General features: G+C 34.4%; 4 protein-coding genes and 1 long non-coding RNA gene across 8 annotated transcripts; 1 reads left to right on the top strand and 4 right to left on the bottom strand.

Moving 5' to 3' along the window:
• The first annotated feature begins 11,462 nt into the window (after positions 1–11,462).
• Positions 11,463–18,073, top strand: LOC139892127 (ferric reduction oxidase 7, chloroplastic-like). Of its 4 annotated transcripts, none has more exons than XM_071875167.1 (10): positions 11,463–11,855; positions 11,934–12,024; positions 12,250–12,441; positions 12,773–13,007; positions 13,099–13,426; positions 13,940–14,207; positions 14,403–14,655; positions 15,041–15,467; positions 16,729–16,898; positions 17,540–18,073. In XM_071875167.1, the coding sequence occupies exons 1-9, from the start codon at positions 11,609–11,611 to the stop codon at positions 16,896–16,898; spliced, it is 2,211 nt and encodes a 736-aa protein (XP_071731268.1). In that variant the 5' UTR covers positions 11,463–11,608; the 3' UTR covers positions 17,540–18,073. The 4 variants fall into 4 exon arrangements, with proteins under 4 accessions (XP_071731268.1, XP_071731266.1, XP_071731269.1 ...); XM_071875165.1 differs by having other exon boundaries at positions 16,729–16,894; XM_071875168.1 differs by having other exon boundaries at positions 14,403–14,649.
• A 594-nt stretch (positions 18,074–18,667) lies between these two features.
• LOC139892128 (basic blue protein-like) lies at positions 18,668–19,821 on the bottom strand. The gene is made up of 2 exons (XM_071875169.1): positions 19,515–19,821; positions 18,668–19,157 (listed from the first exon to the last, which is right to left on the bottom strand). The coding sequence occupies exons 1-2, from the start codon at positions 19,693–19,695 to the stop codon at positions 18,799–18,801; spliced, it is 540 nt and encodes a 179-aa protein (XP_071731270.1). The 5' UTR covers positions 19,696–19,821; the 3' UTR covers positions 18,668–18,798.
• A 1,939-nt stretch (positions 19,822–21,760) lies between these two features.
• On the bottom strand, positions 21,761–25,223 carry LOC139892129 (uncharacterized). The gene is made up of 3 exons (XR_011773979.1): positions 24,770–25,223; positions 23,967–24,403; positions 21,761–23,859 (listed from the first exon to the last, which is right to left on the bottom strand). It is a non-coding gene; the product is annotated as an uncharacterized lncRNA (long non-coding RNA).
• Positions 25,224–25,764: 541 nt separating this feature from the next.
• On the bottom strand, positions 25,765–36,118 carry LOC139889043 (uncharacterized). Its single transcript, XM_071872017.1, has 2 exons — positions 35,476–36,118; positions 25,765–26,528 (listed from the first exon to the last, which is right to left on the bottom strand). The coding sequence occupies exons 1-2, from the start codon at positions 35,894–35,896 to the stop codon at positions 25,765–25,767; spliced, it is 1,185 nt and encodes a 394-aa protein (XP_071728118.1). The 5' UTR covers positions 35,897–36,118.
• Positions 36,119–38,611: 2,493 nt separating this feature from the next.
• On the bottom strand, positions 38,612–41,282 carry LOC139892130 (uncharacterized protein At3g27210-like). Its single transcript, XM_071875170.1, has 3 exons — positions 40,897–41,282; positions 39,719–39,799; positions 38,612–39,473 (listed from the first exon to the last, which is right to left on the bottom strand). The coding sequence occupies exons 1-3, from the start codon at positions 41,072–41,074 to the stop codon at positions 39,088–39,090; spliced, it is 645 nt and encodes a 214-aa protein (XP_071731271.1). The 5' UTR covers positions 41,075–41,282; the 3' UTR covers positions 38,612–39,087.
• Between the last annotated feature and the right edge of the window lie 30,807 nt (positions 41,283–72,089).

Below are 72,089 nucleotides of genomic sequence, written 5' to 3' on the forward strand. Positions count from 1 at the left end.
TGTAGAACTTGAAGAAATTCAAGAACCACAAAATATCGTTGGCACTAGCTATCAACAAATTGTTGAAGAACCTGAACAATTGGTTGCTCAGGAACCTGAAGTAACACAAGACATTCGTAGATCTAGTAGACCTCGTCATAGTCCCCAAAGATATGACGACATTTTCTTAGTGGATCAAAGTGAGCCCACTAACTACAAAGATGCTATATTAGATCCTGAATCTAAAAAATGGCATGAAGCAATGAATGATGAGATGCAGTCCATGTATGACAACGAAGTATGAGACTTAGTTAATCTACCTCCTGACAGCAAGGCTGTTGGGAGCAAATGGATTTTCAAGAAAAAAACCGATATGGACGAAAATGTACATACATTTAAGGCAAGACTAGTGGCGAAAGGTTTCACTCAAACTCATGGTATTGACTATGACGAAACTTTCTCTCCAGTAGCCATGTAAAAATCAATTAGAATACTCATTGCCATAGCCGCATATTATGACTATGAGATATGGCAAATGGATGTCAAAATTGCATTCCTTAATGGACACTTAAGTGAAGATGTCTATATGGAACAACCAGAAGGTTTTGTAAATCTTAAGTATCCTAATAAAGTGTGTAAGCTTAAAAGAGCCATTTACGGATTAAAGCAAGCATCTAGAAGCTGGAATCTTCGTTTTGACGAGAAAATAAAAGAGTTTGATTTTATCCAAAATGAAGATGATCCATGTGTTTACAATAGTGGGAGCATAGTAGTATTTTTAATCTTATATGTAGATGATATACTACTTATTGGAAATGACATCCCAACTTTACAAAAGGTAAAGTCTTGGCTTGGGAAGTGTTTTCAAATGAAAGACCTTGGCGATGCTGCTTGTATTCTAGGAATAAAAATTCATAGAGATAGATCAAAGTGGCTAATCGGCTTGAGCCAAAGTGCATATATTGAAAAGATTCTAAAGAGATTCAAGATGCAAGATTCCAAACGCGGATTTTTGCCAATGTCACATGGTACAATATTGAGCAATTCTCAAAGTCCTAGCACAAATGATGAGCTTAGACGAATGAATGGAACTCCATATGCTTCTGCAATTGGATCCATTATGTATGCCATGTTATGCACAAGACCAGATGTATCGTATGCTTTGAGCATGACGAGTAGATACCAACAAAATCCGGGTGAAAGCCACTGGATGGCTGTCAAGAACATCCTAAAGTACTTGAGAAGGACTAAAGATATGTTCTTGATTTATGGTGGTGTGGAAGAAGATCTTACTGTAAAGTGCTACACAGATGTTAGCTTCCAAACTGATAGAGATGATTCACGATCACAATCTGGATATGTCTTTATCTTGAATGAAGGAGCTATAACTTGGAAAAGTTATAAACGGAAAGTAGTTGCACAATCTACTACAGAAGCTGAATACATTGCTGCATCGGAGGCAGCACAAGAGGCTGCGTGGATGAAAAAGTTCATTGCTGATTTAGGGGTGATGCCAAGCATAGAAGACTCCATAGAAATATTTTGCGACAACAATGGTGCTATTGCTCAAGCAAAAGAACCTAGATCGCATCACAGCACGAAACATATCCTTAGGAGATTCCACTATATACGACACATAGTGGGAGACGGAGATGTTTGTATTCGCAAAGTTCACACATGTAACATCCCGCATTTTTCCGTTAAATTTATTTTTAACACCGTCTTTTTTTTAGATAATATCTTTCGTTATCTAAATTTGTATCTTTCGTTAACTAACGTTCTTAATATTCCCGTTATTTAATTATAACATCGCTCGTTAATTTGCGTTTTTAAAATATTCGTTCGGTAAAATCCCGCACCCGCTTTTAAACTCGAGGGACCGGAGTTGCCAAGTGGGCAAACTAGTTGACTAGGTCAACTAGTCAACCCACTTTCTACCATTCATTCATTTTCATCATCTCCCTCATCTCTTTTTCTCTCCATCTCAAGAACACACAAACACCCAATTCAATCATTCATCATCTAAATTCGATCTAGGAGGCTTACAACAAAACAAATTACATATTTGGAATCATCTCTTCATCCTCTACAATTTGATACCAACTTCATCTCGTTTGGGTAACGTTTCTAAAACACTAGATTTCTCTAAATTCGTTTTATATACTTGAAATGGTGTTAGTTAGTGTCTATGGCTCGTGTCTAGCATGAATATACGTTTTGTTTGCTCGATTTGTTGTTTTTGGTGTAACTATCTTGAACATGAAAAGTGCTTGCTTAATCTTTGATTTTGGATGAGTTAATGTTGTTTAAATGTTAAAGTTCATGTATTAAAAGTGTTACTAGCATCATTAGCTTCAAATTGATGTGTAGGTTGATTTAGAAAAGCTTCATTTACAAATTTGTTGAATTCATGATTTTGGTTAGGGTTTGATGAACTTTAAAACGGGATTTTGATGCATTGAATGCTTGTTAATGTTGTTAGTAAGTGTTTAATTGTATTGTATGTTTCATTACCTTCAAAACGATGTATCGTATGTGTAAATTGGATTCTCGAGTCAAGAAATGCGTTTTGTGAACTTGAAACTTTGATTTTGAACGTTTAATGATCATTTGATGAGGTTTTCATTGTTGTTAATTATGGATTTGATTCATGAAATGTGTTTAGTTGTATTCCTCTTTAAATTACCTTTCCAACGATATAAGATACGTGTTTTGAATGTTAACGAGTCAAAAGTTATGATCGTTTGAAGTTGAAATCGTATAAGTGAAAACTGCCCCAGAATTTGCTGATACAGCTGCAGATGCGGCGCCGCTGCCTCAGATGCGGCGCATCTGAGGCAGACTGCCCAAAAACGTCAATTTTCGCTTAATTCTAAGTATGCTACGCACCCCCGATCAACATGAAACTTGGACAACATGCTTATACATGACTTCTAAGCCCAGAAAAATAGTTCGGGACCCGACCCGACCCCGTTGACTTTTTCGTTGACTTTGACCAAGTTTGACTTTTAGTCAAACTTAACAAAACACTTATGCAATCGTTCTAACCTTATTTTATACTTGATTCTTGCATGAAACTTGACAACGTGATTCACTTGCTATATAATCGAGTCGTAACGAGCCATAGGACTAATTGAACACATTTCGCCCGACCTTGTGTCGTAACCGGTCAATTGATATAACTTACTTGTTTAGGTCAAGGCTAAGCAACTTTCATGCACACGTTTACTTTGTGAAGTACATTTATACTCGTGCACTCGAGGTGAGATCATAGTCCCACCTTTTCAACAACTTTTTATGCTTTTAAATTGTGGGCTGAGAAACATATACTTTGTTACATTTTGTACTACTTACTTTTATACTTTGAACACAAGTACGATGAAACAAACATTCCACAGCGAGTTAGAACAAAAATCCTCAATTCGATTATCATTAGTTACACTTGCAGGGTGTAAGCGAGAACTTATATTGTGTGGCCATACGGGTTTGACAAACCCTCATTACGGACGGTTCGCTACCGTCTACGGATGAAATATATTTTCGAGAAACAGTGTATGTTCTAACACTATTGTGATGGGGTTCTATGGAAGGAAACGTTAAGTCTTGATAATTGGGTGCTCGCGAACAAACTTTTGGAATGCAAACGATTTAGATAATCAATGTTATGGAAATACAAAATCTTGTGGTTCAAAAACAACGTTTACAAACACCTATGATTTCACCAACATTTTTCGTTGACAGTTTTCTATATGTTTCTCAGGTTCATACTTGGCTATTTGATATATGCTTCAGCGTTCACTCATACTTGCTTGGGGTCAAGCATACATGCATACACTCTGATTATTTGCTTGGAGTCAAGATACATACATACATACGCTAGTGATAGCACCTTTGGATTCAAACATATTGTTTACATACTTACGCTATTTATAGCAACTGTGATTTTCAACTAATTATGTCGCAAGTTATTTCATTTTTACATTACTACTTTTGTAAACTTAAACTTGTTGTCGATCCGTTTGGTAAACTAAACTTTGCAAATCTTGTACTTTCAAATGAATGCGACATAATTTTGGTCAAACGAGTCTCATATAGGGACTACGACCACGTAACGGGACCTAAGTTAGCGGTACCGTCAATGACGTTTTTGTCGGGTCGCTACAGATGGTATCAGAGCTGGTTTAACCTTAGCCGTAAAGGTAGTCACGCGCGCCGGCTGTTAGGCCGGGCACTCATACGGACTATGCTTTTTGGCGGGTTAATCGTAGAGGGGGTTCTCACAGTGTTACCTGTGACGAAGCATTGGCTCTTACCCCTTGCGATCCCTTGGAATTTAAGGGTTGGCAGTTTGGCAGAAATGCGGGCCGTAAAATCAGTGTCTGAGGTACACTCAGTGGTCACCAAGCGGTTAGCTGGAAAGGCACTGGGTGGGTTTCTACCCCATCTGTAGTACCTGTCGGGTCACTACAGATGGTATCAGAGCGTTGGTTGTAGGGAACTAGGATGTGCATTAGTGTGTCTGAAAGAGTCGTTAGGACGCATTAGTGAATCTAGACTACAACCGGATAGTTAATCATTGCATTCTGACATACATTTGCTATAGATAGCACTTACTTGACTACTTGTGCATTATACTTGAATCATTCTTAGGCAAACTTCTTAATGGTACCAAGTTTTCATCATACGAACTCGTATTCTGCAACTTTCTGGTAACACACGTAAATTCATGATTCATACACGTATAGATGACGACGACTTCATAGGTTATACTTGTTCGGGAACTCTGTCTCCCAGATTGTTATTCGCCACCGTTTCAACTTACTATCGGTGTCACACCGGTGTTCCTTACTATCTACCACTTCTTGTTACTACCATCACTACTCTAGGTGAGTATCGTCATCACTATTTATCACTACGGTTGCGTACTATTCGTTATCATGATTCGTTACACTTCTCGTACCCGAATACATTATTTTTTGACTTGAACTGCTTTGACGTGAACAATCATTTATACACTTTCCTCGGGGAACGCTTCTTTAGAGTTGCACTAATTCTTTCGATTAATACTAGTCACGTTAGAGACGTCGTTACACTTTGTTCATTTTAAAACTTCACCATTTCACGAACTTGAATCTATGGAGTGATGTGGGAATGGAGGTATGAGTTAGCGTAATATAACGACACTCGATCAACGTGGTTATATTACGGTAAGTCATACCAAAGTTCTAATGACTCGTGATGGTGATTGGACTCGATCAACCTAATCACCACCATGTGCCATGTACATGACTTCATTTTTCTTGTTTGAACATCCGAAAACTCCGAGAATACTGATAACAACCATACCCGGGACACATCTTCGATTATTGTCGAACCATATTTATGCTTCCAAATGAATGGCAAATTCTTTCAACATCAGACGTATGTTACATGTGTATACTATCTCGTTTTCGCACAGTTTTATCGACGAACTACAAACTGTTTGGTATGCTCACATCGAGGCGGAAACTTCTCTCGCATTACACTCGTACTTCCGTATAAGGAAATCTTTATTCTACATTCTCAATTGAGAGAGACTCTTCACGTTATACTAGTATTCACCGCAGGGTGAATAGTCCTAACGAACGTTTTCGAAAACCGATAAATCTTCCGCGACGCTAAATTTTTGAGAAAACAGAAACTTTTTCTAACAAACGTTTTCAGGTCCTAACAAGCTTGTTCAAATGTATCTTAAAAGAACTGTACCTCGTTTCGGATCGAGATCCTCGTTTCACTTCTAGATTTCGGAGTGCCTTACAAAAAGCCTCGGGACCACGTTTAGACATAAGTACTGCGTGTCATCCACGCATCGACGAATAAAGCAAATGTACAATTTGAACCTGGGGAACCATAATACGAATTTGTGTTATCGACTTCAAATATACTTGGGAAAAGTCTTTGTCTTTAACCGAATTCTCTTACAACGATAATTATCACACGAGTATTAACGCCACACCTTCCGAAAACTCATATAGCCGCAATTGTCATTTTCTTAATCGTTGAACCGAAGTAGGTGACAAGCAAACCACCGGACCCGAACTCATTCATGAAACAACCGAAAAATTATTCAAATCCAAGAAAGGCTCAATACGGCCCGTAGTCGCCAAAAGTGCTACACCGATGTTAGACGTAAACATTTCAAATTCCAAGTGGGTAACCGCGTAACGTTAAAAGTCGCACCTTGAAAAGGTGTAATCCATTTCGGGAAACGTAGAAAGCTAAATTTGCGATACTTTGATCCTTTTGAAATCTTGGGGCGTTTTGGACCCGTTGCTAGCCGTTTATATTTTTCGATTCATTTGATTCTTCGCTCGTCCAACATCCTACGTATCAAACTTAAAGATGTGTCTTGCGGAACAAGAACTTGTTATCCTCTTCGATGAACTTACTATCAACGATAAACTTCACTTCCTAGGAGAACCGGTTGAAATTTTGAATCATGAAACCAAACTTTGAAACAACATAAAATCCCGACCGTCAAGGTTCGTTGGAATGTCCAAGGAAGTACCTTCACTTATTCGTGGAATTGGCAACGCAAGATCTCGAGGGAGAAACAACGACTACTACTTCTAACTAAATTTCGGGACGAAATTTCTTTTAAGGTGTAGGTAATGTAACATCCCGCATTTTTCCGTTAAATTTATTTTTAACACCGTCTTTTTTTTAGATAATATCTTTCGTTATCTAAATTTGTATCTTTCGTTAACTAACGTTCTTAATATTCCCATTATTTAATTATAACATCGCTCGTTAATTTGCGTTTTTAAAATATTCGTTCGGTAAAATCCCGCACCCGCTTTTAAACTCGAGGGACCGGAGTTGCCAAGTGGGCAAACTAGTTGACTAGGTCAACTAGTCAACCCACTTTCTACCATTCATTCATTTTCATCATCTCCCTCATCTCTTTTTCTCTCCATCTCAAGAACACACAAACACCCAATTCAATCATTCATAATCTAAATTCGATCTAGGAGGCTTACAACAAAACAAATTACATATTTGGAATCCTCTCTTCATCCTCTACAATTTGATACCAACTTCATCTCGTTTGGGTAATGTTTCTAAAACACTAGATTTCTCTAAATTCGTTTTATATACTTGAAATGGTGTTAGTTAGTGTCTATGGCTCGTGTCTAGCATGAATATACGTTTTGTTTGCTCGATTTGTTGTTTTTGGTGTAACTATCTTGAACATGAAAAGTGCTTGCTTAATCTTTGATTTTGGATGAGTTAATGTTGTTTAAATGTTAAAGTTCATGTATTAAAAGTGTTACTAGCATCATTAGCTTCAAATTGATGTGTAGGTTGATTTAGAAAAGCTTCATTTACAAATTTGTTGAATTCATGATTTTGGTTAGGGTTTGATGAACTTTAAAACGGGATTTTGATGCATTGAATGCTTGTTAATGTTGTTAGTAAGTGTTTAATTGTATTGTATGTTTCATTACCTTCAAAACGATGTATCGTATGTGTAAATTGGATTCCCGAGTCAAAAAATGCGTTTTGTGAACTTGAAACTTTGATTTTGAACGTTTAATGATCATTTGATGAGGTTTTCATTGTTGTTAATTATGGATTTGATTCATGAAATGTGTTTAGTTGTATTCCTCTTTAAATTACCTTTCCAACGATATAAGATACGTGTTTTGAATGTTAACGAGTCAAAAGTTATGATCGTTTGAAGTTGAAATCGTATAAGTGAAAACTGCCCCAGAATTTGCTGATACAGCTGCAGATGCGGCGCCGCATCTGAGGCAGACTGCCCAAAAACGTCAATTTTCGCTTAATTCTAAGTATGCTACGCACCCCCGATCAACATGAAACTTGGACAACATGCTTATACATGACTTCTAAGCCCAGAAAAATAGTTCGGGACCCGACCCGACCCCGTTGACTTTTTCGTTGACTTTGACCAAGTTTGACTTTTAGTCAAACTTAACAAAACACTTATGCAATCGTTCTAACCTTATTTTATACTTGATTCTTGCATGAAACTTGACAACGTGATTCACATGCTATATAATCGAGTCGTAACGAGCCATAGGACTAATTGAACACATTTCGCCCGACCTTGTGTCGTAACCGGTCAATTGATATAACTTACTTGTTTAGTTCAAGGCTAAGCAACTTTCATGCACACGTTTACTTTGTGAAGTACATTTATACTCGTGCACTCGAGGTGAGATCATAGTCCCACCTTTTCAACAACTTTTTATGCTTTTAAATTGTGGGCTGAGAAACATATACTTTGTTACATTTTGTACTACTTACTTTTATACTTTGAACACAAGTACGATGAAACAAACATTCCACAGCGAGTTAGAACAAAAATCCTCAATTCGATTATCATTAGTTACACTTGCAGGGTGTAAGCAAGAACTTATATTGTGTGGCCATACGGGTTTGACAAACCCTCATTACGGACGGTTCGCTACCGTCTACGGATGAAATATATTTTCGAGAAACAGTGTATGTTCTAACACTATTGTGATGGGGTTCTATGGAAGGAAACGTTAAGTCTTGATAATTGGGTGCTCGCGAACAAACTTTTGGAATGCAAACGATTTAGATAATCAATGTTATGGAAATACAAAATCTTGTGGTTCAAAAACAACGTTTACAAACACCTATGATTTCACCAACGTTTTTCGTTGACAGTTTTCTATATGTTTCTCAGGTTCATACTTGGCTATTTGATATATGCTTCAGCGTTCACTCATACTTGCTTGGGGTCAAGCATACATGCATACACTCTGATTATTTGCTTGGAGTCAAGATACATACATACATACGCTAGTGATAGCACCTTTGGATTCAAACATATTGTTTACATACTTACGCTATTTATAGCAACTGTGATTTTCAACTAATTAGGTCGCAAGTTATTTCATTTTTACATTACTACTTTTGTAAACTTAAACTTGTTGTCGATCCGTTTGGTAAACTAAACTTTGCAAATCTTGTACTTTCAAATGAATGCGACATAATTTTGGTCAAACGAGTCTCATATAGGGACTACGACCACGTAACGGGACCTAAGTTAGCGGTACCGTCAATGACGATTTTGTCGGGTCGCTACAACACAGATCAAAACCTTGCTGATCCTTTTACAAAGGCTTTGGCACAATCAAAACACGAGGGTCATGCTCGGTGCATAGGGCTTCGTAATGTTAATGATTGGAATGATTTGTAATTTAGTATTATGATATTTTGGAACATTTATGCAACATTTATATTAAATGATATGATGTATTTGGAGATAATCATACTCATTAATAATTGTTGTGTTCTTTATTAGTATGTTTAAATCCTTGAATAACCCCGTTATTCAAAAACGTCCATAGTCGATCACAACTATGGGAATAGTTGTGAGTTAAGACTAATGTGAATAAGTTGGTTGACTTTCATGAAGATGAAAGTAGAGCAAGGGAGTTGCAACCAAATTCACCTATGTTTATTGAAGAATAAACATTGGACATGACCCGCTTTCAAGATCACTTCATGGATCGATGTCATAAGTGATTCTTGAAAATGGTAATATCTTTATATCCTTAGACCGTAGATACATATTGGGTCTTAAGTGTGAGGATTGTTATACTTTGACATAGTTAAACATTGTTCTTTAGCCAGACAATCATAAAAGCTATTGTTAAGTATAATATGAGACACATGAGAGACGTGTGTAGTCTAGACAGGATTTGTTCCTCTCATCTTGATGAGAGATTGACATCTATGGGCCCCTCGATGATTTAAATTGATTAAGATGCGTGGCCACGCTCAAACTATATTGATGTATTCAATGGTGTTTGTTTTATCATTTTCAATCTTGATCGAGTAACATAATGTATGAGCTAAATATGAGATTGATTACTATCCATGTCTCATGCTCAACGAGATGTCAGTAACAAAGGGATAACTGATACCTTACCTATATATTGATTTGAAGAAGTAACTTAAGAATCAATGGATGCTCGGAATGACATTTTTCATGTGTTGTTAGGGGCAGTGGCATGTTGCTAGACGTTTACCACTGTCTGTGTTGACATATGTTGAATCTTGTGCAAGTGGGAGATTGTTGGTTATTAATGCCCAAGACACAACTTATGTCTATACTACTAATGACGTTTGAACCTAAAGGGTCACACACAATGAGCAAATAGATATCAATTACATATTTGAATACGATTCGAATATTACAACCTCATTATACATGTTGTGACATTATTATTTAATATAAATAATAATACTACAATTGTATGTGAATGCATACAAATATATAAACATGTATTTATGTAAGTAACAAGTATATTACTTACTTGTTTCTATATAGTTAACCAAATACAATAGTTTTGTCAAAATTGTTTGATGTAAATAAATGTATATTGTTAACTAGTTGGTAGGTCATGCATTGATAAACTTTACACTATATAATGTAAGAATACAAGTAAAGTGAAATGATGAAATATTACTTTCATGATAACTTGTTGCCTTTCATGATTAAAGTAGAATGATTATGCATTGCTTTTAATAATGACTTGTTTATGTGTTTCTTTAAATGTATGATCTTCATACGTACATTGTGAGAAGTTTTTGAAAACAACATATTTGCAAGTATTATCTAAAATAGTTACTTACATTATATCTTAAGTTTTCTTTCATATTTGAAAGATTAATAAGAAAACAAGATAGGATTAAAACAAGAAATAAGAAAGGTTGTTTCTTATACTTGTTTTCAAGGGTTGTGAAGGACTAGCATCCGGTTGATATTGGAGTTTGCTTTCGTGTGGATTACCGATAGAGGGAGGCTATTTTGGCTCCTATATTCTTAGCATCCATAACTTCTCAAGTTCAAAGTCTTCAAAGGTTGTAGTCTTTAAACTCACTATTTATTATTTAGTTTTCTTAACAACATGCAATTGGATCCTTGGTGAGGAGTTTTTGAAAGGTTTAAAAATTGTTGTACATGCTTCCGCTGCTAAATAGTTTTATGAAATTTTAATACAAACCCCTACAGTACAAACTGAGAACTATAGAAATAAGAAACAAGTTCTGAGAATTGATACGAACTGACTTTTTTTATTAATCACCAAAGATGAGAACTATAAAAATAAGAAACAAGTTCTGAGAATTGATACGAACTGACTTTTTTTATTAATCACCAAAGATAGTCACAAAGTTTAGAGAGAAAAGAGGGAGCAAGTGTTTTTACCCACATACATATCATAAGCTGACTACTATCAATAAATTAATTGGGTATTTATACTGCTAACAATCTTGTTAGGGACATAACCGCCACCGTCATGTGCTTGGCACGAGCTTACAATTTGACCCATAACAGTGAATTTCACTAACTTATGCGAAACCCATTCACCCCTGTGGTTAAGTCATACATACGCCGTTGACCGACCTCCGTTGACTAATCAAAACAAACCCTAAAAAACAATTTGATCGATAATTTGAAAATTTTGAGAGAAAAGGGGGTAATTTGAGCTGAAGAATTTGAGAGAAAAACTTACATGAAAATGACTTATACAAGTATACCAGTTCTCTAGATAATAAGATTTTGGTTGTTTTCCAATCTTCAATAGAAATGACTACTCAAATTTCGTCTACTACTAAACAACAACAAGAAGATGAAGAATTTGATAACAGTTATCGTTATCTTGTGAAAAGGACACATTTTTTGTTAAAATATACGAAATTGTTACTCAAATTTGCAATGTGTTTTATTGTAATTGCTTGGGTTACTTTTGTGTGCTTACTTCCATCAGAATATGTTCGTCAATTATCTCAAAATTACGTTGATTATACTTCACAATCAGTGTTTTGGGTTACAGGTCAGTAATTGTATATGCACTAGTTTAACCTAAATTGATTCAAATTTGGTTGATCGTTGTATGTATTATGATCCACAGGAAGTATATTACTTTATGGTGGCCCAATCTTCATCATTGCATTTCTTGGTATGATTTACCTTAAGATATGTGGGAAACAAGAATTTCAACAGTATGTTACTTTGCTCTATTAGTATTTAATTTCTGTTTCCAAATACATTTTTTTCGAATCTTCTTATTACAATTTCGAATAACAAAAGTTCAGTATCTGTTGCAACTTGCAACATTCAATAGTATTTGATATTAGGTGATGAATTTCAATTTCAGTATGCATATATCTAAGCAGCACCCCGTTTCCCTTATATGTGGATTAATGTACATAAGTACTTTTGTGTAGGAAGAAGAAACCGAAGAACGCAAGTATTCAATTATGGACATTTCCGGTTATTGTAGACGGGCCACTCGGGGTTGTTACGGCGGCAGAATTGATAGTTATTTTAATAGTTGTTGTGTACATTATTTATAGTATATCGGTTTATGCTATTCAGAACTACAACCTAATTCCCTACTATGAAAGCCAAGGAAAAAGGTAAAATGTCTTATCTTTCTGTAAGTATCTGCCTTTCATTAGTTCATAGCTATCGTTGAAATTGGTTGGCTTTCAAAAAAATAATAAATAAATAAATAAAAATCGTTGAAATTGGTTGGAAAACTAACTTAAATGAGCTCATCGAATTTCTAGTTTCGGTGTTCGTATGCAATAGAATTTTGGTAGAGCGTGTGAGAATTAAATCTAAATCTTTGTGCGACCATCAACCCATTTGATTGAACCCATTTGACAAGACCTGTTTTGACCCATTTGAGATAAAGCATGACCCGTAATGTATCTCTAATCAATCTTGCACTTTACACGTCTTTAGGAATGCAATGCTGAAACGTACAGGACTGCGGTTTGGGTCTGTTGGTTTGATATGCATAGTGTTTATGTTTCTGCCCGTTGCAAGGGGATCAATTCTTCTACGGCTTACAAATATTCCTTTTGAGCTTGCTACTCGATATCATATATGGCTGGGACATCTTACATTGACACTCTTTACTCTTCATGGTCTGTGTTATGTGTACGCCTGGATATTGGAGGATCGTTTGGTAGCCCAAGTAAGTTTTTTTAATATTAGACATCTTTCTATATTTAATCATGCTCAACAATGGAAGATGCTAATATTATTTTTTTTACGTCTTCATGCAGTTAATAAAGTGGAAAGATAACGGTATTTCGAATCTTCCTGGTGTGATCTGCCTATCAGCAGGTTTATTGATGTGGGTGACATCACTTCCTCAAGTGAGGAGGCTAAATTTCGAAATATTCTTCTACACTCATCAACTTTATGTTGTCTTTGTTGTTTTCTTGGCTATGCATGTCGGTGACATCATCTTTAGTGTGATAGCTGCTGGCTTATTTCTTTATATGCTCGATCGGTTTCTTAGATTCTTTCAGTCACAAAAGACCGTAGATATACTCTCAGCTAAATGCTTGCCGTGTGGGACCATAGAACTTGTTTTTTCAAAACCTGAAGGTATTGATAGTTCTCGATAGAGATGGAAAATGAGCATATAGGCGGGTTGGGTAATGTATGGGTCAAAAGGGTACCTTTTCTCAACGGGATGGGTTGAGTTAACCACTTCATGTTTTGTGCAAATTATGTTTATGTTTTCCTTTTTTTTTTAATTGGTTCTGATTTCTGATAATAATATCCCTTGAGAGCTATCATTAAGAGGTTATGTGATACAACTTATAAACGGAGTGATTTGTAATCGGATGATAATCACTTAAAAGGGAGATATCATGACTAACAAATGATTATAGCCAATGGAATATTATCTTACAAACAAAAATCATTCTGATAATGAATTTAAAAATTAACTTGTTGGTCATGTTAATAACCGTCAATGATCAAACATAAACCAACACAAACTATTCATATTCATAGTTATATAAGTCAAAGTTGACAAATTCGTTTTTTGATGATGACATGCTTCTCCTTCAAGTACTTTTATTAATGTTTATGTATTGCTTTCATCGAATGTAGATTTACAGTACAATGCCCTGAGTTGGGTGTTCATCCAAATTCGAGAATTATCTTGGTTGCAATGGCACCCTTTTAGTGTCTCGTCTAGCCCTCTCGATGGTAAACATCATCTTTCAGTTCTCATAAAGGTCCTTGGAAATTGGACACGAAAACTAAAAGAACATATCACCGAGAAACAAATCGATATAGACGGGATCATTCAACCAAATTTCAAACTTACGGCATCTATCGAGGGGCCTTACGGGCATGAGTCTCCATACCATTCGTTGTAAGTAAATTGCTTTATCCAGATCTGATTTCATCTTCAACATTAAAGTTCGAAATTTTACTATTGCAAGACAGATTATGTGTAGTAGAATGTAAAATTGACCAGTCAACATCTGTTCGAGCTTCTATTTTCACACTCAAATATTGAAATATATCACTATTGAATGTGTTCTTATTTATAATTCTTCTCCTTTAGGTATGAAAACCTTGTTTTAGTAGCTGGCGGCATTGGGATTTCACCATTCTTGGCTATATTGAGTGATATTATACACCGTAATAATGACACAAAACCTTGTACGCCTAGAAATGTATTGATAATATGGGCTGTTAAAACATCAGAAGAGCTTCCACTTATCCACTCACTTGACTTGAATTCAATCTTTCCAGACAAACTTAATCTCGAGATTCAAACTTATGTCACTCGGGAATCAGAACCCTCACTGGTAAACGTATACTTATTTCTTTGAAACTATCCAAAGGTGGGAACATGGTTGGGTTAAAACAGGATCAGGTTGAACTGGGTCGTTTCTAGTGCCAGTTGAAAAGGTGCAATTTTTTTAGCGAAATTAATTTATTGCGCTGATTACGATTACAGATTTTTATTACATCAATAATCTCAAACTTTTTACAAATGATTTAGGCGGATGTAAACTTTTGGCGATTTTCAATCCTTTTGACCCGTTGACCGGCCGTCTTCTAACTAATATTTTTTAATTAACCCTTATGAGATTACGCGCCCAAATTAACACATTCTTGAGTAAACGGGTCCACATACCTACCGTTAGAATAATCCGTTTATAGCCAAGTTTTGGAGTTATGAATTCTTGATTGTAGGAAGAGGGTGAAGTACACAAGCATGTGAGCTCATCAGCCTGTTCTTCTCCTAGCCGATCTGCCATGTCTAAACTGGTTGGAACCGGAAGCATCATGTGGGCTGGAACTTATGTGGTGGTGTCTAATGTTGGTTTGGTGGTTTCTTTGACTTTGTTAAATGTCTTCTACATCAACCGATATGGTATATCGTACCGTTGGTACAAAGGGCTTTTAGTATTGATATGCATGGCTGCAAGTGTTATTATATTTGGAGGTTTTGTGATTGGTATATGGTATTTATGGGATAAAAGATCTTCAAAATATAGAAACTATGATGATGAAAAAATAGCTATTGGCATACAACACAATGAGGCTGCCACACACAAAGATTTGTCGGAAGAAACGTTTGTCAAGACTGTAAAGTATGGTCAAAGACCAGACATGAAAGGTATGTCTATGGCAATTAACTTCCTGCACTGCTAGCTTATTTAACGAATCGTTATTGATTGTAATTTGACCCGCTTTTGAGTAAAAGTCAATTTGGCTAATACTTGTGGTTTTGGCACCCCCTTTGGTGGGCCACTATTCCACGTTAAACGAGAATAGATTTCTGTCAATTAAAAGTATCTTATAAGTTTAATTTAACCAAGGAAGAGGTGATGTGCAAGAAACTTTTCTTTATATGTTTACTTCCTTCAGGCATGTTCTAAACCCATGGAAATTTGATTCTACCATTTTCATGGCGTCTTTATTTATTTATTTATTTTTTATTTTTTAAATCCCCTCTACTTTTTGGCCGGAGGTCCACTTAGAAGCAATCTCTTTATCCGGCGAATCGAGAGAGGAATGACTCTCTCTACTCTTGTGAGTGTTTCACTCGGGGTGGAGAAATGATTTCTCTTTATTCAAGAATAGAGGAAGGATTGTCTACGTCCCACCTCCCCCATACCCCATACATATGGGATTGGGTTTTGTTGTTGTTGTTGTTGTTGTTGTTGTTGTTGTTGTTTACTTCCTTCAATTAAGATTAAGATCTTTTATTAAATATATCACTTTATTCTGTAATTTTGTAACTATGTTCCTTTTTAGTAGAATCGAAATTACAATGCTCCTTTTGTTAAAAAGTCATGTTTGATTCCTATAACTAGAGTATTTGATGATTATAATACCCTTCTCCGAAATTTGCCATTAATCATAATTAACATTAACATATTAGTAATTAGTTAAAAAATAGAATATGAAGAAAAGAAAGTGTTTGGGACTTGCCCAATCTGACCCATATTGACCTGTACTAACAGCTACATGTTTCCCTACCTGCTCATTATACTGTGTCCACAGATCATTATACATAATAATAGGACAAATGCACGTATCATGATTAAAATTAGTTAACCAGTAGAAGGGATACATAATCGATATTCAAGAGATCAATTAACTCTCCCGAGAAGTAAACCTACTCTCCAATGATATCAAAATCACCAATCAATATTTAGCATAAGTCAGTAACAGAGCCTATTTAGAATTTACAAAACGTATTCTCTAAGACTTACCTAAACAATTACTCCGTAAGATTTATTAATCCCTTTCCTAATAATAATAAAGCTTATCTACTAATAGAAATAATCTTATTTTATCCTCTAATTATAATGAGAGTCGTATTAAACTTGATTTAGTGTTTTTTTTTTCTTATATATATTTTGTGGAAGCAGAAATCCTTGGAAGCATGGCTCAGCGTTGTGGAAATGTAGATATCGGGGTGATTGTTTGTGGCCCTCCATCTCTTCGAACAAGTGTCGCTAAAGAGTGCAGGTCTATCAATTTTAGGAGAAGTAGCAATAATCCAATTTTCCATTTCCACAGCCATAGTTTTGATCTGTAGGTACCCCCCTGTGTATTATTTTTAAATTTAATTTGGCGAATTATTTTTTTGAATATATGATAGATAATAGTGTACCACAAAGCCATCAGTTGAAAATTGAAACTAAATCTCCCTTTTACTGAAAGGGAGTTTATGTTCGCATTTGCTCTTCAATATAAATTGCAATCAAATCTTAAATATATAGAAAAATTACACTGAATCATCTTTTGGATTTGTTCAATGTGACTACGGCTTTCTATCATATACAAAATAAGCACGCTAATTGTCAAGACAGTTCTGTCAAGTAATTTTTCTTTTAACCTTTTAAATTGTTTTTTCGTTGAATAATTTCATGAAAATGTCTCATAGTATGTTGACTGAGCAAATGATACTTAAACATGATATATATATTTGAATAGTTTAGCGTTAATGTTACTGTCAAGCACAAATTTTGATGGTTAGTTATTACTCAGTATGACCTTAGCTCTTCAAGCACAAATTTTGATGGTATATTGCTCTTAGCGAGTAATTTAGCCTTTCAATCTAGTCATCATTTTCAGTTGAATAGTAACTTAATTATTTAATTTTACTTGTTGGTACATAATACAGTAAATATGAAGTTTGTACTTTGGAAAATTTGCTAAGTTTTCTGTAATCTACAGAAACTTACCTTCTGGATTAACAGAAGGGGGAAAGAGACTAGAAGAACATATGCTCTCGAGTCAAGAGAAGACAAAATGGCATTAAGAGAATAAAGAAAAAGAAAACATTTTTGTGACGCCTAGGAATATTAACACCTTACCCTTTACGGCTGATGATATCTTGCCTTTTGGACACAAGCCTCCTTACGAAAAGTGGAGAGCGTTGATTTGGTCATTCATCAGAAATGTTTGGCTCTGGAGAAGAAAGAAAATGAAGACGGATATAAGTGAGCACATACGAAGGAGTTTAAGGAATCCATATGTTTTGTTTCATACTTACTTTTAACCTTTTTTTATTGTCTTGATAGATGAACATATGGGAAATTGGGAATGTTGATATTTACTAGTTAGTATCTATCAATTATTTTACAGCCTCCCTTATTCTTAATTATCGTGTAACATGTCTCCTTTATTCTTAAATTTTGGCTTTGTCTCTACATGCATGTGGAGCAAGATTAAATTGCTGTATGTATAGGCAAATGACTGACTACACTTGCAGACTTATGTAACGTAGATGTGCACTTGTGCACCTGCAGTTTTCCATCATGTGCAAGTAAATCTTGTTCATTGTGGAGATGATGATGTAACCTTCTACCACATAGGGGTTTGTTATTTACAACTATTAGTTACATTAATTAGTTTAGATTGTAGTTGTTAGTTGAAGCTTTGAAACTACAACCAAATTTCAAATTAATTCTGCAGAATTTACATAAGAATCTACAAAAGAGAGGCAAAGACATAAAGAATTTACTGGCTAAATCAGGTTAGATGTGGCAGGGGTTTCACATTCCTCCATTACAGAATGAATATATGCACCGGTACGTTTAGTCGCGGGTAGCACATAATCCTGTAACTTTCAAAAGGGATTGAACATAAGTAATAGACGATTAGTGTAACTTTCAAAAAGAGAATGACGATACAGGGACAGATGAGATGATCGGAATGAATTATATTTACTACAAAAGAATTAGTTTATATGTTCATGCTATTGCAGTCTATGTGCTCAGCAACCAGCAATAAAGCTAAATATAAAAAAGCTAGTTTGATAGATGTATTCAATAGAAATGATTCAAAGGTTCAATGCTAAGAAATACATATGACATATCATTAAACAAATCAAACAAGTTCTCAACAAATACATAATGAACAATATCAACTACATATCAAAACAAATCGGCAGAAAATATCACTAGGCCATTCCTCTAAAAACTTTATGGTCATCAAAACAAATAAGGCATCACAAAAACCGCAGTAGCAAAAACAAACGACCCTGAAACACATGTTGCACCCGATGTTGAAGTTGAAGTCGAAGTTGGTGATGCATTTGAAGATGAAGATGATGGTGATGGTGATGACGAACTGGAAGAAGAACCTGATGAGACAGTAGTAATCTTGACCTTCATACCCTGACCACAATGTCCACTTGTACCACATGCAAAGTATCGAGTACCCGCTTTAGTTAACTTCACTACGCTGTTTCCATCGCTCATTGAATTTGTAGCTGATCCCACATTGCATTTTTTGTAGTCGCTCTCACTACCAAGCTCCGCAACACTATGCATTGGACTGTACTTGAACACTATCCAAAAATCGATTACAAACCACCTCAAATTCAGTCATTAATTAATTATTCTTGGAAACTTAAAGAGTGTTTAAGATTGTTTAATTATGTATGTTTGCATCAAATACACAAATCAAAACCCTATTTTGGAAACAGTTTTTCTTTTCAAAACAATATACAGAGGTAGTAATGTTTCTCGTTGAAAATCTTAACTTTTTAAGCCGTTGTAATTTCTCATTGGCTCCTTGCCGGAGTTTTAATGCGTTCATCGTCGGGAAAAAAATTATGCTTATAGACAATTGAAACTAAGCAATTTTCAAAGACGTACACGGTCATATTACAACAGGTCAATATTGAAATAAAAATTCAAGATACCTAGTGTATCGCCGACTTTGAAGGTTTCACCAGAAGCCCAAGTGTCAAAATCGGTCGATTCATCCCATCCTTGTTTCCCTCCAACAACATGCTGTTCCGCTGAAATTTGTTTCAATAGCGTCAACGACATTACAACAACGCAAGCCACGGAAAACGACACGTTGTATGAACTCTTCACCATTTTTGTTTAGCAAAATGATTTGTGTTGGTGTCTATCTATATATACACACTACAAAGTTGAACTGAATGCATATACAGATCTGAACTTAATTTTACTAATTTGCCCCTAGGATTGTGGGATGTTGGATTGGAGGTTTCAGGTTGTCAATGATGGAATGTTGTAATATCTTTTTCTAAGATATCAATTAATGAATGGTACTTGGATTTGGTAGGTTCAATGTTTAATCTACAGATGGACATTTGTGGTTGAAGCAAAATATTGTTGGGTTGTTAAGAGTTTACTTGCCTTTGAAACATATCATACATGAATTTGTCATATTCTCTTGGTTAACTTCATTATGAAGAAAATAAACTATTGATAACAACTTTCCCTGTTCAAACTAAAGAAACAAACAATTGCTACTTATTCTAAGTGTTTTTTTTTTTTTTTTTTTTTTTTTCAATTAGTAATATGATCTAATTTCTTATGAATGAAGCTTATGTATCTACGATTATTTCCTAACATATATGGGGTGTCCTAAACTGCAATTTCTTGTCATTTAAAGGGCACATAAATGACAAGGGTTACAGTTAATTTCAATATTCCTGTTGTTTCTATAAAAACAAGATGATTTTGTTAATAACAATTAACATGATATCTTTAGCCATTAGTCCCTTGATACAATCATCATGAACAAAATTCTTGATATACTGCACATTAAGCTTCCCGTTGTCATGAGATCATCGAAGAAAGTAGTAACTTCTTCAGGGTCTGAAAGAGCATCTTGGCCTCCGTAGCTAAGAAACAGAGGAATATACATAGCGATGTTCGAACGATTATAAATTGGTACGTGGGATATGGTACCCCGTAGTGTTCCAAGTTGAAGGCAGGAGTTCCATAATCGTTATTTGCCATAAACCCATCTCAAACGGCAGCAAAAGTTGAATGTTTTCATGGATCTATGTTGGTCATGTTTAAAGTGAATTCTATTGTGACTCGAATACCCGTAAGAAAACTCGTTTACCCAATAGTTTGTAACTAAATGGGACACGGATACCCATGGGGAAACCCGGCAGGTCCGGGTTGTTTTAATCGGGTTCGGGGCTACCTAAATCCGGCCCGACGCCATCCCTACCCGTCGTGGGGGTTTCACTATCGATGGACGTTAGCATTGTATTCGTTCATCCCCGAAAATGATCCAGTATGTGGAATTCGACATTTCGTTGACTCCTAACCGCCGTTAAAAAAATCAGCAATAAATTCTCTTTGTATGTTCCAACATAATCAATTTAATATCTAGTTTAATACTTGTCTACCACGTTATTTCCTTAAAAAAAAAAGGTCGTAACTTCAAACCCATAGTATTTCTAAACTTCTCCCCCAAATAAATACACTACTAAAATAAGAAAATCTGAAATGCACAAAAAACCTTTTCTTTTAAGTTGTATGTTCGAATTACAAGCGATGAGATTTTCAAGAAACAGCCGAAGAGAAACGCACGCATAATCCAAAAACCTAGGGTATAATCATTAATTCGCTTATGTTTTCTTTATCTTTTCATGCAATTTCGTCATTTTTTTTTTACCCCCATACTTATCTAAATTTATAGCTATAGTAGTATCTCGTTAATTTCTTACTTTTAATTGGCTAACAACTTGTATTGCATGTGATTCAACTGCTTTAATTTATATTGGTGTTGGAAGTGTAGCTACATTGCTCCAAAGGGCTACAATTTTACATGTCATTTTTTGGATAAAAACTTGTATTACATGTGATTCAACTGATTTATGTTGCTAAATGTGTAGCTGAATTGCTACAAAAGGGTTACACTTTTACATGTTTTTGGTTATCGTTTACTACATAAAGGTTACAATTTTACATGTTTTTGGTTATCTTTTATGGACCATGGTACCTTTTAGGCTATTAAGTTTAATTTCTCTTAAAATGTTATAATATCTAAATAGCTCATTCCTACAATATAAAAAGAAAGAAGTTAGATATAGAGGTGAACATAAGGTAAGGAGTTTTTAAAGCAATGATTTTTGATTGCTATATTTACATGCTATTTGTTGCTTTGAGGTGGTTTCATTATGTTCCAAATTTGGTAAAAAGTGTAATTTAGTAATTGTTGTGTAAAGTAGTGAAACATTAAAAATCAATTTTTTTTGTTTATTTTACAGTATGACGTCTTTATTGTGTAAAATTGCCTGGGAGCATGGACCTATAAACTTTTATACAAGATTTAGAACCTTTCTAGAAGAAATGCGAAGGAATCTTGCAATTACAGAAAATCAGAGGAACTCATGCAATGTGTGGAATTTACAGATTGGGGTAAAAAATTATGCCGGTTTCACGTTAAATGTAAAAACGTGTATTTTGTGAGATTTGGTGCAAAAGTTCGTTATGAGTTTTGTTCTGGCTGATACCACTGAAGAAGACAAAACGAATATAGAGAAGTTTAGTGGCATGAATACAACGAAGGTTTTTTGGGGTGTGAAGTATTTAAATTTGAATGGCATGAATATATCGTACTGGGCGCTTTACAATCACCTGCATATTCTAAGTGAGGCCACATCAGATAATTTTGCTGCAGTTCAAAGCAGCTTTGAATATGTTACTATGATTGTTTCAGAACCGTGTCATAACCTTTTGATTCAGAGAGAGATTTGTAACACATGTTCAAATTTCACTTGTTGTATCTTCAAATGTGTTACAAATCTCTCTAAATCAAAAGGTTACGACGCGATCTAAAAACAATCATAGTAACATAGTCAAAGCTGCAGCGAGCTGCAGCAAAATTATCTGATGTGGCTTCACTTAAAATATGCAGGTGATTGTAAAGCGCCCAGTACGATATATTCATGCCATTCAAATTTGAATACTTCACACCCCAAAAAACCTTCGTTGTCTTCACGCAACTAAATTTCTCTATCCTCGTTTTGTCTTCTTCAGTGGTATCATCCAGGAGAAACTCATAACGAACTTCTGCACCAAATCCCACAAATTACACGTTTTCACATCTAACGTGAAACCAGCATAATCTTTTACCCCCTTCTGTAAACTCCACACATTACATGAGTTCCTCTGATCTTTCTGTAACTACAAGATTCCTTCGCACATCTTCAAGAAGGGTTCTAAATCTTGTACTAAAGTTTATAGGTCCATGGTCCCAGGCAATTTCACACGATAAAGACGCAATACTATAAAATAAACATAAAAATTTGATTATTACTGCTTCACTACTTCACACTAACAATTATTAAATTACGTCTTTTAGCAAATTCAGAACATAATGAAACACCTCAGAGCAACAATAGCATGTAAATATAGCAATCTAAACTTAAAAAATCACTACTTTAAAAACTCCTAACCTTATGTCCACCTCTACATTCTCTATATCTAACTTCCTTCTTTCTATATTGAGGAATGAGCTATTTAGATAGTACAACATTTTAAGAGATATTAAACTCAGTAGCCAAAAAGGTACCATGGTCCTTAAAAGATAACCAAAAACATGTAAAATTGTAACCCTTATGCAGGTAAACGACAACCTAAACATGTAAAAGTGTAACTCTTTTATAGCAATATAGCTACACATTTAACAGCATAAATCAGTTGAATCAATGGTAATCCAAATTTTTATCCAAAAAAAGAAAGTAAACAATAACATGTAAAATTGTAACCCTTTTGTAGCAATGTAGCCACTTTCAACAACAATATAAATTAAAGAAGTTGAATCGCATGCAATACAAGTTCTTAGCCAAATTAAAAGTAAGAAATTAATGAGAATTATACATATACATTTAGAGAAGAATGGGGAAAAAATGACGAAATTGCATGAAAAGATAAAGAAAACAGAAGTGAATGATGATTATACCCTAGGTTTTCGGATTCTGTGTGTGTTTCGCTTCGGCTTTTTCTTGAATATCTCACCACTTATAATTCGGAGATACAACTTAAAAGAAAAGGGTATTCGAGTCTTTTCCTAGTATATGAGACGGGTAATCGGGTAAGCGAGTTTTCTCACGGGTATCCATGTCCCATTAAGTTACAAACTACTACGTAAACGAGTTTTCTCACGGGTATTCGAGTCTTTTTTTAGTATATGAGACGGGTAATCGGGTATATGGGCCAGATATTACATCAACTACCGAAGAAGTGCTGCACTGAGACAACAAATTTTACCTATGAAATACAACAAATTTTACCTATGAAATAACAATGATCTTATTAGTAGATTATTATACCCAAATCTTTAGCAAAACAAACTGATAAGGTAAAAGTTTTTCAACCTGTAATTGAAGACATTAAGTCATAACAGTCAACCTTTGGATCTGCATATAGCCCTTTAAGGAAACGGTTCACATCATCACTTATATGCTATATATTGTTGATCAATCATCAACAAAGAGAAGGGAAAATAATCACTTGAATTTTACCCTTTTGGATTAAACTCAGCAAGCCCAAACACTATTGTAGGTGTATTAAAAAAAAAAAATTAAGTTTTTCTTTTGTTCATAGCATTATGTTAATGCTATTGAACGTACATAAAAAAAGGAAAACGTGTTTATGAATTAATACAATCTACCTCACCAGCAAAATTTTTGGCAGCGACGACATCAAGGGGGTGTTCATATGGCTCAAGTATGCGATAGTGCACAACAATGTAACTGATTTCATCTCGTCTATCTTTTCACTCTGAGAAAGATGCCAATGCAATCAAAGTTCCCTACAATTCAAGCAAGATAATATAATGAAGTTGTGTAATTGATGTTTAATTAGGTGGTGTGTACTTCAGTACCTAAAGTAGTACGAAAAGGGTTTTCGTTCGTTAAGAACTGAACAAATTTAAAAATTATTCAGTAGATTCTCAAATTACAAAATCGATCCATTGTCTTTTGATTAGTTTCTTTGAAAATAAAAGCGATAACAACAACCAATTCCATTTAAGAGAAGTCAAAAGGCCTGATTGTAGCCAAACGGGGCCTAAGTTTTTTCACATCTCAATAACAAACACTCATTTAAGAAAAGTCAAAAGGCCTAATTGTAGTCAAACACATAAGTCAATTAGAACAAAGAGTTGAACATATGGTACCTCATTGGACACATTTCAATCATGTAGGAAGGAGGTAAAAACGCGTACACCTCACTGGACTGAAGCCAAGTTTGAACGTCATTAGGGTTTAATGGTTTTTCAGAATGGAAGAGTTGAGAGCCAGGCTGGAGCAAGTGCGTCAAAGTAATGAGTTGTATCGATTCGGTGGTTAGGGTTTTGATGATGATGATTAGTGCGGTTGTCTTCTAGGGTTCCTGGACTGTAGTTGAAGTGAGAGTTGGTGTAATGACCAAAATGCCCTCATAATTTGTTATGAAAGGACAATTGAGATTTGAGGAAGAAGGGAACAGTAGACTCACAGACAGAAAATACCTTCACGAAAGAAAAACGCGTGTAAAAAATGATTGAAAGAGCAAGATATGATGAGGGTAAAGGATTCAAGGGTTTTGAAAAGAGCAAGGTTAATCAGATATTTGATGTAAAATTGAATGGGGGTGGATGCGGGTAGGAGAAATTGGGGTGAGATCTGAGATGGGGGAATGGAAGGGTGGTTAACATAGTAGACCATGTGACGTGGAGGCGTAGAGTTGTACTTTTTGGAGAAAAACTGTGACTGGGCCATGACATTTTGGGGGAGTTGTAATGGAGCGCTTTTGTCTTGGTAAGACTGTGACGTGTCATTTCTTATTTGTTTTTATTGTTTTGTTTTTTTTTGTATTTCTTTATTTTGTTTAGTAAATTTTAATATAAAAACAAGTTAATTAAACAAAAAACAACATAAATTAAATAAAAAAACTTACATTAAAAAAACGTCTAGGAATTAATAAAAAAAAAACGTACAAATAAACATGAAAAACCGTCCGTCATTCGTTATTCAAACATTAAAATACTTAAAAAAAACTACTCGTCGTTGTCGGTGGTGTTGTTGTTGTCATCTTCCTCGTTCTCTTCGTCGGACGAAATCTGCACGATCTCTCTAAATTTAGTACGCACCCAGTTTTTTAGCTTTTGAACGGTCTTTTTATCCTTCTTTTTCAACCCGTGCATATCCGTTTTAAGAATTTGAATCCCTTGCGCGGCTTGTTGTAAGTAAGCCGCATTTCGAAAAGCCTCGAGTGATGTACTTTTTTCCTCCTCTTTTTTTCCGAATATTTGGAGGACTTGGAAGAATTTGTTGAACGTGATGCCGTGCCCGCATCGGATGAAACGGATCGTTTCGCTGCCTTTTTTGCCTTGTCTCTACCTTGAGGCCTTTGCAAACGATCGGAACCAAACAACTCTTTTTCAATCGGCCTCGAGTCGGAAAGATCAACATGAAAACTATCATTAAAACCTTCTTCAACATCGTTATCATCATCATCATCATCATCGTCGCCCTCGTCCTCTCCCCCGAAAGGCGGTGGTGCATACCATTTTGGATGTTTTTTCAAAACATCCCACGCTTGAACCATGTTAAAATCTTTCAACTTTTCTCTTTTATAAATAAGCAACGCTTTTTTCATGATCCCTTCATCATTTTGACCACTACGCCAATTGCGTTTCACATCCTCGTAAAAACCATTAAAATCCTTACACGCCCGATTAACATTACGCCATTTACTCGTCAATTGATCGTCCCCACGATACCAACCACGTTCATTGTTGTTAAACTTCTCATAAATCGTATTCCACAACGTACTTATTTTTTGAGAGTTTCCCTTTTTTGAATCTTCGGACGAGTCAATCCAACAAGTGGCTAACCACGCTTCTTCTTCGGGATCCCACATCTTTTTCTTATATATTTCCTTTTTCGATACACCTACGTATATGTAACAACCCGTCCTTATCCACCTGGACGAAATCATCAACATTTGGTCCTAATGCGATGATCGACTCCAAATAATGTCCTTAAAATGAACAAATGCACAGCGGAAGACTTAATTCGTACCTGAGAATAAACATGCTTAAAAGTGTCAACCAAAAGGTTGGTGAGTTCATAGGTTTATCATAATAATCATTTCAATATCTTAATAGACCACAAGATTTCATATTTATAAACATAATACACTCCTCGTGTATGAAAAAGTCGTTGAGCACTTGGTAACCATACTTAACATTTAAATCACAGCAGCATATTCTTAAATAAACCCTACACCGTACCAAGTGTAGTAACGAAACGAAGTACTGTGCAACCGTTTAAAACTGGTCGTCCAGCCCGGTTGGGGTTGTCAGGCCCGATAGATCTATCAACAGGATTCGCGTTTACGCTCCTCACGTAAATATTAGTTACCAAGTATAAAGAAATATGCCATGGTACAACTCAACGTAGAATATATTTTAAGTACTTGTGTCTATTTCGTAAAACATTTATAAAAGCAGCGCATGTATTCTCAGTCCCAAAAATATATATTGCAAAAGCAATTAAAAAGGGAGCAAATGAAACTCACCTAATGTATTTTGTAGTAAAAATACATATGGTGAGTTTCATTTGCTCCCTTTTTAATTGCTTTTGCAATATATATTTTTGGGACTGAGAATACATGCGCTGCTTTTATAAATGTTTTACGAAATAGACACAAGTACTTAAAATATATTCTACGTTGAGTTGTACCATGGCATATTTCTTTATACTTGGTAACTAATATTTACGTGAGGAGCGTAAACGCGAATCCTGTTGATAGATCTATCGGGCCTGACAACCCCAACCGGGCTGGACGACCAGTTTTAAACGGTTGCACAGTACTTCGTTTCGTTACTACACTTGGTACGGTGTAGGGTTTATTTAAGAATATGCTGCTGTGATTTAAATGTTAAGTATGGTTACCAAGTGCTCAACGACTTTTTCATACACGAGGAGTGTATTATGTTTATAAATATGAAATCTTGTGGTCTATTAAGATATTGAAATGATTATTATGATAAACCTATGAACTCACCAACCTTTTGGTTGACACTTTTAAGCATGTTTATTCTCAGGTACGAATTAAGTCTTCCGCTGTGCATTTGTTCATTTTAAGGACATTATTTGGAGTCGATCATCGCATTAGGACCAAATGTTGATGATTTCGTCCAGGTGGATAAGGACGGGTTGTTACATGTGGTATCAGAGCGATGGTCTTAGCGAACCAGGCCTTTCATTAGTGTGTCTGACTGATAAGTTGTTAGGATACATTAGTGAGTCTGGACTTCGACCGTGTCTTTATGTCAAAAGTTTTGCTTATCATTTTTGTCGGAAATCATCTGCTTATCATCCTTAGGAAATTACCTGCTTATCCTCCTTAAAGTCTAGACACGTTTTACTGCATTTAGTGCATCGATAGTGTATAGACAAAATTCATATCCTAGCGTATCTTTTACTATAGATATTGTCTGACGTATTTCAAAAATTCTCCGTAATTTATGGGATTTTGGTATTATATATACACATGTAAATTATGTATTGAAGAATACCAAATCTAACTCCTATAATCTATTCCATACCAAACATTCATTTCCCCGACTATACAAGATGAACTCCGCGTCCAGTTCGAATTCCTCCGACTCCGACAGCCACGCCGATATGGATTTCCATTCGGGCTCCGAAGGCAGTGTTACCGGAATGGGTCAACCAATCTCCCATCATCTATTCTGGATGAATTGGGGATGGGTTCGTAATATACTAAATTATTGGAGACAAGAAGAGGGAGATCCCTTCCATCCACCAAATTACCCTCTTAGCGATGAACCTGAAGCACTTACCGGCGAACCTGTTCGAGAAACCATTTTCTCTCTCATTTCTAGAGTATCTCATCACGATTATATACTATCCCATATATCAGATCTTGTTCATTCGCTCACCCCAACCGTCAATCATCCCGGTGTAAGAAAAGAAGTCAACGAACTTCGCGCTCGGGTAGTGGCTTTAGAAAATATGGTGCGAAGGTTACAAACACCAGCAGCAGCACCAGCAGCAGCACCAGCAGCATAATCCGTACCATCATTATCAACGTCGATAATACCCTTATCACCCCAACCACAACCACGTCGTAAATCTCAACATCACGATCTGTACCTCGGATATCAACATCACACGCCTCAATATCACCATGTGTACTTCGAGTATAATCTTCGTTCTATATATCGTTCCACATCGATTATCATCGTTCTACGTATTGTTCTACATCATTTGTTTTTGTTTTACATAGCGATTATGTAATCTTTAATGTTTTAAAGATTATGTACTCCAATTCTAACCGAAAAATCAAATGAGTTTAATATCTTATTGACTCATTAAATTCATAATTACATTCGAAGAAAATATATATGCAAGTATATTTTCATAAAGATTGTAATTAAAAATTCTTTCGTACAAACTATTAATGATGAAAATATTTTAACGGGTAGGTAGTACCCGAGGAATATTTAGATTTCACATTAATAAGTTACACGGTACATTCTCCGAATCTGATTCAACGGTCATTTACTATTCTACTTACAACCACCGATATACGTATCCGTTCACCACAAAACAAACATTTACATTCAAATTTCATAATTGGATTTTGACCTATCAGAATCCAACAAGTGGCATAATGAAGAAAACATTGGACAAATAAAATTTGTTAGAAACAAACGAACTAATTAATTGAAATATTGTTAGGAATCCACGTTAACTGTTCCTAGCTAACTGTTCCCAGCTAACATTTAATTTATCGCAATTTACATTCTCGCAATTTTATTTAATTTCCGCACTTTACATACCGTCGGGACACATGTACAACAATACGTCGGATTAATTCTGAGACAACACGTTGTGCAATGGGTCATGATATATATTTATTTATTTTTCGCACTTTAATTAACGAGACACGTATGCAAGGTTTCGACTTATCATATCGACCCATCTATATATATATATTTCGGAACAACCGTAGACACTCTATATGTGAATGTGGGAGTTGGCTATACAGGGTTGGAGTTGATTCCAAAATATATATGTGGTTTGAGTTGTGATCGACACTGAGACCGGTACACGGGTCACGATACGTATTAATTAATTCGAATATTATATATTTAATTTATATATATGAATTTATTGGACCATTGGACAATCGGATTATTGGACTGCTAACTTTGGACAATTAAAATGAATTAAAATATTGTTTATAACATATGAAACTAAACAATTCTTCAAATTTGCCACTTGATTTCATCTTAAACCTCATCTGAATTTTGACAGTTACAATCCGCGTTCAAATCTTTTCATGATTCTTGAAAACACCTCAATCGAAAAGATGAACCAACCGCACTTCATCAACGGAAGAAAAGATCTATGCATATAGTTATGCACCTGAAAAACTCTCGGAACCTGAGTAAACGTTTAACATGTATCTGTGTTAGCTTCTCTTGGCATTGTTATTATCGAAAATAATTTTGCAATTCCTTTCCAAAGTAGCCCATTTTGTCACAGCTCCAGCAAGTCAACTTCGACTTTTAAGTCGGACTAACCTTATTATAACCTTGATATATACGTTGTCTTTTCGCCTTCATTACCGGAAAATCTTTTATATTCCACCCTACTACCATCAGCGTTTAATCATTTAAAAACACAATTCTCCCGAAACCACCTTGGTTTGATAACCGATGACCCTGATCCGTTAACTTTGAAAATGCTGACGAAGCAGCATGTTGTAGATGGTCTTAAGGGTCAAAAGTGATGATAAAGAAGGAAGTGGTTGGAACGCTCGATAAAAATTTTGTAATTGAAAAACGGATGGAGATAACCACGAAGGAGACCAAGGACAAATACAAGGACCAAACTCTATATTCAAAGAATCCAGGTAGTTCTGGATCCGATGAAATCTTTAGAAAATATATTGCTCCGTACCCACGTTAAAATCTTGCGAAAAATTTTTCGTCATCAATCTTCGAACTTAGAAATTCCAAAATATCATCATAAATATCTTCGATATTTCTGAGGATATTTTCATAAATATTCTTGTCCGAATTTATCTTCCTCTTCGTGTTTACTGTATTCCATTATATTGGAAAATTCTGTAAAATCTAAGTATAAATTATGAATGAATCATGGAGAAGTGTAGGGAACTGATGCATGAGTTAGTATAATATAATGACACTTGGCCAACGTGATTATATTACAGTAAATCATGCTAAATTTCTAATGTAACGTGATGAAGATTCACCGATCTTATCCTCATCATGTGTCATGTTACACGACTCTTTCATTCTACTTAATCTCTAAGCATATCACGGAAATATTTCTTTGATATTTTTGTTCTCCTGTAATTCCAACAAATTGCTAATAAATCGTGTGATTACATTCTCTTTCTGATTAGAAGATTTCTTTAAATTCCTTGAATTCTGAAAATCAACCTTGACTATGTCAGAAGATAAGACGAACCTCTAATCACTTCATTTCACTCTTTTGTGATAGCTTCACTCGTACGCTTCGTATGATCGACTTGCTTTATCCATATTAATCGAAAATGATAAAACACTATTTATCCACTCCTATTCGTCATGAAAACATTTTTATTGTTAGCCATGACGACCTCACTCAAATTTCGAGGACGAAATTTCTTTAACGGGTGGGTACTGTAACGACCCGGAAAATTTCGACTATTTTTAAACCAAACTCTCGACACGATTTAATATTCTTGACACGATAAGAGAAATCTGTTAGGTTGAGTCTCAAAAATTTAGAACTGTTTTCATATACGCAATTACCCCTTCGACTGCTCTCGACGATTCACGAACCATTATTTGTAAATAGATACATATATATTTAAATATATGAATATGTAATAATATTATGAGATACGATTTGAAATATTATATGATTCAATTATTAGAATTTGTTATGTAAAATAAAATAATATATAATAGTTATCATTTAAAACATATCTATATATATAAATAAAGTATATTGAATAAATTTATATAGTTTTAAATTCATTTAGTAATCGATAGAAGCACTCCATAATCATTCAGTGATTATTTAAACAAGTTAAATTCCAACTTAGGTAATTTTGAAATAAAAGATGATTCGAAAATAAGATATACGAATTATAGCTTTGTTAAAAATATAATTAGAACCTATTAGATTAATTTTAACATTTAGTATTTTACTTGAGGTTGGGAGCTCATAATTATTTTAATTTTTATTTAAATAATTGTATATAATTAATGACCAATTTTACACCCTAAAAGATTGAAATAAATAAAGTTATTTAATTTAAAATTTTAGAACTTTTCTAAGAATTTTTATCCGCCACCAACTAACAACGGACCACGATATAATATCCGTAATATAAAAATTAAAGAGTAGCCGTCTAATTATTGTTGACTCACATGTGTTAATTGCCTTTCACTTATTAGATTATTATATGATATAATATAATTATATATGCATACATCACAAAACCACTTTCGGTTTAACATCTGTGTCACAAAGGAATTTCGATGCCAATACTGTGAGCTGGATCATTATGTAACTTTTGGATCATTATGTAACTTTTGATTAAAAAACATATTAGTATTATTATTATGTATATATAAATACATATATTTATATTATATATATTAACATAGATGATTGGGGGTAGAGAACCCAATTTATATTTCTGCTTTTCACTTCTAAACCATCACCCATATCATCTCCAATTGTTAGAAATAATTTCTTTGTGATCAAACCTACACAACAACCAATACGTTTCAAGATTTCTAACTTTTACTCGCTATTTGCTTCTGCTGTTCGAACCATATGCACACACCATCAATAATCAACACCACTTGTTACTTATCGCTACTATTGAGAAACCGACCACCACCATCATAAAACAAAACCCATGAAAACCATCATCACCCCTACTGCTGTCACGATTATTTCTGGTTCAAGTTTACAGCTATTGCTATTGCTACTGTCTGCTCGTTATCATCACCTTCCACCACCACCGGGAACTAATAAGCAAACACCACCATTTGTTTTATATGAAACTCTTCATCTCCTTTTAACCGACACCACAACCGTCCTTATACCTATTTCTCTCTCCTCTCTCTCTCATCTTCAAACCATCACTCGCCACCATTACTAGCTATTATGTTTCGGTTTAAATCAAACAATCCCCACCAACGTGTCACCTATTTGATTTCTGTTTCTGATTTATTGATGACGAACCGACTGCCATGTTCGAATCAGGCTGCTGTACTCAATTTAACTTATGTTTTCCTGATCGCAAAATACCACCAAACACCCCCATCTTTAATCGATGATGCTTCCTGTTTCAGCTTTTGATTTCTGTTTCCTCTTTCGGCCGACACCCAACGAAACAGGAAACCTGCTACAGCTACCGTTACGTTTCTGTTTCCTTTTCCATTCCTATTACAATGAAGATGGAGAGATGAAATAAAGGAGATGATGAATAGTGGGTTATTCAACGAAGGGGATGAGGTAGAAGTCGTTAATGGCTGCTGTAACTTGTCTTCTAATATATTTTATTTATTAAAACGAAAACCCACCGACGTTTTCTATTAAACTAAAATCGAATGTATTTTTTTGGGCTGTCATGTTCAATTTCTAATTGGGCTTCGTATAAACAATGATGATGGGCTGATTAATTGATAGCCATGATACAAAGGATAGGTGATGATGAATCGGGTTATTGAATGATGAAGAAGGAAACAGATTAAAAACGGATTATATGTAATTATGTTGATTATTAAAACAAGAAAGCTGAAATGGGGGAACGGTTTGTGTTGTTTGGTTTGAGCGGGAGGTTGTGAGTTCGACTCTGGGCAGGGGCATCCTTTTTTTTTTAAAAAAAAAGATTGTTACATTAAGGTAGTCATTTTATTATTATTATTATTATTATTATTATTATTATTATTATTATTATTATTATGGTTAAGATTACAAAAGATAATTAAAAGATAATAAATAAGTTGCTTATGAAGAATTAATTATTAATATGATATGAATTGAATACTTATGCTATGATTATAAATTAAATATAACATAAATATGATCAATATTGATATTAGTATTATTATAAATATTACTATTAACATTACCGATAAAAAAATTAATATTTAGTATTATCACTATTATTTCTATATATACTAATAGACAAAACACTGTTTTACTATTTATCAATAGTAACCATGGGTATTTTTGTCATTTCACTTTTTTTTTTGATTTTACTAATGACAGTGTTGTAAATATTACGTAGTACTTAGTAACCACTTAATGAAAGTCAATATTTAATTTTCAGGTACAACTACGTAACGCACACAAAAGACTGTCATTAGCAAAATACTTTTTTTAACTTAGGTTTTTTTTTTTTTTTTTTTTTTTTTTTTTTCATTTGAATTTATTTACTTTTCTTCCATTTTTTTCCATTCTTTTTGGCAATCTATTTTAGCGAACGTTCTGCCGCCGCGAAGCAAGGCCATTCAACTAGTTATTATTATTATTATTATTATCATCATCACTATTATTTTTATTATCAATTCTAACAAAAAAAAAATATTATTATTTTTATCATGATTATTATTATTATCATTATTATTATTAGTATATCAAAATAAAGATTTTCCATATAAAAATATATTATTAACATAAAACATAACAATATTATTGTTTTTGTAATAAATGTTATTTATCTATTTAATGTATATAAAAATAAATATAGATAATTTAGTTATTAATAAAACATACGAGATACTAAAATAACAATTAATAATAATACCTAAATTTAATCGATTAACATTATATATGTTAATATATATGATACAGGTTCGTGAATCCGAGGCCAACCCTATACTTGTTCAATATCGTCATATGTATTTTTACTACAAAATACATTAGGTGAGTTTCATTTGCTCCCTTTTTAATTGCTTTTGCAATATATATTTTTGGGACTGAGAATACATGCGCTGCTTTTATAAATGTTTTACGAAATAGACACAAGTACTTAAAATATATTCTACGTTGAGTTGTACCATGGCATATTTCTTTATACTTGGTAACTAATATTTACGTGAGGAGCGTAAACGCGAATCCTGTTGATAGATCTATCGGGCCTGACAACCCCAACCGGGCTGGACGACCAGTTTTAAACGGTTGCACAGTACTTCGTTTCGTTACTACACTTGGTACGGTGTAGGGTTTATTTAAGAATATGCTGCTGTGATTTAAATGTTAAGTATGGTTACCAAGTGCTCAACGACTTTTTCATACACGAGGAGTGTATTATGTTTATAAATATGAAATCTTGTGGTCTATTAAGATATTGAAATGATTATTATGATAAACCTATGAACTCACCAACCTTTTGGTTGACACTTTTAAGCATGTTTATTCTCAGGTACGAATTAAGTCTTCCGCTGTGCATTTGTTCATTTTAAGGACATTATTTGGAGTCGATCATCGCATTAGGACCAAATGTTGATGATTTCGTCCAGGTGGATAAGGACGGGTTGTTACAGTATATTACAATTATACCAACAAACTACACATTTATAATCTAAAATTATAATCTGCATTATTATCAAAAACTTGTAATCTACAATTATAATCAAAAAACGCATCTTGTAATCATAATCCACATACAAAAACTATATAATCATCTAATTATCTACAATCATAATCAAAACACAACTTATAATCATAATCAACATACAAAAACACAACTTAATCATCTTGTATGCTACAATTATAATCAAAAAACGCAACTTAATCATCTTGTATGCTACAATTATAATCATACCCCCAATTTTTTTCTTATGGCTTCTTTTCTTTCTAGTAGGCGTGTCGGGTGCTTGGGATTGCGATTGTTCTTGTTGAGATTGTCTTTGAGGTTGTGATTGTTGTTGCAACATGTGTTGATATTGATTTTGTTGTTGAGCTTGCATAGCTTGTTGATGCAACATGTGTTGTAAGTTGAAATTTTGAAGTTGAAATTGTTGTTGTTGCATAAGTTGTTGTTGTTGCATCTCGTTCAATCGTTGACCCGGAAAGTAATTACTAAAATTGGGATATGGTTGAGCATTAGGGTTTGATGAAGATGCACCAAAGTTAGGATTAGAAGATGCCCCGTGATTGAGTAAATGCATAAACGAATTCGGAAATTCGTTTTCGTTTTCAGTAGGGAATTGGTTGGAGTTTGTATTGTTGTTGTTGTTTGCCATTTGAAGATGATTTAGGGTTAGGGTTTATGTTAATTTGGGAGAAAAGGGGAAGAATAAATTGGAGGAGATGAAGATAGAAGGAAAAAAAAAAAACTCGCCTGTTGCTTTTACTCGGCTCCAACGTCCCAATTTGACTAACCAATCAGAAAATGCCACGTACCCAAACGCCAAAACAGCTACAGCGTTTTTCGCTGACAAACGCCCAGGGACAAACGCCCACAAACGCTGCGTTCCGGGCGTTTGTGGGCGATTTAGGGTGAGAAACGCTCGCGTTATCTGTGGTCTTAGAGGGTACATGAGTCAAGGGGTTTATTGTCATTTTACAAGTTTTGAACTTTTTTTTTTTCTTTTCTTTTGGAATGGCGGAAATTAAAAAAAAAAAAAAAAAACAAAACAAAACCCTCTAACAAGACGTTAGAGGGAGTGTATAATGGATCAATACTTTTTGCTTTTAAACTTGTACATTTAACTAATAGTGGGTCTCAATATATGTGAGGAAGTAAGTTATTGTTGGTAGTGTTTAATTTTGGGTTAGTCATACGAAGAAAGTACTGATGTGGCGTTAATATGACGGCTATTCCTGGGAAATAAATATGTCTTGGTTGATAGCACTCTTAGTATGTCGATATAGACGAACTAAGTATTTGGTAATTCCGACTTTAGAATTTTATTCTATGTATTTATATGTTACAATAACTACTTCTATATATTTTCAAGATGGGAATTGATATATCCACCTTCCATTTTACTTCTTCCACCAAAATTTTGAGCCATTTCCTAAATTACCCCTGTAAAGTACTCCGTAAATGTTTAATAATGAAATTATCTTGTGTACTTGAATTGCCTATTCATTTTCTCCTTCACTTCCATCTACCCCATTTGTCTCACTCTTCTATCTTTCTCATCTACAAACACCGTAAAAACTCTTAACCAATTAATTTTTATAACAAAGCTGAAGACTACATCCACAATCGTCAATTATGAACTCCTATGTATCTTTTTATTTAATGATATTCTTTGTTTTTTGTTTACTCCGATCAATTATATCTTTGATTATTTCACTCAATACAACTAAACACCCACTATTCCATTTAAGCCTTTAATTTGTGGGTCTAAGTTTACTGCTTTACCATCACTTTGATTTTCATATTATTGTTGAATTAGTATTTTATAATTTATTAGGGTTCATATGATTTAATGATATGTGATAAATGATAATTTTCATATTATTGTTTGTACTGCTTTACCATCAGTTTGTGGTTGTAAACCAAATTTGCTGTTTGAGACTTACATGACGTTTATCCAATGTGTATTTGATAATTAATAGATTGCTATGATGCTTTCGCCCAATTGGCTTATTTGTATATTAAATTGATTGTTGTTCAATATTATCAATATCAATATCAATATCAATATCAATATCAATATCAATGAATACAGGGAATAGTTTACTATTTAATTAATATTTACCTTCATTTAGTCTTGGGGCAGTTTGAAAATACTAAGGGTATTTTGGGAAAGAGTTTGAAATTGTGGTGGAAGAAGTAAAATGGATGGTGGAAATATCACCTCCCTTTTAGGATACAGATCTCTTGAATACTCTCATTTGTCACATATGCACGCACTTTCGAGACGAAACCCGAATCGCATTGCAGCAAACTGATCCTTAAACCATCACGAGGGGCAGGCGGATCGGGTTTGAATCCTGATTGGATCGGAGAGAAAACCCCCTTGTGCTCAATCTGGAGCTCCATATTCCAGACATATTGATTAATAATATGGGCCGAGCGAGGCTCGAACCCATGACCTAACTCTCACCCCAACACCCCAACACACAAGGTGTTGGGGATACCGTTGAAGCGAAGTTACATCTCAATTAGAAAGCCCATGTATGCTTTTATTAAAAGAATTCAAATGTGGAGTTAATCTTAATGTATTATGGTATAAAGTAAAATCCTTGATATTTGAGTTGGCTTTCTATCGATTTCATGTTTCATAGCTTTCTTTTGGTCTAGTAGTTCGTTCGTTCGGTTTAGGTAATATGAGGCTCGGTATAGATGGTTCCACCCATCCACCTCTTAGCCCTCAAGGACGTCAATGGCAGCAATTAGTCCTGGGCTAGCCCTGCTTCCGCCCTCACCCCATCGCCTCCATCCATTTCTTTCTTAAGCATATTCCAGGACGGAGGTATTAAGTGGTATTTTTTGCTCTGTACATTTAATTATTTAAGTAATATAGTGGGTCCTAATTTTTCTGAGAAAGTATGTCATTGTTGGTAGTGTTTAGTCCTGAGTTAGTAATGGAAAAGAAGTGCTGATGTAGCGCTGACGTGGCAGCTATTCCCGGGGAGGAAGTATGTCTTTATTGAAAGCACTCTAAGAGCATTCTTATTCATGACACTTTTCTTCATATTAACATACTTCCACAACACCATTTCCTCGAGGAACTAACCCATCACAATTCACTCCCAGACATGACATACCATCAAATGAACCCACTTTATTAATTGTATTATTAAACTTAATTTTATTATTATGATTAAGGGAATGGTGATGTTAGCAATAACTCTTTATTATTGGTAATATTAAATAGTTTTTCTTTTTCTATTAATATTAAATACCGTTCGATTCTAAAATCGTGAATGAAAATGCTAGAGATTCACAGTATGATAGACAATATGGTATTAGGTAGACATTGACAAAGTGCTCTCATCAGTTGCATAACATTAAAAAGATATTGACTAGAAATTGGCATTACACGAACATGATTGTTGGGAATGCTCTAATACTCCCTACATTCTTAACCATATGCATAAGTAACATAGTCACAATCTAAATTCATACCGTATATAATGCAAGTACACTAAAGCAAATCCTTCGTTCTAATGTATATGCCTTTTGACAGAATTCTTTGATTTAATCCTTTTGACACTAAAGCACAAGAAGTCAATAGGGGTGTACAAGTATATAGATTAAAGAAGCCGGTTCATTCATACAAACAACCAAAATTCAGCCCAAATGGGAAGCGAAAGGTAGATGAGTTTTAACCAAATATTTGCAAATACATATTCCCTCGAGAAACCAGATAATTGATGTATATCTTTGATTATAATCGTACCCAAGACAAGTTACTCGGTTTTACATATTCATTTTTTACTTTACATTTGACCCGGATGGCTCATGTTTTGCTCATCACACCACAACAGGGCTCGGGCTCACCCCTAGGCCGGGGCTCATCATCTTCCTTCCATTTGTCGATGAGCTACGGCTAGAAAGCAAAGTTGGAAAACAGTTCTGCACCGACCTACCAAACCTCTCCCTCTTAGACTTCAACACATTACCACCATCCACATAAGGGCTTTGCTTCTTCGAGTTTATCTCATTTTTATGAGCTTGTTCACCATTTTCTTCGGAATCGGAAACATAGTTACCTCTTTGGCTGTCGTTGAAAAGGTCTGAAAGTCTCATTTTCTTTTCTGGGTCGTTTGGTGACGACTGATGTTCGGAAACAGGAGGTTTGTTGTTGCCTTCAGAGAAGTTATGGTGGACTGGTGTGTTGCCTCTTGATGGGGTAAATTCTGCCCAAATAACATCAGTTAGATATGGGTCATATACAAAAACTAGCTGCAAGGGGTATGGGTCAAATGGGTTCAACAGATTAAAATTTTTGAAGTCTACTTATAAAGCATACAACATGCTAACCAAATTGTATATAAAGATTTGTATTTATCATAACATTATTTTTGCAATCATAATCTTTTGACCCGTTAAACATACTGCCTAATATGAACATCTTGCTAACTCCATAAAGAATACATCTTACCACCATTGACACTCATGAAATCATCATCACAATCTGAATCTAACCATGCTTGTGAGTCGAAAAACGTCTCCTCTTTACTACCTGAAATGTATAAAATATGTAAAATTGTTTATCAAGATTTCTAAAACCTGACTATACAAGCAGGACACAGTGTGTTTATAGCCAACTACACATATCTTCATTATTTATCGTACTTGAATAGTTGAATCAACATAATAAGGTACAAAAGTCATTTAATTAATCCGTGGTTACAATATTATTATTTATGTACTAATAACGTAACTTGAATTAGTATGTCCTGATTCCTCTAAATTCTAAAATCTGTGTGTATGTATTATAATTTTGTAACTGCAAACTAACTAACCGTGATATGTAGTATGTATTGGATAGAAGGTCAAGGACCACAACAATTATATACCCATGTGATATGTCTTCTGCATAAATGGCATTTTGTCTACATAAATACATCTATATCCTTTCATAGCAAGGCCAAGACAAAAAGGTGAAGATAACGTGTAACAAACAAATATTTCATTATAATCAAATTGTTCTGTGGGACATTCTTCACATATAAGTTTCCACCGAATTATATTCTTGTTTTTTGTTTTCTAGTTAATATTCAAGGGATCAAAGGCATGACAGTAATATGTACTAATAAAATACTACTAAATGCAAAACAGAACTTGAGAATGAAACAAATACTATCTTATAAGTTTCCAGTTATCTAATGTATTGAAGACTAAAGAATAAGCATTTTAAAGATCGTGACTTAAAAGATAAAAGAATAAGCATTTTAAACAATATTTTCTTTTTAGAAAATTGCAAAGTATATTTACTTTAGTGTAAACCACAAGTAGTATATATCTTTAGATGAACTCCAGGTAAAGATAATTATTCATTTCCCCTTTTGCCAAAATCAGCAAAATCATGTCAAATTCTTGATCTTAAAAACTGTAAAAAAAAATTAACAAGAGAATAATTGAAGAACCTAAAAGGTCAAGTAGCCACAAATTAATTGAAGAAACTAAAGAATCTATAAACTTAAAAAGGCAACCCCAGATATAAACTTGATGTAAGCGTTATAATATTTAGAAAATATTGCATAGTACAAAATCCAGAAAAAGTCAAAGCAGAGAAAATAATCAATTCAAGAATGAAAAAGATGATAAAAATCATACCAAAATCATGAAAAGAAGTAGATTTAGCAGTAGCAAGATCAGCATTGATGATGGGAATGGGGCGATGTTTTGTATCATTATCATTATTATTATGATTATGATTATGATTAAGATTAGACTTTAACATTTGTAGTTTCATGGCAGAAGGTTTGTGGTGAGTTGAAACACAACTACCCATGTGCTTTCAACTAACTCACAACAATAATTCCTCAAGCAAAAAAATGGATATCAGAAATAGCTTATGTTTTGATGATATATTTTTAGAGAGAGTGAATTAAATATGAAATGAATGAATGAATTGTGTGATTAAGAGTTATGCTTAAGATAAGAAGAAAGTAGAAGATATTTTTTCATTTCGTTTCTTAATAAAGAAAAAACAGTTGAGAGTAAAGGTTACAAAATCAAGATGAATATGATTGATTTATGTATTTATAGTAATAGTATTAAACAACTTTAGCATTGGTTGGCTGGCCCCCTCACATTGAAGTTAATTTACTCTTGATCTTGACATTGTTTGACTTTTGAGGATCACCGATGATTTTGTTTTAAGAGAACAAAAATGACTTCTCTCTCATAAATAATCACTAGACGAAAATTTACAAAAATAAACATGCATTTCGTCTAAACATTAGGCGAATTAGGCGAAAAGCTTAATATCCAATGAGAACCCGCCACGTCATCTCAATACTTCCGCCAACCTTTTTTTTCTTGAAAATTTAAAAGCGTTTCGCCTAACCTACCACATTTAGGCGATTTAGGCGAAAAGACTTTAGACGAATATGGCGTAAATTATCGACCAATCAAAACTCGCCACGTATACAATTTATTTTCGACTCACCTAATTTTTTAGGCGAAAAGGTAAAAAAAAAAAAAAAACACTCGGTTAAAACACAATACACCGTAATGACTTACTATCGCCTAACATACAAAAACTATCGCCTGATCTCGCCTAATCTCTTATACCGCCTCCACCTCGACCGCCACCATACCCACCTTCCTCCACCGCCGTAACCCTTCTGCAGTACCCCGCCGTAACTTCCGTTCTCAATTTTTGTTATTATTCGTATTCTCAAGCGGTTATCATGTTCTCAAGAGGTTATTATCAAGCGGTTATTATCGTATTCTCAATTGTTCACTATAGTCCATCTCTTCGATTTCAAGCCGTTGCCACCGTAGACCGCCATAATATTTCGGTTAGTTAATTTTAGTATAATTGCATTATCTTTACTTAATTTATTACGTAGTAGTTATTATTGATTTGAAGGCGGTATAAGATGGATCGAAAAGTACTTAGCAGTATATTTAAGTTCAATTGAAGGTTGGGTTAAATTAACGGCTTTATAGACACGAAAAAAAAAGTTCATGACCGTGACTGTTTTTAGGCATCTGACTTTTTTTATATATATTTATTTGTAAAAAAAGAATTAAATTAAATTAAATGCTGGACAAAGTGCCTAAGTTATATGGTTGCTGGTCAACGTGGTGATATCCCACCCTCGGTTGGTACTGTGAACAAGCTGCACATGTTTTATCTATATGTCTTTTTATTAATTAAATGTGTATGTATGTACTGAATAAACAACAGTTTTGTATATTCTAATTTTGCACTTTTTTCGTGAAAAATTGTTTAAGTTACGCATCTGACTGAAACAATATATTTTGTACATTATACATGCTTTAATTGATTAGTATTTGCATAATAATTTATATATTTAAGAAAGTTTATGGTTAACGATTATGTTGTTCTTTTGATGTGGTGCAGATGGAAAAGTCGGAGAAAAATACTAATAAGAAACCTAATCCATTGGATGACATCGACTTTACAATTTATCCGGTAATTTATGTTCATTTCATTTAGTTTACTTTGTATTTTCAGCGACTTAAATGAGTTTGTTACTGTGACTTAAATCAGTTTAATTTTTTGGTCATTTGGTCATTTTGTGTTGTCATTTTCGCAGTCCATTTGTGGTCACTTTGTAAAGTTCATTTTGATCACTTTGTGCTAGTACCATCATTTTGACCCAAAGTAGCATAAAAAACATAAACTATAGTAGTAGCATCTGCAATGACAAATGGAACATTTACCAAGCGAGCCAGTGTTGTTGCAAGTAGCTTCTTCCCTGATTAAGATATATATTTTAAGTAAATATGTAGCAACATAACTATATGCATAAAACTATTTATAACATCCCAACCCGTTAACCAACCAAAAACGCGGAATAAAAAATTTTTTAAAACTGACTGGGCTGACCAGATGGGGTGCGCGGCGCGCACAGGGCCTGGCAGCCCGCTGTCCGGATTTTCCAACTCACGCGAAAAGATCTTCGACTTCCCGACACATTTAGACCAAATGATTTTCACAACATAATACAATAGTTAAAATTAACACGTTCCATTAATAAAAAGGGTTTTACGACACCGGGCCCACATATGCCCAAATTACCCTTAAGTACATAATACTAGTTTCGACCACACGACTTTTAATACAAAATAAAGCTGAGCATGGCGATTGGGGATACGCTACCTAATCCTAAACAATCCAAAAGCAAGCCTTCTAAAGCAACTACGCGAGTCCACTAGTCTAACGCTTACCCGAGCCACCACGTCCATGCAATCTATAAAAATGTAAACAACGAGAGGGTAAGCTAACGCTTAGTGAGTGAAAATATACTACATACATATATATGCATAAAATGAACACGCCACAAAATATCAAATATCGCATACCGGAGCATCCAAGCATAAAGGCAAGCTAATCTAAGCATACCGTACGATCACTAAGCAACAAGCTAACTATGCATCAACAAACATAAGTTCACCAACGACGATGCGAACAACGCCAAGAAGCTACACCCGGAGGGTTAGCTACATCACGACAATACAACAGTATATATATAACAATATATAAACGAATAAGGTTAACCCCTTAACCCATTACCGAATACCAAACACCACAATGAAGATTGGCCGAACTACACGAGCCTTAGTAATCCGAAACCACACGAGATTACTATCTTTAACAAGACAACATCGAGGTTGGCCGAACTACACGAGCCTTAGTAATCCGAACTACACGAGATCACTACCTCAATAAGATGACCGAACTACACATGTCATTGTGAACCCGAAACCACACGCGATTCACTTTCAACATCAAAACCCTTCGCTATTGGGGTTATATCATCCACATCACAACCACGTGTGATAGTGTACACATAAAACGTGTACCTCGTCAAAGGTGGTCAACCAAAACGCACAACCGTGCCAATTGGATCTAAACGCAAGTCCATCAAATCCACCTATATGTGAAGTGAGCTCTATAACCGAGAACCACTTCACCCGACCCGCACCCATCCTAAACATACATATGCACATAGGATATTAACACTCACCTTGTCGCCTTGATGAATGCAACCGAGTAATTCCGCAACACGTCAATGGAAAGTACCTAATCCATTATCACAAATACAATAACACACTTAGAGTGGATTTACAAACCAACTCAATTCGACACTTAGTGCAAATTCGACCAATTGCACTTACAAACACCAAACGCGTCCAAACTAACCACTAATCACTAATCACAAGTGAAAATGGTCCTAATAAGCCAAATGAACCCAAACTTAAGTGTTTAACACTTATCAATCTCAAAATCACCCAAAAACCCTAATTTTGACTCAATTCCAAAATTAGTCTTTCAAACACACCAAAAAGGGTTCCAATACTTCCATAATCACTAAACCTAGTGATTAAACCCAATTACAAGTCATAAACAAGACCGATTTGTTCACCAACCCAAAATCCACCAACAATAACAATAAACCCGATTACTAGCATCAACAAACTCACTTCAAGAGTTTTAAATGGGTTTCTTAACAATTTAAGTTCAAACCCTAACTTTGAATATCAAATCAAACAATGAAATTCGGAGTTAGAACTTACCACAACAACCAAAACGTAGCTAGGAACGAGGTGAACAACTTTAACACTTGAGCTTTTGATCAAACCAAGCTTCTTCTTCACCAAAACCCCAATTCCCTCTCTAGAACTCTCTCTCTCTCTCTCTAGATATTTGAGAGTGTTTGTGGATGTGAAATATGATCCAAAAGTGAATCCAAACCAGCTGATATGGCCTGAGATCCGGCCTCATGTGAAAAGACCAAAATGCCCTTCATTAAACTCAAAATAGAAAAAGACAGGATTCTGTCGCTGGGCTAGTGCGCGGCGCGCTCACCCAAGGGTGCGCTGCGCGCACACTGGTCTGGGCAGAATCTGAGCCTTTTGATTTATACCACGCTTCACCCATTATACGCACATCATTTATACTCTAAGTATACTAAATATTAGGGTCTTACACTATTGTATGAAATATTTGCACAAAATTGATCAATTACTTAGAAGAAAAAGATAACCTGAACCGGTTGGGCCCATTAGAAGAATGTTACTTTTTTCAAGTTCTACAGCCAGATCATTGAAATGTCCCGTTCATATTGATTATAAACGTTCCATATTAATTGATTTCGTCGCGATTTTTTGGCCTCTATATGAGACGTTTTTCAAAGACTGCATTCATTTTTAAAACAACCATAACTTTTATTTTATCTATAAAGGTTTAAAAAGCATTACGTAGATTATTAAATAATGATAATCTAAAATATACCGTTTATACACGACCATTACATAATGGTTTACAATAAGAATATATTACATCAAAAATAAGTTTCTTGAATGCAGTTTTTACATAATATCATACAAGCATGGACTCCAAATCTTGTCCTTATTTTAGTATGCAACAGCGGAAGCTCTTAATAATCACCTGAGAATAAACATGCTTAAAACGTCAACAAAAATGTTGGTGAGTTATAGGTTTAACCTATATATTATCAAATCATAATAATAGACCACAAGATTTCATATTTCAATATACATCCCATACATAGAGATAAAAATCATTCATATGGTGAACACCTAGTAACCGACATTAACAAGATGCATATAAGAATATCCCCTATCATTCCGGGAAATCCTTCGGACATGATAAAAATGAATTCGAAGTACTAAAGCATCCGGTACTTTGGATGGGGTTCGTTAGGCCCAATAGATCTATCTTTAGGATTCACGTTAATTAGTAGATCGGTTTACTAATTCTTAGGTTATCAAGCAAAAGGGGCATATTCGGCTTCGATCATTCACCCATATAATGTAGTTTCATTTACTTGTGTCTATTTCGTAAAACATTTATAAAACTGCATGTATTCTCATCCCAAAATATTAGATTTTAAAAGTGGGACTATAACTCACTTTCACAGATTTTTACTTCGTCGGGAAGTAAGACTTGGCCACTGGTCGATTCACGAACCTATAACAAATATGTACATATATATCAAAGTATGTTCAAAATATATTTACAACATTTTTAATACGTTTTACTGTTTTAAGTTTATTAAGTCAGCTGTCCTTGTTAGTAACCTACAACTAGTTGTCCATAATTAGATGTACAGAAATAAATTGATATATATTATCTTGAATCAATCCACGACCCAGTGTATACACGTATCAGGCTAGATCACAACTCAAACTATATATATTTTTGGAATCAACCTCAACCCTGTATAGCTAACTCCAATATTACTGCATATAGAGTGTCTATGGTTGTTCCAAATAATATATATAGAAGGGTCGATTTGATATGTCAAAACATTTGCATACGTGTCTATGGTATCCCAAGATTACATAATATATTAGAATACATGTATAATACAATATAAGTTAGCTAGGATATGATTAATATAGATTTGTTACCAATTTTCACGTAGCTACAACAAGTAAAAATAACCAATCTTGTTTTACCCATAACTTCTTCGTTTTAAATCCGTTTTGAGTGAATCCAATTGCTATGGTTTCATATTGAACTTAAGTTATCTATACAGAAAAATTATATGTTTATAGTCGGAATTACAGGTTACAAGTCATTTTTGTAAAGGTAGTCATTTCAGTCGAAAGAACGACGTCTAGATGACCATTTTGGAAAACATACTTCCACTTTGAGTTTAACCATGATTTTTGGATATAGTTTCATGTTCATAATAAAAATTATTTTCCCAAAAGAACAACTTTTAAATCAAAATTTATCATAGTTTTTAATTAAATAACCCAAAACAGCCCGCGGTGTTACTACAACGGCGTATATCCGGTTTTACGGTGTTTTTCGTGTTTTTCGGTTTTAAATCATTAAGTTAGCATATCATATAGATATAGAACATGTGTTTAGTTGATTTTAAAAGTCAAGTTAGAAGGATTAACTTTTGTTTGCGAACAAGTTTAGAATTAACTAAACTATGTTCTAGTGATTTCAAGTTTAAACCTTCGAATAAGGTAGTTTTATATATATGAATCAAATGATGTTATTAATATCATTACTACCTTAGGTTTTGTGGATAAACCTACTGGAAATGTGAAAAATAGATCTAGCTTCAAAGGATCCTTGGATGGCTTGAAAGTTCTTGAAGCAGAATCATGACACGAAAACAAGTTCAAGTAAGATTTTCACTCGAAATAAGATTGTTATAGTTATAGAAATTGAATCAAAGTTTGAATATGAGTATTACCTTGTATTAGAAAGATATCTTACTGTAAATAAGAAAGATTTCTTGAAGGTGGATGATCACTTTACAAGATTAGAAGTAAGCTAGCAAACTTGGAAGTATTCTTGATTTTCTGAAACTAGAACTTATAGAATTTATGAAGAACACTTAAAACTTGAAGATAGAACTTGAGAGAGATCACTTAGATGAAGAAAATTGAAGAATGAAAGTGTTTGTAGGTGTTTTTGATCGTTGGTATATGGATTAGATATAAAGGATGTGTAATTTTGTTTTCATGTAAATAAGTCATGAATGATTTCTCATATTTTTGTAATTTTATGAGATATTTCATGCTAGTTGCCAAATGCTGGTTCCCACATGTGTTAGGTGACTCACATGGGCTGCTAAGAGCTGATAATTGGAGTGTATATACCAATAGTACATACATCTAAAAGCTGTGTATTGTACGAGTACGAATACGGGTGCATACGAGTAGAATTGTTGATGAAACTGAACGAGGATGTAATTGTAAGCATTTTTGTTAAGTAGAAGTATTTTGATAAGTGTCTTGAAGTCTTTCAAAAGTGTATGAATACATATTAAAACACTACATGTATATACATTTTAACTGAGTCGTTAAGTCATCGTTAGTCGTTACATGTAAATGTTGATTTGAAACCTTTAAGTTAACGATCTTGTTAAATGTTGTTAAACCAATGTTTATTATATCTAATGAGATGTTAAATTATTATATTATCATGATATTATGATATATTAATATATCTTAATATGATATATATACATTTAAATGTCGTTACAACGATAATCGTTACATATATGTCTCGTTTCGAAATCCTTAAGTTAGTAGTCTTGTTTTTACATATGTAGTTCATTGTTAATATACATAATGACATGTTTACTTATCATTTATCATGATTAAACATAGTGTAACAATATCTTAATATGATTCATATGTAATTAGTAAGACGTTGTTATAACGATAATCGTTATATATATCGTTTCGAGTTTCTTAATTTAATAAACACAATTTTATGTATATATCTCATTGTTAAAATACCTAATGAGATAATTAGTTATCATAATATCATGTTAACTATATATATAATCATATATATGTCATCATATAGTTTTTACAAGTTTTAACGTTCGTGAACCACCGGTTAACTTGGGTGGTCAATTGTCTATATGAAACCTATTTCAATTAATCAAGTCTTAACAAGTTTGATTGCTTAACATGTTGGAAACACTTAATAATGTAAATATCAATTTCATTTAATATATATAAACATGGAAAAGTTCGGGTCACTACAGTACCTACCCGTTAAATAAATTTCGTCCCGAAATTTTAAGCAGTTGGAGGTGTTGACGTATCTTCTGGAAATAAGTGCGGGTATTTCTTCTTCATCTGATCTTCTCGTTCCCAGGTGAACTCGGGTCCTCTATGAGCATTCCATCGAACCTTAACAATTGGTATCTTGTTTTGTTTAAGTCTTTTAACCTCACGATCCATTATTTCGACGGGTTCTTCGATGAATTGAAGTTTTTCGTTAATTTGGATTTCGTCTAACGGAATAGTGAGATCTTCTTTAGCAAAACATTTCTTCAAATTCAAGACGTGAAAAGTGTTATGTACAGCCGCGAGTTGTTGAGGTAACTCAAGTCGGTAAGCTACTGGTCCGACACGATCAATAATCTTGAATGGTCCAATATACCTTAGATTTAATTTCCCTCGTTTACCAAATCGAATAACGCCTTTCCAAGGTGCAACCTTAAGCATGACCATCTCTCCAATTTCAAATTCTATATCTTTTCTTTTAATGTCGGCGTAGCTCTTTTGTCGACTTTGGGCAGTTTTCAACCGTTGTTGAATTTGGATGATCTTCCCGGTAGTTTCTTGTATTATCTCCGGACCCGTAATCTGTCTATCCCCTACTTCACTCCAACAAATCGGAGACCTGCACTTTCTACCATAAAGTACTTCAAACGGCCCCATCTCAATGCTTGAATGGTAGCTGTTGTTGTAGGAAAATTCTGCTAACGGTAGATGTCGATCCCAACTGTTTCCGAAATCAATAACACATGCTCGTAGCATGTCTTCAAGCGTTTGTATCGTCCTTTCTCTCTGCCCATCAGTTTGTGGATGATAGGCAGTACTCATGTCCAGACGAGTTCCTAATGCTTACTGTAATGTCTGCCAGAATCTTGAAATAAATTTGCCATCCCTATCAGAGATAATAGAGATTGGTATTCCATGTCTGGAGACGACTTCCTTCAAATACAGTCTTGCTAACTTCTCCATCTTGTCATCTTCTCTTATTGGTAGGAAGTGTGCTGATTTGGTGAGACGATCAACTATTACCCAAATAGTATCAAAACCACTTGCAGTCCTTGGCAATTTAGTGATGAAATCCATGGTAATGTTTTCCCATTTCCATTCCGGGATTTCGGGTTGTTGAAGTAGACCTGATGGTTTCTGATGCTCCGCTTTGACCTTAGAACACGTCAAACATTCCCCTACGTATTTAGCAATATCGGCTTTCATACCTGGCCACCAAAAATGTTTCTTGAGATCCTTGTACATCTTTCCCGTTCCAGGATATATTGAGTATCTGGTTTTATGAGCTTCTCTAAGTACCATTTCTCTCATATCTCCAAATTTTGGTACCCAAATTCTTTCAGCTCTATATACCGGGTTCTGTCTTCCCGAATATTAAGATGCTTCTTCGATCCTTTGGGTATTTCATCCTTTAAATTTCCCTCTTTTAAAACTCCTTGTTGCGCCTCCTTTATTTGAGTAGAAAGGTTAGTGTGAATCTTTATATTCATAGCTTTTACTCGAATGGTTCTCTGTCCTTTCTGCTCAAGGCGTCGGCTACCACATTTGCCTTCCCCGGGTGGTAACGAATCTCAAAGTCGTAATCATTCAACAATTCAATCCACCTACGCTGCCTCATATTCAGTTGTTTCTGATTAAATATGTGTTGAAGACTTTTGTGGTCGGTATATATAATACTTTTGACCCCATATAAGTAGTGCCTCCAAGTCTTTAATGCAAAAACAACCGCGCCTAATTCCAAATCATGCGTCGTATAATTCTGTTTGTGAATCTTCAATTATCTAGACGCATAAGCAATTACTTTCGTTCGTTGCATTAATACACAACCGAGACCTTGCTTTGAGGCGTCACAATATATCACAAAATCATCATTCCCTTAAGGTAATGACAATATAGGTGCCGTAGTTAACTTTTTCTTTAACAATTGAAACGCTTTCTCTTGTTCATCTTTCCATTCAAATTTCTTCCCTTTATGCGTTAATGCAGTCAAGGGTTTTGCTATTCTGGAAAAGTCTTGGATGAACCTTCTGTAGTAACCAGCTAGTCCTAAAAACTGGCGTATGTGTTTCGGAGTTTTCGGGGTTTCCCACTTTTCAACGGTTTCAATCTTTGCTGGATCCACCTGAATACCTTCTTTGTTCACTATGTGACCGAGGAATTGAACTTCTTCTAACCAAAATGCACACTTTGAAAACTTAGCGTACAGTTTTTCCTTTCTCAGCAACTCTAGCACTTTTTCTCAAATGTTCTTCGTGCTCTTGATCATTCATCGAGTAAATAAGTATGTCATCGATGAAAATAATGACAAACTTGTCAAGATATGGCCCACACACTCGGTTCATGAGGTCCATGAACACAGCTGGTGCGTTAGTCAATCCAAACGGCATAACCATATACTCGTAATGACCGTAACGCGTCCTAAAAGCAGTCTTTGGAATATCATCTTCCTTCACCCGCATTTGATGATATCCAGAACGTAAATTGATCTTCGAATAAACAGACGAGCCTTGTAGTTGATCAAATAAGTCGTCGATTCTCGGTAGTGGGTAGCGGTTCTTGATGGTAAGTTTGTTCAACTCTCGGTAGTCGATACACAACCTGAATGTACCATCTTTCTTCTTGACAAACAAAACAGGAGCTCCCCATGGTGATATGCTTGGTCGAATGAAACCACGCTCTAAAAGTTCCTATAACTGACTTTGTAATTCTTTCATTTTGCAGGGTGCGAGTCTGTATTGAAATGTCCCGTTCTTATTGATTAAAAACGTTCCATATTAATTGATTTCGTTGCGAGGTTTTGACCTCTATATGAGACGTTTTTCAAAGACTGCATTCATTTTAAAACAAACCATAACCTTTATTTCATCAATAAAGGTTTAAAAAGCTTTACGTAGATTATCAAATAATGATAATCTAAAATATCCTGTTTACACACGACCATTACATAATGGTTTACAATACAAATATGTTACAACAAAATAAGTTTCTTGAATGCAGTTTTTACACAATATCATACAAGCATGGACTCCAAATCTCGTCCTTATTTAAGTATGCGACAGCGGAAGCTCTTAATAATCACCTGAGAATAAACATGCTTAAAACGTCAACAAAAATGTTGGTGAGTTATAGGTTTAACCTATATATATCAAATCATAATAATAGACCACAAGATTTCATATTTCAATACACATCCCATACATAGAGATAAAAATCATTCATATGGTGAAAACCTGGTAACCGACATTAACAAGATGCATATATAAGAATATCCCCATCATTCCGGGACACCCTTCGGATATGATATAAATTTCGAAGTACTAAAGCATCCGGTACTTTGGATGGAGTTTGTTAGGCCCAATAGATCTATCTTTAGGATTCGCGTCAATTAGGGTGTCTGTTCCCTAATTCTTAGATTACCAGACTTAATAAAAAGAGGCATATTCGATTTCGATAATTCAACCATAGAATGTAGTTTCACGTACTTGTGTCTATTTTGTAAATCATTTATAAAACCTGCATGTATTCTCATCCCAAAAATATTAGATTTTAAAAGTGGGACTATAACTCACTTTCACAGATTTTTACTTCGTCAGGAAGTAAGACTTGGCCACTGGTTGATTCACGAACCTATAACAATATATACATATATATCAAAGTATGTTCAAAATATATTTACAACACTTTTAATATATTTTGATGTTTTAAGTTTATTAAGTCAGCTGTCCTCGTTAGTAACCTACAACTAGTTGTCCACAGTTAGATGTACAGAAATAAATCGATAAATATTATCTTGAATCAATCCACGACCCAGTGTATACGTATATCAGTATTGATCACAACTCAAACTATATATATTTTGGAATCAGCCTCAACCCTGTATAGCTAACTCCAACATTCACATATAGAGTGTCTATGGTTGTTCCGAAATATATATAGATGTGTCGACATGATAGGTCGAAACATTGTATACGTGTCTATGGTATCTCAAGATTACATAATATACAATACAAGTTGATTAAGTTATGGTTGGAATAGATTTGTTACCAATTTTCACGTAGCTAAAATGAGAAAAATTATCCAATCTTGTTTTACCCATAACTTCTTCATTTTAAATCCGTTTTGAGTGAATCAAATTGCTATGGTTTCATATTGAACTCTATTTTATGAATCTAAACAGAAAAAGTATAGGTTTATAGTCAGAAAAATAAGTTACAAGTCGTTTTTGTAAAGGTAGTCATTTCAGTCGAAAGAACGACGTCTAGATGACCATTTTAGAAAACATACTTCCACTTTGAGTTTAACCATAATTTTTGGATATAGTTTCATGTTCATAATAAAAATCATTTTCTCAGAATAACAACTTTTAAATCAAAGTTTATCATAGTTTTTAATTAACTAACCCAAAACAGCCCGCGGTGTTACTACGACGGCGTAAATCCGGTTTTACGGTATTTTTCGTGTCTCCAGATTTTAAATCATTAAGTTAGAATATCATATAGATATAGAACATGTGTTTAGTTGATTTTAAAAGTCAAGTTAGAAGGATTAACTTTTGTTTGCGAGCAAGTTTAGAATTAACTAAACTATGTTCTAGTTATTACAAGTTTAAACCTTCGAATAAGATAGCTTTATATGTATGAATCGAATGATGTTATGAACATCATTACTACCTTAAGTTCCATGGATAAACCTACTGGAAAAGAGAAAAAATGGATCTAGCTTCAAGGGATCCTTGGATGGCTCGAAGTTCTTGAAGCAGAATCATGACACGAAAACAAGTTCAAGTAAGATCATCACTTGAAATAAGATTGTTATAGTTATAGAAATTGAACCAAAGTTTGAATATGATTATTACCTTGTATTAGAATGATAACCTACTGTAAGAAACAAAGATTTCTTGAGGTTGGATGATCACCTTACAAGATTGGAAGTGAGCTAGCAAACTTGAAAGTATTCTTGATTTTATGTAACTAGAACTTGTAGAATATATGAAGAACACTTAGAACTTGAAGATGAAGGATTTTCGTATGCCCGAGAGACATATTTAATTAATGTGGCTAATATATTATGATCCAAGTCGGGTCATACCCAATAACAAGCTTACCAACACTTTAAATGTATTTAATCTTAGCGATTGGATCGTTAAGTAAATACGCGACACTTGCATTTTAGAAAATCGGTTTTCTAAAATATTATCACTTGAGATAAATTATTTGGATAATTATATATAATTGTTTATAGGTTTAAATAATTATATTGTGTTATATTTTATAAAAAGTTTATAAAGTATATAAGTAACTAAACAATGCATATATTTTATAACAAGTTTTATATATAAAACATCAAGTTTTTTTTTATAAACATTCTTGTTATAAAATAATGGCATGGATGGGCAGATTTTGGGACTCCAAGACAAGTCCCATGCTAGTTTATTCTTGTTACTTTTGATACAAATATTCCCAAGTGCATGCTTAACACTTAAAACCAAGTTTTGACTCTTATTTTGCACTTACAAGTTAGAAAACTCTTTCAAACTTTCTGCTGCATGATTCTGGCCGAATTTTGAGCTGAACAAAAAGGGGTTCAAGTGGTTTTGCAAGTGAGAAATTCAAGTGTTATTAAATCCTAACCAAAGCAATAAGTGTTGGTTATAAGTTTGGGGTATAAACACTTGAGGTTTCATAGTTTTGAGGCTCCATTCATCATCTTCTTTCTAGTTGCTGCTGATCAGAATTTTGGGTGCAATTAAAAGGGTTTTAAGCTTGCTTAATTAGCTAGTTAAGTGTCTAAATCTTAACTAACTTAAAGGGTTGTGTTGGTGCATCAAAGGATTAGGGTATTGCACACTTGAGGGTTCAAGTTGGTAGCTTTCTTCCATCATTTTCATCATCATTTTGCTGTCCAAATTCAGCTCATAACTCATCATAGAGGAGGTATAATCTTCTTCCTTCTTTGTTATATGTAAGCATTATTTCATGACTTGATAACTATATGGAATTCATCTAAAGTGGTTTAACATATTAACATGCTTTCTTAATATTTTGCTTCCGCTTGTTGTAACTCTTAATGAATTGGTTTCATGAATAAGTTAACATTAAGAACTTGTTGAAATGTTGAATTCCATCAGAAGATAGAACTTGAGAGAGATCAATTAGATGAAGAAAATTGAAGAATTAAAGTGTTTGTAGGTGTTTTTGGTCGTTGGTGTATGGATTAGATATAAAGGATATGTAATTTTGTTTTCATGTAAATAAGTCATGAATGATTACTCATATTTTTGTAATTTTATGAGATATTTCATGCTAGTTGCCAAATGATGGTTCCTACATGTGTTAGGTGACTCACATGGGCTGCTAAGAGCTGATCATTGGAGTGTATATACCAATAGTACATACTTCTAAAAGCTGTGTATTGTACGAGTACGAATACGGGTGCATACGAGTAGAATTATTGATGAAACTGAACGAGGATGTAATTGTAAGCATTTTTGTTAAGTAGAAGTATTTTGATAAGTGTATTGAAGTCTTTCAAAAGTGTATAAATACATATTAAAACACTACATGTATATACATTTTAACTGAGTCGTTAAGTCATCGTTAGTCGTTATATGTAAGTGTTGTTTTGAAACCTTTAGGTTAACGATCTTGTTAAATGTTGTTAACCCAATGTTTATAATATCAAATGAGATTTTAAATTATTATATTATTATGATATTATCATGTATGAATATCTCTTAATATGATATATATACATTAAATGTCTTTACAACGATAATCGTTACATATATGTCTCGTTTAAAAATCATTAAGTTAGTAGTCTTGTTTTTACATATGTAGTTCATTGTTAATATACTTAATGATATGTTTACTTATCATAGTATCATGTTAACTATATATATATATATATATCCATATATATGTCATCATATAGTTTTTACAAGTTTTAACGTTCGTGAATCACCGGTCAACTTGGGTGGTCAATTATCTATATGAAACATATTTCAATTAATCAAGTCTTAACAAGTTTGATTGCTTAACATGTTGGAAACATTTAATCATGTAAATATCAATCTCAATTAATATATATAAACATGGAAAAGTTCGGGTCACTAGAGTACCTACCCGTTAAATAAATTTAGTCCCGAAATTTTAAGCTGTTGAAGGTGTTGACGAATCTTCTGGAAATAGATGCGGGTATTTCTTCTTCATCTGATCTTCACGCTCTCAGGTGAACTCGGGTCCTCTACGAGCATTCTATAGAACCTTAACAATTGGTATCTTGTTTTGCTTAAGTCTTTTAACCTCACGATCCATTATTTCGACGGGTTCTTCGATGAATTGAAGTTTTTCGTTGATTTGGATTTCATCTAACGGAATAGTGAGATCTTATTTAGCAAAACATTTCTTCAAATTCGAGACGTGGAAAGTGTTATGTACAGCCACGAGTTGTTGAGGTAACTCAAGTCGGTAAGCTACTGGTCCGACACGATCAATAATCTTGAATGGTCCAATATACCTTGAATTTAATTTCCCTCATTTACCAAATCGAACAACGCCTTTCCAAGGTGCAACTTTAAGCATGACCATCTCTCCAATTTCAAATTCTATATCTTTTCTTTTAATGTCAGCGTAGCTCTTTTGTCGATTTTGGGCGGTTTTCAACTGTTGTTGAATTTGGATGATCTTCTCGGTAGTTTCTTGTATAATCTCCGGACCCATAATCTGTCTATCCCCCACTTCACTCCAACAAATCGGAGATCTGCACTTTCTACCATAAAGTGCTTCAAACGACGCCATCTCAATGCTTGAATGGTAGCTGTTGTTGTAGGAAAATTCTGCTAACAGTAGATGTCGATCCCAACTGTTTCCGAAATCAATAACACATGCTCGTAGCATGTCTTCAAGTGTTTGTATCGTCCTTTCGCTCTGCCCATCAGTTTGTGGATGATAGGCAGTACTCATGTCTAGACGAGTTCCTAATGCTTGCTGTAATGTCTGCCAGAATCTTGAAATAAATCTACCATCCCTATCAGAGATAATAGAGATTGGTATTCCATGTCTGGAGACGACTTCCTTCAAATACAATCGTGCTAACTTCTCCATCTTGTCATCTTCTCTTATTGGCAGGAAGTGTGCTGATTTGGTGAGACGATCAACTATTACCCAAATAGTATCAAAACCACTTGCAGTCCTTGGCAATTTAGTGATGAAATCCATGGTAATGTTTTCCCATTTCCATTCCGGGATTTCGGGTTGTTAAAGTAGACCTGTTGGTTTCTGATGCTCAGCTTTGACCTTAGAACACGTCAAACATTCTCCTACGTATTTAGCAACATCGGCTTTCATACTCGGCCACCAAAAATGTTTCTTGAGATCCTTGTACATCTTTCCCGTTCCAGGATGTATTGAGTATCTGGTTTTATGAGCTTCTCTAAGTACCATTTCTCTCATATCTCCAAATTTTGGTACCCAAATCCTTTCAGCCCTATACCGGGTTCCGTCTTCCCGAATATTAAGATGCTTCTCCGATCCTTTGGGTATTTCATCCTTTAAATTTCCCTCTTTTAAAACTCCTTGTTGTGCCTCCTTTATTTGAGTAGTAAGGTTATTATGAATCATTATATTCATAGATTTTACTCGAATGGGTTCTCTGTCCTTCCTGCTCAAGGCATCGGCTACCACATTTTCCTTCCCCGGGTGGTAATGAATCTCAAAGTCGTAATCATTCAATAATTCAATCCACCTACGCTGCCTCATATTAAGTTGTTTCTGATTAAATATGTGTTGAAGACTTTTGTGGTCGGTATATATAATACTTTTGACCCCATATAAGTAGTGCCTCCAAGTCTTTAATGCAAAAACAACCGCGCCTAATTCCAAATCATGCGTCGTATAATTTTGTTCGTGAATCTTCAATTGTCTAGACGCATAAGCAATCACCTTCGTTCGTTAAATTAATACACAACCGAGACCTTGCTTTGATGCGTCACAATAAATCACAAAATCATCATTCCCTTCAGGCAATGACAATATAGGTGCCGTAGTTAGCTTTTTCTTCAATAACTGAAACGCTTTCTCTTGTTCATCATTCCATTCAAATTTCTTCCCTTTATGCGTTAATGCAGTCAAGGGTTTTGCTATTCTGGAAAAGTCTTGGATGAACCTTCTGTAGTAACCAGCTAGTCCTAAAAACTGGCGTATGTGTTTCGAAGTTTTCGGGGTTTCCCACTTTTCAACAGTTTCTATCTTTGTCGGATCCACCTTAATACCTTATTTGTTCACTATGTGACCGAGGAATTGAACTTCTTCCAACCAAAATGCACACTTTGAAAACTTAGTGTACAATTCTTCCTTCCTCAATACTTCTAACACCTTTCTCAAATGTTCACCGTGTTCTTGGTCATTCTTTGAGTAAATAAGTATGTCATCAATGAAAACAATGACAAACTTGTCAAGGTATGGTCCACACACTCGGTTCATAAGGTCCATGAACACAGCTGGTGCATTAGTTAAACTAAACGGCATGACCATAAACTCGTAATGACCGTAACGTGTTCTGAAAGCAGTCTTTGGAATATCATCTTCTTTCACCCGCATTTGATGATACCCGGAACGTAAGTCAATCTTTGAATAAACAGACGAGCCTTGTAGTTGATCAAATAAGTCGTCGATTCTCGGTAGTGGGTAGCGGTTCTTGATGGTAAGTTTGTTCAACTCTCGGTAGTCGATACAAAACCTGAATGTACCATCTTTCTTCTTGACAAACAAAACAGGAGCTCCCCACGGTGATGTGCTTGGTCGAATGAAACCACGCTCTAAAAGTTCTTGTAATTGGCTTTGCAGTTCTTTCATCTCGCTGGGTGCGAGTCTGTAAGGAGCACGAGCTATTGGTGCAGCTCCTGGTACAAGATCTATTTGAAATTCAACGGATCGATGTGGAGGTAATCCCAGTAATTCTTTCGGAAATACATCGGAAAATTCTTTTGCAATGGGAACATCATTGATGCTCTTTTCTTCAGTTTGTACTTTCTCGACGTGTGCTAGAACATCATAGCAACCTTTTCTTATTAGTTTTTGTGCCTTCAAATTACTAATAAGATGTAGCTTCGTGTTGCCCTTTTCTCCGTACACCATTAAGGGTTTTCCTTTTTCTCGTATAATGCGAATTGCATTTTTGTAACAAACGATCTCTGCTTTCACTTCTTTCAACCAGTCCATACCGATTATCACATCAAAACTCCCTAACTCTACTGGTATCAAATCAATCTTAAATGTTTCGCTAACCAGTTTAATTTCTCGATTCCGACATATATTATCTCCTGAAATTAATTTACCATTTGCTAATTCGAGTAAAAATTTACTATCCAAAGGCGTCAATGGACAACTTAATTTAGCACAAAAATCTCTACTCATATAGCTTCTATCTGCACCCGAATCAAATAAAACGTAAGCAGATTTATTGTCAATAAGAAACGTACCCGTAACAAGCTCCGGGTCTTCCTGTGCCTCTGCCGCATTAATATTGAAAACTCTTCCGCGGCCTTGTCCATTCGTGTTCTCCTGGTTCGGGTAATTTCTAATAATGTGGCCCGGTTTTCCACATTTATAACAAACTACATTGGCATAACTTGCTCCGACACTACTTGCTCCGCCATTACTCGTTCCGGCACCATTTGTTCCTTTCGTTCTATTAACCCCTGGTCCGTAGACCTCACACTTCGCCGCGCTATGACCATTTCTTTTACACTTGTTGCAAAATTTGGTGCAGAACCCCGAGTGATACTTTTCACACCTTTGGCATAGCTGCTTCTGATTGTTGTTGTTGTTGCGGTTATTATTGTTGTTGGGATGATTGTTGTAGTTGTTGTTGTTGTTGTTGTTGTTGTTGTTGTTGTTGTTGTTGTTGTTGTTGGGTCGTTTGTTGTAGTTGCGATTGATGTTGCGATTGTTGGGATAATTGTTGCGATTATTGTTGTAATTGCTGTTGTTGTTGTATTGGTGATTCTTATCACCGTTTTCCTCCCACTTTCTTTTGACTTGCTTCACATTGGCCTCTTCAGTAGTCTGTTCTTTAATTCTTTCTTCAATCTGGTTCACTAGTTTGTGAGCCATTCTACATGCCTGTTGTATGGAGGCGGGCTCATGTGAACTTATATCTTCTTGGATTCTTTCCGGTAATCCTTTCACAAATGCGTCGATCTTCTCTTCCTCATCTTCGAATGCTCCCGGACACAATAGGCACAATTCTGTGAATCGTCTTTCGTACGTGGTAATATCAAATCCTTGGGTTCGTATCCCTCTAAGTTCTGTCTTGAGCTTATTGACCTCGATTCTGGGACGGTATTTCTCGTTCATCAAGTGCTTGAATGCTGACCACGGTAGTGCGTATGCATCGTCTTGTCCCACTTGCTCTAGATAGGTATTCCACCATGTTAACGCAGAACCTGTGAATGTATGCGTAGCGTACTTCACTTTTTCCTCTTCAGTACACTTACTTATGGCAAACACCGATTCGACCTTCTTGGTCCACCGTTTCAATTCGATCGGTCCTTCGGTTCCATCAAATTCCAAAGGTTTGCAGGCAGTGAATTCTTTGTAGGTGCATCCTACACGATTTCCTGTACTGCTAGATCCAAGGTTATTGTTGGTATGTAGCGCAGCCTGTACTGCGGCTATGTTTGAAGCTAGAAAAGTACGGAATTTCTCTTCATTCATATTCACGGTGTGTCGAGTAGTCGGTGCCATTTTCTTCAAAATAGTCAAATGAAACAAGTTAATCATACATAATATTAAGAGTAGTTAATAGTATTTCGTAGCATAATATGAACTCATTTATAAAAGCTTTTTCTTCATATTAGCGTTTTATAAGTTTAAATTCGGGTAGTACCTACCCGTTAAGTTCATACTTAGTAGCTAATATACAATTCAACTACTACAATTCTATATGAAAAACTGATTATAATAATATTTCGCGTTCAAACTTTTACACAATAATTTACAAACTTACAATACCGCTTATTTTACATATAGCATGAAATATAGCACACAATAAATTTGATACAAGATGATTATGAAGATAATTCTAGCTAGTACACAAATCTTTCAGCAAAGGCAATAAATACACGTAATTCATACGTCCAGAAACAAGTCATGCATTCAGGTTTTACTAGGATTACTTCCCATCCTTGGTCTTGTGGAACATAACTGTTATGGCCGTTGATAAGACATCGTGTTGTAACGTCGTCAAAGGGACGAGGGTTACATAATGTCCAACAGTCCCGTAACAATCTAAAAACCTCATTTCTTACCCCAATTACCGACTCCGTCACTTGTGGGAACGTTTTGTTTAATAGTTGTAGCCCGATGTTCTTGTTCTCACTTTGGTGAGAAGCGAACATTACTAATCCGTAAGCATAACTGATGTTGGAGCAGAGTAGTATATAAAATAGTTATATATTTACTACGAAATACTATTACATACGATACAATTTTACACAAGTTTTAATTATTTATTTACAAATGGGATATACCTAAACCTTGCTACAACACTATAGGCAGTGTACCTAATCGTAGAGTAGTATAGTTTTTAGGAAGTCCGGTTCGTTCCACAGGGAGCGGGCTTATTGCACACTATATTTTTAAACAGCTATATTTGTACAAAATATATATAATTATATATAATAATATATAAAAGGGGTTTACCGTTTAATGACCGGTTTGTCGATTTATATTTTAAGCGAAGCGTATAGTAAATGATGATATTTAAATAACAATAAAATAAATAACAATAATTAAAATGACAATAAATAAAAGTACGAGGAAATATGAAATAAAATATATTATGCTTATTTAAACTTCCGTAACCATGATGGTTGACGTGTTGATTTTAGTTTTATGCCCATGGGTTAATTATCCTTTGTCCTGGATTATTTAATATGTCCGTCTGGGTTTTGTCCATAACAGTCCATCAGTCATAAATATAAAGTGCGAGTGTCCTCGTCAAATTATTATTATACCCGAAGTTAAATATTCCAACTAATTGGGGATTCGAACTGTAACAAGATTTTAATACTTTGTTTAATAATTAGACCAGGATGTCGACTGAGTGTAACCCAAGGTTTTAATATTTTGTTATCAATTATACCAAGTGTCCTTTGTACATAATTTCACCCCTGTTTTAATTATTCTAGTGGCTATTAATCCATTCCCGTGTCCGGTCAAATGAACAATAATTCGTACTTATAAATATCCCGCCCATCGTGTCCGATTAAGCGTATGTGGTTATATATAGATACTTCAAATCATAACCTTTATATTAAATTAACGAGGTATCGTTAACTTAATATAAAGCCCATTAATAGCCCATAGTCTAATTTCCACAAGTGTCGTTCTTTTGTCCAAACCCCAGTTATGGTACAAAACCCAATTACCCAATTTTAGTAATTAGCCCAACATCATGATTACTTCGTTTTAAATAAGCATAATAATAACTTAGCTACGAGACATTAATTTAAAAAGGAGAACATAACTTACATTGAGTATTTATCGCGTAGTGTTACACGGACAGAGCTCCGACTTTAAAAACCCGTAAAAATAACTTTTACATAACCCAAACTAATCTAATATAACACTAATCTATACTATATATACATATATATATTTATTTATATTATACTAGGGAGTATTATTATTATTATTATGTTATTAAACTCGGCAGAATTCACGACCTTTTATAGGGATTCTGAAATTTCTGTGCTCCGCGAGTCGCGGCACTTTGTGCCTGAGAACTCCGCGAGTCGCGGGGATATGGAATACAGCTCACACCCTTTTGGATCTTCTTTGCCGACGTTTTATATATATAAATATAAAATATAAATAATTAATATAATTATTTATATATTATATTATATTCTTATGCATAGTAGACTTGTAATTTTTAGTCCGTTGCGTCGGGCGTTGATAGTTGACTCATGTCCTGGTTCCGGTTTTTCGAACGTCCTTGCGTACAATTTAATATCTTGTACTTTGCGTTTTGTAACTTGTACTCTTATCTTTTTTAGACGTTCTTCATCAATAATTTGAACTACTTGGATTGTATCTTGTACATTTGAGCTTTTTGGTCATTTGCGTCTTCAAATCGTCGTTTTCGCCTTTTGTCTTCGCACTTATTTAATATAAACGATTACAACTTAAAATAGGACAATTACAACTAAATAATTTACATATTGGGAGGATATTGCTACTAAATATATGTTCATTTGGAGCACTATCAAATATCCCCACACTTGAACGTTGCTTGTCCTCAAGCAATACAGAACTTGAAATAAAAACATACATGAATTACTTTTTTATTCATCACACTTTGTACATTAGTGATTTTGATATGGTGGTATAAACAATGATAGTAACGATAGAACCATGGTTAAAGGTGGGTGTGTCATCCACAGTTGCCTCGGGTTTAGGTCAACGACACTTGCAATCAAATAGCCGATTTACTTTCGGTTTCTAAAGCAAAGTGCACATTTGAAAGGCGGTTTACAGTCCCACATGACTATGAAAATGTAGATCCTTAAGGAAATTGGATCTTTATGAAAACATTTGATCTTTTGAAAATTCAATCTAGCTTTTACCCTAGATAAGTTTTCCGGAATAACCCTTCACCGGTGTTTGCAAAATATTTTTGTGGGTTTCAGATTTGAAAATTTTAGCTCAAAACTTATGGTTTTGTGTCACCCACTTGCTAACCTTGTATTAGGAAAGCAACACATCCAGTTTACTTGCTCCGTATATTACCTTTCGGTAAACTACCGTCCGGTTGTAAAGGAAAGCGTTGAACAAGCAACTGTTAAGGCAATGTCCCCTGACATGCTTTTAATTATGGTCTATAACGTGTTGGACGCAATTACTATCCTTTGTAGGAGCAATAGTAAAGCTTACCCTTATAATTTTTCGGTCTGGCACAAGGTCCTGTCTTCGACCATGCTATGCAACCACCGTTCTTACGGTTGACACCCGATTTGGTTCAGGTGACCTAATGAATTCCAGGTGAATTCCTAGGATTTTACGTTCAATGGTAATGAACGCATTGAAAATGGGTTTTCAGAAAACAAATCGGTTTATAATTTGATCAAAATATTTTCTCGTTCAAGCTCGAGTTTAGATATCATTGAATTCCATGAGTTTGTAATTCTCAATCTTTAAGGTCAATCTCAAGGATTGAGTAATATCAGGCTTAAGAGCTGATTTTTAATTTTTAAGAAGATTATCCTTTCTGGGGATCTGATTCATTAGTCTTATCAAGCTAATTTGCACGGCGCCCTCCCCATTTTACAAGACAGATCCTCTCATGGTTAGGATAAGTCTGACCACTTGGCGACCCTGTTTGATGCTGAGGTCCGTGGATTTCCTGCTGATTTTAGTGATGACTTTTCAAGATTTTTCGTCAACCTACAGCTGGTCTGGACGACAACTTCTTGACCTAAATCAAGAAGCGCGTGTCTTTTTCGGAAGACTTTACTTCCTTTTAATGATAGAATTGATTCATCGTGTAGATCCATCTTTTCTTTTCTTTCATCGGGTAAAATAGTTAATTTAGTCCAAAACAAAAGTACCTGCAATAAACTTTACAGAAACATGTGCTAGATAGTTTTTAATTGAATAACTAGGTACATTCTCCCCACACTTAGTTTCTTTCTTTGCCTTTTTATTCTCCTTTATTCCATTTTAAATGAATTCAAGCGTTTTAGGGTGTTTCTCAATTTATGTCCTTTCCGAGGTAACGATAATTTCGGTATTAACACCTAGTTTTCACCGTTCATAAATATATATAAACATGATTTTAAATTCATTTAGTTGAAAATTTTTCAAATTTTCATAAAATTTGGCAAATAAACCAAGTATAAACCCGAGAGAATTTATAACCCTTCTCCACACTTGAGATCATGCAATGCCCTCATTTGCATCAAATCAGACTCTAATTATAAATTCATGAGGGTGATTAGTGTAGAAAAGTGATTGAAAATACCCAGTTTGTAATTACAAAGCTTGTCGAATGATAGATGTCGCGCCTCATCGTTCATTCCTTCTTGTTTTATCACACATGCTTTTTTTTTTCTTTCAAAAACGGCTGCTTTTCTGAACTGTTTAGTAATATTTGAAAAAGTGTCTTTTACCCTAATCATGCATTTTTATTAACGAGTTATGCACTAACCCGAACCCCTAATTTAACGTTAAGTGGGGTTAGACTTCCCCACACTTAGCTGACGACATGTGAAATCGGTAGAATAAATTCCACGAATTAGAATAGTGAGCCAGTTATTTACATCCCGGGTGGTGTATAATATATCAATGGGTTTAAAGTTTAGAACCACTCGATCGTCACTACTTAATTCTTTTTTAAGTGTAGCTTTTAGTAAATGGATACGTCTCCTTTCTGGTTCTTGGTCAAATGGATCGATATACACCGACATACATATTTCTATAGGGTGGACAATTCCTAACATTTCCTTTCGTTCATTCTCGGGATCAAGGTTTTCACCTCTATTACCAGATTGGGTGAAATTCGAGGTGTCATTATCTATTAAAGCTCGTAGTTCATCTTCGGTAGATGACTCGTCTATTGAGAATATTGGGTTGGAAGGTTGTGGAATGGTGAATTTCGGGATTGGAGTAGATTCTTCTTCATTAACGGTACTTATTGGTCTCACCATTTTGGTCTCGGGGGTAAAATTTTCAACGTTATCGTTTTCCCAAGAGTACCAATTTGTCACCCTTACTTCTTCTTTATCCATTGATGGATCGATGATTTCGTCGGTAGAGGCTAATGTGTCGATATGTTGTGAAATTGGTAAGACTGAATAAAAAGTATCATCGGGATAGTTGGTGATTTCGGAGCTCTCGAATTCATCAAAGTTCGATGATATGAGATTTTCTTGCACACGACTCCTCAGATCAACAGGTGTGTAGTCTGATAGAGTTTCAGCTTGCCGGTTTACAAACTCTCTCATTTGTTTATTTTGAGCATTGAGTTCTTCGAGTTTGATTTTCATATTGTCTAATAAATTTTCAGACACGTAATTTTTCTCGTCTACTGGTTGTTGAGTTTGGAAATATTCTTGGGAATAATCCCAATTTGAATTGTATTCTTCATAATCATTCCATTCAGGTTCCGTGGGTGCGTAATTTTCCATAGGAACGTAATAATAACATTCCCATGTTGAGTGATAATCTCCACAGATTTCACAACCAGTTATTGTTTCGTCATTCGTGATCCAAGATCGACCGAATGAATTGTCATCAACACCCGTTTGAGAGTATTGATTTAATTGATTTTGGATATCAAAAAGAGTTTCCATAGCCTTGTTTTCAAAATTTTCCATTTTATTGCGATGGCCAAATTTTAGCTACAATGTGGTGCATTTACTAATTATCCTATTAGTTATAAAAATAGAAAAACTTATATAAGTTGTCCAATTAATAGACTTTTCTGCTTTTGCCCACGTTTCGAATAGCCAAAAGATGCAGCAGGGAGCCAGAACCCTTTAAATCGGAAGCTCACAACTCAGCCACTAACAAATCCAACTATTACTACGAAGCAGAAAATTGTCAACGTCCATTAATTTAACCACTTAAATAATTTTTCTTTCTGTTTGAGATATTAGATAAGAAATAGAGAAAATTTCTAAGTCCTAAAAACTAAAGCGTCGAGAAATAATAAAGAAAAAGAATGCGCGTCGAAAAACGTCGAAAAATAAAAATAAGAAAATAGCGCATCGTAACTTAAAAGTCTAAAAATTATATCTAAAAAGTTGCGCCTAAAGGTCTAAAGGTAAATGCAATTTTATTCAGAAAACGGCAATTACTTAAAGGCACTAAAATCTATTTAAAACTAAAGCGAAAAATGGCGTCGCAAAATTCTAAAGCACCTAAATCTTAGTCTAAAGAAAAAGCACTTAAGGGATTTTACGGCAAAGCCTAAAAATCTAGAAATAAAAATAAGCTACGGCAAAAACTATGTTTTAAAACTAAATACGAGCGAAAAACATACAAATATTACGCTAAAAACAAATAAAAAGGGACAAAATATAAAAATATACAAAAAGTTGTAAAAAAAAAATACAATTTTTATAAAAATATTATTTTTTTATAATAGTATTAATTTTTATATATAAATAAAACTAATTAAAACTTAATATTACAAATTAAAAACTTAAACTAAATAATATTATATATAAAACCTAATTAGGTTTAATAATAATAATAATAAATAATTAAAACCTAAATCGTATTAATTGCTGGACCAGGTTCGTGTCAGACAGCTCCGCGAGTCGCGGTTCCCGAAGCTGCAAACCCCGCGAGTCGCGGGGTTCCAGAATTCAACTCTGGTACAGTTTGAAATTCGACGTTTTTTTTTATTTTTTTTTATTTTTAGGATTTTCTGTTTTATATCAAAATATTTGTATAATAAAAACTTATATTTAAAAACTTAAATAGAACTACTTTATAATTTTAAAAATATCTTAAAAATAGATTTATATATATTAATTTTTTTTTTTTTTTAGGATTTTATATTGTTTTTCTAAAAATAATATATATTTATACAAAAATGAATTAAAAATATAGAGTTTTACCGATTCCCCGGCAGCGGCGCCAAAAACTTGATGTTGGAGCAGAGTAGTATATAAAATAGTTATATATTTACTACGAAATACTATTACATACGATACAATTTTACACAAGTTTTAATTATTTATTTACAAATGGGATATACCTAAACCTTGCTACAACACTATAGGCAGTGTACCTAATCGTAGAGTAGTATAGTTTTTAGGAAGTCCGGTTCGTTCCACAGGGAGCGGGCTTATTGCACACTATATTTTTAAACAGCTATATTTGTACAAAATATATATAATTATATATAATAATATATAAAAGGGGTTTACCGTTTAATGACCGGTTTGTCGATTTATATTTTAAGCGAAGCGTATAGTAAATGATGATATTTAAATAACAATAACAATAATTAAAATGACAATAAATAAAAGTACGAGGAAATATGAAATAAAATATATTATGCTTATTTAAACTTCCGTAACCATGATGGTTGACGTGTTGATTTTAGTTTTATGCCCATGGGTTAATTGTCCTTTGTCCTGGATTATTTAATATGTCCGTCTGGTTTTTGTCCATAACAGTCCATCAGTCATAAATATAAAGTGCGAGTGTCCTCGTCAAATTATTATTATACCCGAAGTTAAATATTCCAACTAATTGGGGATTCGAACTGTAACAAGATTTTAATACTTTGTTTAATAATTACACCAGGATGTCGACTGAGTGTAACCCAAGGTTTTAATATTTTGTTATCAATTATACCAAGTGTCCTTTGTACATAATTTCACCCCTGTTTTAATTATTCTAGTGGCTATTAATCCATTCCCGTGTCCGGTCAAATGAACAATAATTCGTACTTATAAATATCCCGCCCATCGTGTCCGATTAAGCGTATGTGGTTATATATAGATACTTCAAATCATAACCTTTATATTAAATTAACGAGGTATCGTTAACTTAATATAAAGCCCATTAATAGCCCATAGTCTAATTTCCACAAGTGTCGTTCTTTTGTCCAAACCCCAGTTATGGTACAAAACCCAATTACCCAATTTTAGTAATTAGCCCAACATCATGATTACTTCGTTTTAAATAAGCATAATAATAACTTAGCTACGAGACATTAATTTAAAAAGGAGAACATAACTTACATTGAGTATTTATCGCGTAGTGTTACACGGACAGAGCTCCGACTTTAAAAACCCGTAAAAATAACTTTTACATAACCCAAACTAATCTAATATAACACTAATCTATACTATATATACATATATATATTTATTTATATTATACTAGGGAGTATTATTATTATTATGTTATTAAACTCGGCAGAATTCGCGACCTTTTATAGGGATTCTGAAATTTCTGTGCTCCGCGAGTCGCGGCACTTTGTGCCTGAGAACTCCGCGAGTCGCGGGGATATGGAATACAGCTCACACCCTTTTGGATCTTCTTTGCCGACGTTTTATATATATAAATATAAAATATAAATAATTAATATAATTATTTATATATTATATTATATTCTTGTGCATAGTAGACTTGTAATTTTTAGTCCGTTGCGTCGGGCGTTGATAGTTGACTCATGTCCTGGTTCCGGTTTTTCGAACGTCCTTGCGTACAATTTAATATCTTGTACTTTGCGTTTTGTAACTTGTACTCTTATCTTTTTTAGACGTTCTTCATCAATAATTTGAACCACTTGGATTGTATCTTGTACATTTGAGCTTTTTGGTCATTTGCGTCTTCAAATCGTCGTTTTCGCCTTTTGTCTTCGCACTTATTTAATAAAAACGATTACAACTTAAAATAGGACAATTACAACTAAATAATTTACATATTGGGAGGATATTGCTACTAAATATATGTTCATTTGGAGCACTATCAATAACATGCTTCTTTATGTTGCATGTTAGCCGCTTTTTCTAAATCACGAAGTCCAATATTCGGATATATTGAGTCAAAATAATTTCTTAACCCATTGCGTAAAATAGCATTTGGGTTCCCCGCAATATATGCGTCAAAGTAAACACATCGTAACTTATGGATTTCCCAATGTGATATCCCCCATCTTTCGAACGAAAGCCTTTTATAAACCAAGGCATTCTTGGAACGTTCTTCGAATGTCTTACAAACTGATCTCGCCTTAAATAGTTGTGCCGAAGAATTCTGACCGACTCTAGACAAGATTTCATCAATCATGTCTCCGGGTAGGTCTCTTAAAATATTGGATTGTCTATCCATTTTGTGTTTTTATACTGTAAAATAGACAAGAGTTAGATTCATAAAAAAAAAAATACTTATTAATACAAGCAATTTTTACATATATCATAAAGCATAAGCACACTATATTACATATATTACACCACACGAATACAACAATCTTATTCCGACTCGCTTATTTCTTCTTCTTCGGTTTTGGTTCGTTTTGCCAAGTTTCTAGGGATATATGATGTTCCCCTAATACGAGCCGTCGTTTTCCACATTGGTTTAGAAAAACCTGGTGGTTTAGAGGTTCCCGGGTCATTGTTACAACTTAAGGACTTCGGGGGTTGACGATACATATAAAGTTCATCGGGGTTGGAATTAGATTTCTCTATTTTTATGCCCTTTCCCTTATTATTTTCTTTTGCCTTTTTAAATTCAGTTGGGGTAATTTCTATAACATCATCGGAATTCTCGTCGGAATCCGATTCATCGGAGAATTGGTAATCCTCCCAATATTTTGCTTCCTTGGCGAAACACCATTGACCATAATTAACCTTGGTCGGTTGGTTGAGGATTTTCTTTTACTTAACTGTTTTATTATTTCCCCCACCGGTTCTATTTCTTCATCCGGTTCCGATTCTTCTTTCGGTTCTTATTCTTCTTCCGGTTCCGACTCTTCTTCCGGTTCCTCTTCGGGAACTTGTGAATCAGTCCACGAATCATTCCAATTTACATTTGACTCTTCATTATTATTAGGTGAGTCAATGGGACTTGTTCTAGAGGTAGACATCTATCACATAATATCAAACGCGTTAAGAGATTAATATATCACATAATATTCACATGTTAAAAATATATAGTTTCCAACAAAATTTGTTAAACAATCATTTTTCAAGTAAACACGGTCGAAGTCCAGACTTACTAATGCATCCTAACAAACTCGATAAGATACACTAATGCAAAATTCTGGTTCTCTAAGATCAACGCTCTGATACCAACTGAAATGCCCCGTTCTTATTGATTAAAAACGTTCCATATTAATTGATTTCGTTGCGAGGTTTTGACCTCTATATGAGACGTTTTTCAAAGACTGCATTCATTTTAAAACAAACCATAACCTTTATTTCATCAATAAAGGTTTAAAAAGCTTTACGTAGATTATCAAATAATGATAATCTAAAATATCCTGTTTACACACGACCATTACATAATGGTTTACAATACAAATATGTTACAACAAAATAAGTTTCTTGAATGCAGTTTTTACACAATATCATACAAGCATGGACTCCAAATCTCGTCCTTATTTAAGTATGCGACAGCGGAAGCTCTTAATAATCACCTGAGAATAAACATGCTTAAAACGTCAACAAAAATGTTGGTGAGTTATAGGTTTAACCTATATATATCAAATCATAATAATAGACCACAAGATTTCATATTTCAATACACATCCCATACATAGAGATAAAAATCATTCATATGGTGAACACCTGATAACCGACATTAACAAGATGCATATATAAGAATATCCCCATCATTCCGGGACACCCTTCGGATATGATATAAATTTCGAAGTACTAAAGCATCCGGTACATTGGATGGGGTTTGTTAGGCCCAATAGATCTATCTTTAGGATTCGCGTCAATTAGGGTGTCTGTTCCCTAATTCTTAGATTACCAGACTTAATAAAAAGGGGCATATTCGATTTCGATAATTCAACCATAGAATGTAGTTTCACGTACTTGTGTCTATTTTGTAAATCATTTATAAAACCTGCATGTATTCTCATCCCAAAAATATTAGATTTTAAAAGTGGGACTATAACTCACTTTCACAGATTTTTACTTCGTCGGGAAGTAAGACTTGGCCACTGGTTGATTCACGAACCTATAACAATATATACATATATATCAAAGTATGTTCAAAATATATTTACAACACTTTTAATATATTTTGATGTTTTAAGTTTATTAAGTCAGCTGTCCTCGTTAGTAACCTACAACTAGTTGTCCACAGTTAGATGTACAGAAATAAATCGATAAATATTATCTTAAATCAATCCACGACCCAGTGTATACGTATCTCAGTATTGATCACAACTCAAACTATATATATTTTGGAATCAGCCTCAACCCTGTATAGCTAACTCCAACATTCACATATAGAGTGTCTATGGTTGTTCCGAAATATATATAGATGTGTCGACATGATAGGTCGAAACATTGTATATGTGTCTATGGTATCTCAAGATTACATAATATACAATACAAGTTGATTAAGTTATGGTTGGAATAGATTTGTTACCAATTTTCACGTAGCTAAAATGAGAAAAATTATCCAATCTTGTTTTACCCATAACTTCTTCATTTTAAATCCGTTTTGAGTGAATCAAATTGCTATGGTTTCATATTGAACTCTATTTTATGAATC

Source organism: Rutidosis leptorrhynchoides, chromosome 2 (genome assembly GCF_046630445.1).
Source record: "Rutidosis leptorrhynchoides isolate AG116_Rl617_1_P2 chromosome 2, CSIRO_AGI_Rlap_v1, whole genome shotgun sequence".
NCBI classification, from domain to species: domain Eukaryota; kingdom Viridiplantae; phylum Streptophyta; class Magnoliopsida; order Asterales; family Asteraceae; genus Rutidosis; species Rutidosis leptorrhynchoides.

What these genes read in the sequence shown, in the direction of transcription:
- LOC139889043 (XM_071872017.1), bottom strand. Translation starts at nt 35,896, where the DNA reads ATGGCAAACAACAACAACAATACAAACTCCAACCAATTCCCTACTGAA. An exon ending in CCATAAGAAAAAAATTGGGG is followed by an intron (nt 26,529 to 35,475) that starts GTATGATTATAA and finishes ACATATACGTAG; the next exon opens with GTGTATCGAAAAAGGAAATA.
- LOC139892128 (XM_071875169.1), bottom strand. Translation starts at nt 19,695, where the DNA reads ATGGTGAAGAGTTCATACAACGTGTCGTTTTCCGTGGCTTGCGTTGTT. An exon ending in CAAAGTCGGCGATACACTAG is followed by an intron (nt 19,158 to 19,514) that starts GTATCTTGAATT and finishes ATTTTTGGATAG; the next exon opens with TGTTCAAGTACAGTCCAATG.
- LOC139892127 (XM_071875165.1), top strand. Translation starts at nt 11,609, where the DNA reads ATGACTACTCAAATTTCGTCTACTACTAAACAACAACAAGAAGATGAA. An exon ending in ATCAGTGTTTTGGGTTACAG is followed by an intron (nt 11,856 to 11,933) that starts GTCAGTAATTGT and finishes TATGATCCACAG; the next exon opens with GAAGTATATTACTTTATGGT. An exon ending in TGTTTTTTCAAAACCTGAAG is followed by an intron (nt 13,427 to 13,939) that starts GTATTGATAGTT and finishes CATCGAATGTAG; the next exon opens with ATTTACAGTACAATGCCCTG.
- LOC139892130 (XM_071875170.1), bottom strand. Translation starts at nt 41,074, where the DNA reads ATGGGTAGTTGTGTTTCAACTCACCACAAACCTTCTGCCATGAAACTA. An exon ending in TACTTCTTTTCATGATTTTG is followed by an intron (nt 39,800 to 40,896) that starts GTATGATTTTTA and finishes TATACATTTCAG; the next exon opens with GTAGTAAAGAGGAGACGTTT. An exon ending in TTTCATGAGTGTCAATGGTG is followed by an intron (nt 39,474 to 39,718) that starts GTAAGATGTATT and finishes TTATTTGGGCAG; the next exon opens with AATTTACCCCATCAAGAGGC.